The sequence below is a fragment of the Armigeres subalbatus genome, chromosome 3, assembly GCF_024139115.2.
Source record: "Armigeres subalbatus isolate Guangzhou_Male chromosome 3, GZ_Asu_2, whole genome shotgun sequence".
In the NCBI taxonomy this organism is placed as follows: Eukaryota; Metazoa; Arthropoda; class Insecta; order Diptera; family Culicidae; genus Armigeres; species Armigeres subalbatus.
The window spans coordinates 380,505,218-380,577,306 of record NC_085141.1 but is presented as its reverse complement, the minus strand read 5'-3'; the positions used below and the strand labels follow the sequence as shown (position 1 = coordinate 380,577,306).

At 40.0% G+C, this 72,089-nt stretch overlaps 3 protein-coding genes and 1 non-coding gene across 10 annotated transcripts; 1 reads left to right on the top strand and 3 right to left on the bottom strand.

The window, feature by feature from the left end:
* Window positions 1-22,391: 22,391 nt before the first annotated feature.
* Window positions 22,392-28,794, bottom strand: LOC134226643 (GDP-fucose protein O-fucosyltransferase 1). The gene is made up of 2 exons (XM_062707543.1): window positions 28,591-28,794; window positions 22,392-24,344 (listed from the first exon to the last, which is right to left on the bottom strand). The coding sequence occupies exons 1-2, from the start codon at window positions 28,688-28,690 to the stop codon at window positions 23,242-23,244; spliced, it is 1,203 nt and encodes a 400-aa protein (XP_062563527.1). The 5' UTR covers window positions 28,691-28,794; the 3' UTR covers window positions 22,392-23,241.
* Window positions 24,398-24,469, bottom strand: Trnae-uuc (transfer RNA glutamic acid (anticodon UUC)). The gene has a single exon. It is a non-coding gene; the product is annotated as a tRNA-Glu (tRNA).
* Window positions 28,795-31,367: 2,573 nt separating the features above from the next.
* Window positions 31,368-32,136, top strand: LOC134223763 (UPF0587 protein GA18326). Its single transcript, XM_062702950.1, has 2 exons — window positions 31,368-31,825; window positions 31,882-32,136. The coding sequence occupies exons 1-2, from the start codon at window positions 31,573-31,575 to the stop codon at window positions 32,118-32,120; spliced, it is 492 nt and encodes a 163-aa protein (XP_062558934.1). The 5' UTR covers window positions 31,368-31,572; the 3' UTR covers window positions 32,121-32,136.
* Window positions 32,137-33,472: 1,336 nt separating this feature from the next.
* On the bottom strand, window positions 33,473-70,975 carry LOC134226636 (sterol regulatory element-binding protein cleavage-activating protein). 7 transcript variants are annotated; one of them, XM_062707519.1, is made up of 9 exons: window positions 70,517-70,975; window positions 68,319-69,341; window positions 43,427-43,786; window positions 43,177-43,351; window positions 40,356-42,890; window positions 35,398-35,566; window positions 34,978-35,340; window positions 34,711-34,917; window positions 33,473-34,387 (listed from the first exon to the last, which is right to left on the bottom strand). In XM_062707519.1, exons 2-9 carry the CDS (start codon window positions 68,768-68,770, stop codon window positions 34,206-34,208), a joined length of 4,443 nt encoding a protein of 1,480 aa, XP_062563503.1. In that variant the 5' UTR covers window positions 68,771-69,341; window positions 70,517-70,975; the 3' UTR covers window positions 33,473-34,205. The 7 variants fall into 7 exon arrangements, with proteins under 7 accessions (XP_062563503.1, XP_062563504.1, XP_062563509.1 ...); XM_062707520.1 differs by having other exon boundaries at window positions 70,762-70,975; XM_062707525.1 differs by having other exon boundaries at window positions 68,319-69,280; window positions 70,762-70,975.
* Between the last annotated feature and the right edge of the window lie 1,114 nt (window positions 70,976-72,089).

Here is a 72,089-nt window from a genome sequence, read left to right as displayed (position 1 = left end):
TGCGAAGCTCATCAGTTTATTAATGAATTTTTCCGCACAGTAGGCTATTTTACCAGTTTATTCCAGCTTCATTTGTTGACATCGCATATTCCTGCAATCAAACTCAAATGAAATCGGATTATCTGTCAAACAGAGTTTGTTATCACAAACTACATCGCAATGTATAACGAACAAACTCGCATAAAATTCGTGCACATCGCATACACTACTGTGCAACGTCGGATAAGAAATACACATATATCGCCTCTACTTTTGAACGTAAAAGGCGTTTTCGCGACTGGTGTGCGATGAAAATTGTGCGCATAGGTATCGCATAACAGAAAAACAATTCTATTATACATGCATTCTGGTTGTCTGGGCCTACAGTACGCTACACTGGTGCTTTAACCAACTAAGCTACGAAGGACCTCCGTCAACCTTCGCAACCTAGCGGCTACGGAATGAGTTCGAGATTCCCAAATTGGACGCATAGTCAAATCACTCGCAATCCATTTCTCAAGCCAATACTTCCACATGTGTATAGTACACTTTCACATTAGAGGAGCGTGAGTATTTAGAATGTCTGGCGGCTATACACATTCTTCATCAGCAACCGTACTGATCAAGTGATGTTGTGTAAGCTATTTGCCAGTCGGTCGTCAAGCTCAGATCCGACCGCATTGCGTAGGCAAGAGCACGCAACTCAGGTTCAGTTCAATCAAAGTTAATTGCCTATTTCCGGGGATTAAACCGCCCGACTTTGACATTAATTTACAATGTTGTGAAAACTTAACTTTGCGTGCATGCAACAATGGGTGGAACCTTTGCGTGCATGCGACAATGGGTGGAACCTTTGCGTGCATGCGACAATGGGTGTCCGCTCTGTGACATCAATATATCAATCAACTCAGAAAGAGCTCTAGTTAATGTAAAAAATTTAAAAATAGTAAACATTTCACCAAAGCAAAAAATACAAGCGCTCAAAAAATAGTATTTTTGACATGCTCTCAAATAATCCGGATTATCTCCGGTGTCCAGCAGTCTGAACATGGATTTGAACCAGTTTTCCAAAACTTGATTTGTTTTCCAGTCGAACACCGTAAGAACCAAAGAAATCGGTTGATTTTTTACAGAGTTATGGTCATTTGAATTTCGATAAAATTTTGCCTGTCCCGATCATTCTGTCCAACCCCTGTATATGTGTTATACGAGAAAGGCACAAAGATGATAACATTTGGCGCTAATATTCCGCACATCAGTAAGGCCACGCTTCCAACCTCCAGTAATGCAAATATACGGTCGATTCAATTTACACTGGCTACACAGGGGGCACTAAGTCACGTGAATACTGACCGATAGGGGTTAATTAACACCAAGATTTCAGGAGAGAAAAACCGCGAACTGGTCTAATGTTTACCGACAAAGGATTTTTAGCACGTACAGCAGCGTATATGATAAGATTGACATTGGCCTCTCACCCCATTGACGAGAATCGAACATCCGATAGTAAATACTGCGACTACCGATAGATTGCGCGGAATTACACGGCCGGCTAAAAATATCGCAAGGAAAATAGCAATGTAAGTTGTTCTGGTAACAGCTTTTCAATGCTGGCGAAAGTTTAATTATTTCAATATTTCTAGCGTATGCAGTAGGATTTAATTACGTGCGTCATAGAAAGAGATGAACTTTATTTGGAATGAGTAAAATCAATACAATTGTTGACTTGGTACCAAATAGACTCGTAAAACGATTGGTGCCAACTAAGCGAAATGAATTAAATTTAATAGAAATAAAACTGGACGCCAACAAACGGATCCCCTGAAGACACAAGTATGTGACTTTTACTTCGTCGGAGGCGATTTGGTTTTGAAACAAAGACGCCCATAATTTGTAATTATCTTCGAGCTTCAACATACAAATCTCCGCAACTCGGTGGCAAGGCAATAAGGGTGGCTTTTTAGGACGCTCTCTCGGTTTGCATTATATGACCATGCTTTTTTTTTCATTCACATGCCCTCCTTCAATCTCTAATGACGCCTTTAGCGCAGAAAAACGGTGAACGTCGTCGGTTCAAGATTTACATAACTATCTTTTTTCCTTGTCTTTCCTGCAATGCTTAGGGTTATTCGATTCCAAACGAGCATATTTGGGTGGTGTGCAGCAATGCAATGTCTAACTGCGGTCGCGCTTGTCGGTGGTGTATTCTCTGCTACATCCGAACCAGTTTGCCACCGATTTATTTCATTAGGGTTTTCCATCACGCGCAGATGCCTTTTGCAAAAAAAAATCACTGTTTAAGTTAGAGGGAGAGATGAAGTAAAATAAGATAGCAAATGAGAAGGGAAATCGTCGCATCCGAAAAGCATAATAGCATTCAGCTGCAAAAAAAACATCAACGTTTCAGGTGGGTGAAGCAGTGGCATGTACCAAACCAAGTATGTACCAATACTCGATTGCCCCAGTGGGATGCGTGGACGCGGTTGGAGATGGAGAGTTCATTGATTTTTTTGTAGCACGCGAAAAGGTTCACCATAAACATTGGTATACTGAGAAGATATAGAGTTGAATCGACAGTAGAAAGTAGAAAAATAGTTTGGTTAAATATAATCAAAAATCTTCTTCAAAGCACGATACAATCTTTAGAAGGAACGAAATTAGTTTTATTGCTGTTCATTTTCATGAAGATATTATTTATTTCTATCACGGGGAACTATCCAGGGCTTCCAACAGGATGTCAAGATGTTATTTAATTTTCTTTTCCCTTTGTACTTTTCTAACTACTAACTGGGTACCTCGTTGGCTACAACGTTTATACACCTATCATGCCTGACGTATTGTAAAGCGCCATAATCGCCGGTCATGGGCGATGTTCCTCCAGTTTTCCCGAATGTTTAGGGTCCCTAGATCCGATTCCGCCGCGTGCATCCAGGTTCCGGTTCTCTGTTAAATATTGTTTTCGCTATTCTTTCTTCCAACATTCGCATTAAGTGGCCAGCCCAATGAAGTCTGCCGTATTTTAGCAAATTTCGTTTCCGTCTGCATATTGCGGGACCCAAGCTGGCTACGTAATCCGTAGAAGGCTTTATTCGCATCAGCAATACGTCTTCTCACTTCACGAGAAACAACGAGTCACAAGCGTTCCAGGATAAACAAATTCTTTACCAACTTCGAGTACATCCCCATCAAGCACTACCTGTGCACCAACACCACTAGGTCTACCTCTATCCCTAATCGCAACCATGTACGTTGTATTGGTTGAGTTAATGGTGAAGCCCATCTTCGCACAGTGGGACGGATTGAAAAAAAGACGGTCAAAAGTACAAATATGGCTTAAAATGAGAACAAATGGGTTTATTATACTTACTGTGATGAAATTTTATCATTTTCAACTACATTCATAACGATTGTTGTGATTGTAGCGTTCAGTACATATACATACATTTTCATGTATTTTACGTCATTTTCAAATGCCTCGGAAAAAAACTGCGGGCCCTGGCGGGCCCTAAATTTGGTTTAGTTTGAAAATATATAATGTAAAGTAGTAGCCATGTGATTTTCAGCGCTGGGTAATGATGGGTAAATTGTTTTCTGACCACATGAAAACACCACGAAATGTGTAAATTTCGAAATAATAAAAAAAACATCACCTTCATCGAGTGCTGCCGAATATTTGCAAGCCTGCCATTCGTACTCCATAAAGGAAAAAAAATAGACCCCATTTCACGAACCTTAGCTTATCAACTGGCAACACCTATCCCTATCTCCCCGTGATACCGGCCGGGATACGAATATTCTTAGGGAGGATCGGGTGACCAACCCAAGTGGGAACTATGTTCTTATGCTGACGAGAAAGGAGGAGGGAGGTTTGCTCTACTGCGGGAGTGCAAATCTTATCGAGCGCATGTTCTCCAGCTGAGGAGCGGCTCGAGTACCAGTGAGGCACTATTAAGTTGTTTTACCGAACGAACCATTAGTTCAAAACCCATCTGGCAGAAAAAGTCGTTTGATCAAATATTTCATTTCGCCGAAATGGTCGTTCGGCGGAAAGGACCATTTGCCCGAGCGGGTCGACATGTTTTGAGCCGAATGATCCGTTCGGACAAATTACCCATTCTGCCAAACAGCTTCTTCTTCTTCTTATTGGCATTATATCCCCACACTGGAACAGAGCCGTCTCGCAGCTTAGTGTTCATTAAGCACTTTCAAAGTTATTAACTGCGAGGTTTCTGAGCCAAGTTACCATTTATGCATTCGTATATCATGAGGCTAACACGATGATACTTTTATGCCCAGGAAAGTCGAGACAATTTCCAATCCGAAAATTGTCGAGACCGGCACCTGGAATCGAACCCAACCACCCTCAGCATGGTCTTGCTTTGTAGCCGCGCGTCTTACCGCACGACTAAGGAGGGCCAAACAGCTATTTCTTCCTAATGACCTATGCGGCAAAACAATCTGTTTTTTTTTTCGATCAAATTACCAGTTCGATTGTACGTCCCTTTCGGACGTATGTCGATTTCGGCCAAACCGTTTGCGAGCTAATAACCGTTTAGGGTTTCAGATAAACGTTAAATTCGGCCAAATGAAATTTGGCTCGATGGCCTTCGGACGTGCTATTTGGCCAAATGGCATGCGGCCAATCGACTCTTCCTCTTTCTGAACAAGTTTTCGTGTCATTTCCGATTATTTTTTATGGACAATACAAATATTTACTTGTAGAAATCCCGAGAAAATTTAAATCCTTCGAAATTCTGGAAAAAAAAATCCAAAATTTTGAAATTCCAAACATTAATTCCTAAAATCAAAAACAAATTCACGTGGAAATTATGTATGCCTTTAATGCACATTTCGGAAATTTGCCGTGGATTTTACACCGCAAAAAATTACACACAAAAGACTTTAAAGTATTATATGTAACAACATATGATTATATGTTGTTTTAATCCGTCAAATGTTTCCTTAGTTTTAAAAACTTTTATTTAATGAGTTTTGAAAAATATTGTAAGGAATTCTTAGCAATGGGGTATGCGCTCCGTTTTTTGCCTAACCGCTGTTCACGGAAATCAAAACCGAATGTAAAGGATAGCAAGCAAGATCATTTGCCAACCGAAGCCCGGTTCCGCTTCCATATGAAATACCAACCAAACTACGTCTGGTAGTGAATCCGATGTTAAAGCCATCGAGATTTAGTAAAGCCCAACCACATTTGAATCCATGAGGTGATTTATCCGTACCCTGTGAAGTCGGAAACTATATGGCAATATAGCAGAGTATCGTTGCTGTAGAGACATTTTTCTTTCTGTGATGAAGTCAACAGCATGAAACAATTTGGACGATCAACGGAACGACATGTTTTGGTAAAATAGTGTACATCTAATCGGCTGGATCAACGCATTGCGATAGTAGCGTAACAGGACTTGCGAGTAGCTCCACTACGTAAAAGGATGTACCGTCAACTGGGGGGAAGATGATCATTGAGGTGAAGATGATCATTTGATGTGTCAGTCAAAAGTGCCAAATTTTTTTATGAAACGGTAGTCAACAATATTCTCCGTTCAAGTAATGTTACCGGTGGGTAGAAATCCGAGTTTTTCGATTATAATCATGAAAATGTATTTTGTGGAAGAAAGAGAGAGATAGTCATAAATGACGCTATTTTCGTTTCAAATATTGACTTCTTAGACTTCTTTACGTAGTAAATATAACATTCATACAAATAACCTAGTGTATTTTGACTACTAGGTCATAATGGTTTCAGTAGAGCTGTCTTGATCAACTTCACCCAAAACCAGATTATTCATAAAATGTGTGATAATTTAATTTATTTTAATAAATGCGAACGCATTTCAGAAAACTAAAGTTGTTGATTATTGCAACGTATAGCAGTACATGTTTTGAAAATATTTGTTTCGATTTAAAATGTAAACACACATTGTTATTGCATGTTTTGTCTTAAAAATGATCATCTTCCCCCCAGTTGACGGTATCACAAATATTTATCACTGCTTCTTTGAAATATTTTTTTTGTCTTTATTAAGGAGACTTTCATTCTTTGAAATAGTGTATAATGCATATTTTAGATGCATTATGCTAGGGGGCCGTTCAAAAATTACGTCCAATGGTTGAGGGGGGGAGGGGGTAAGAGTTTTGTGACAGTTTGTGACAGGGGAGAGAAGGGGTTCGTCTTATGTGACGTTCATCCACAAGAAAAACGAGCAATGGGTAATGTTTTCAACATAACCGCGAGTAGACGTAGGACTTGTATAAACGTAACGTATTTACATTTAACTTCTAACTTTTGGATTTATGGAGTTTGATTATAGGTTTTGATATTGGACACAACAACTTCCATGCTGTGTAGAATTATTAGCAATTTTTTTAATTCAAAACTTCTGGAAATAAAACTAATAATTAAATACATAATTAGTATTGCTTTGTTTATAACTAATAAGCCCTTATTTACTCAAGCAAATGTAGGGCATGTGGGGGAACTGTCCCGTTTTCAAAACAAAGAAATACAGCACCAATTTGTCTCTAATACCAAATCTCTCTAATTTTATTCTTCTTCATCCACCACCGCTGCCCTTGCTGCCTCAGCCATCATCGGCCTCTAGCCGTGAAATCCGAGCGATACGATGGGCGACTGCATCCATCGCAACCGACATCACTGCATCCGACCATCATCAAGCACAAAATGACAAAAAAATGCGCCCACTTCTTTTATGCAAATTCGCAGACCCACCGGCAGTTCTACCGCTGGCGACTGCATGCTGTGTAGGTAAACACAGCGAACGAACGAACATAACAAAAAATGCGCGAGCAAAAAGCACGTCAGTACGCGCTGCTGTCATAAATTGTAATGACTCGCACACGACAGGCTTCTTTTATACACAAAGAAAATCTTGCGGTGGACCCGAAGGCCCGTGACATACCGCATTCTGATGTCCGTGTTAGGAATGCACGTGATTGGTTACATATAAAATTTTTGCTGGCTTTGACAAAAATTGCCATTTTCAATAGCTTATTGTTAATAATCTTAAGTTTCAATGAAATAGGCAAAATGCTGGAGAGTGTCCGAGTCGATTGATATATAAATCTTAAAAATCCATCGAAAGATAAAGGCGCTAGTAACGTTCGAAATCTTCCCTTCCAGCGTAACGCTCTAGATTTCCAAAAAACTAAATGACACCCAGTATAGTAAAGAAAGACGTAAGTCCTACGTCAAAAATCCTGAAAGTATTTTAGGAACAACTTGCATTTTAAAAACATATTCAAACTGTTAGTAAGGGACATAACTTTCTATGTTATTGTAAACATAGTGTACCAAAACGAAAAACCAAAATAATCGCCAAAATAAAAATGACACATGTACGTACAGGGAGAGGGGGGGAGTCAATGATTTGTGACAGTTTGCGACAGGAGGGTTTTTTTTAACGAAAGTAAAGGAAATCTGCAACCAGACACCTGGGGAGGGGAACCCAGGTAGCGTGAGGATGGGATCACCACTCCCGACCCACTAAAACCAACTTCCTCCTCTCCAGTCATTCCCCCGGCCCGCAATTAAGCAATACTTCGGGGGATGACTATTGGGCATTGCGCCCCCTACATGACGTACACAAGTGCACGTTATCATTATTATTTATTCAGACTAAGGCCGAAGTGGCCTGTGCGGTATATAAGAGTCTTCTCCATTCGGCTCGGTCCATGGCTACACGTCGCCAACCACGCAGTCTACGGAGGGTCCGCAAGTCATCTTCCACCTGATCGATCCACCTTGCCCACTGCGCACCTCGCCTTCGTGTACCCGTCGGATCGTTGTCGAGAACCATTTTCCCCGGGTTACTGTCCGACATTCTGGCTACGTGCCCGGCCCACCGCAGTCGTCCGATTTTCGCTGTGTGAACGATGGATGGTTCTCCCAACAGCTGATGCAACTCGTGGTTGATTCGCCGCCTCCACGTACCGTTCGCCATCTGCACCCCACCATAGATGGTACGCAGCACTTTCCTTTCGTAAATTCCAAGTGCGCGTTGGTCCTCCATGAGCATCGTCCAGGTCTCGTGTCCGTAGAGGACTACCGGTCTAATGAGCGATTTGTAGATTGTCAGTTTGATACGGTGGCGAACTCTATTCGATCGGAGCGTCTTGCGGAGTCCAGTGTACGTACGATTTCCAGCCACTATGCGTCTCTGAATTTCTCTGCTGGTATCATTTTCGGCAGTCACCAGTGAGCCCAAGTACACAAATTCTTCAACTACCTCGATTTCGTCACCACCGATGCAAACTCGCGGTGGGTGGCTCACATTGTCTTCTCTATCTTCCTATCATGTACTTCGTCTTCGACGTGTTGATGACTAGTCCGATCTGCTTGGCTTCCCTCTTCAGTCTGAGTAGGCTTCCTCCATCTTCTCAAAGTTACGTGCCATAATATCTATGTCGTCGGCGAAGCCAAATAGCTGGACGGACTTATTGAAAATTGAAAATTGTAAGGATTGCTACTTATGAAGGTCAATAATTAGTCAAAAAAATGCCTCAACGATCCTACAGAGGCGTTGATTCTACAACCGATAGAAAAAAAAACTATATGAAAACAGAAGATGATAAGTTTTGGCAAATGTTATAGAACAGCTGTCATATTTGTTCTTTATGCCGATTCAACGTTTCTCCCCGACCCTACAGAAATCTTCAACGATGTATCATTTTTAACGCTTTCGATGAATTAGTATGCTGCTTTGATTTCCACTCACTTCGCGTGGCGCGATTTCCGCGGGTTTACACTATCGAACCTACCGTATAGGGAAGGGAGGCATCCACCACCCACCTCCGCTACCGAGCCTCCATATCATATTCAAGCAATATATCGGTGCTGTTGTTTTTGTGTGTGTATGTATGTACAGTAAGTATTATATTTCGACTTCGATCAAAATCACGAGACTTGCCTGACTGGTGGTGATTATAGTTGTCTTTAGGATTGAAAACCTTGGTGTTGATTTTGCTCATTGGACTACGTATCAGAACCGTTCACGGTGGGGATGAGCATTGAGCACAGTGCCGTGGTGAGTGGACTTGTGGTCTAACCGCGTGAGAGAGATTGAGAGATTATTGTTGGTTGGTACAACTAATAAAAGTCATATCGGAGGTCTTTGTTGATTCGAATCGTGGTTCTGTGGATGGATAACTACTGATGTCGCCTGTATCGCTGCTTTTTGCATTTACACGTTAGGGTGAAGCAAGTTTGCATATATTAACCATTTGTCAGCTTTTTGGATAAATACCACTTATCCGGTCTACCACAGAAGGTAATATTGGACAATTATTTTTAGAACAGTATTGTTAACATACTTTGTCCAAATTTAATAGTAGTCAACTTTTAAATTTTCCATATCCAAATTCATCAAAAAGAGTTAAAAATTAAATATTGTTAATTCTAGTATACAACACCATAACTTTTTGAAAGATTGAATCATTGTTTTATTGGCACACTGTAATGCGCATGAAGTCCACACTAAAGCGCGCATAAAGCGGTGAACGACCGTCCTAGTGGCAAAAAAAATGTGACTTCAGGTGGGGATTTCTTGAGCCAGTAAGCGATGCATGACGTAAGGCCTTTAGAGATTATAACTTTATTTGCATAACATTCGATACGAAACGTAGGTTTCAATCTCGCATTTTCGGCCAAGTGGCATGCTGGCAATGTGGCGGCGAGTAAATGGTCAAAACATGCTCCTTAGGCAGCAGAGGGTTATTGCAACATACGGCATATATACAACACAGTGAGTTGTTGAGGTTGCAAACTCCCACTTGTTTATCGCTCACGGCGATGCATTTAGACGCAATCGACGAGGGCGCGCGGTGATTAGTTACTTACAACGTGAGCTCTCACGATCCATTGGTGACTCCATCCATGATAGATCACTCCAATAAGAGTATGGTATGTTTTGAGGAACGCGAGTAAATAACGCCGATCGAGACTTCTGACCTTCTCAAAATGGAATTGGTTGAAGTTTTTACGATGCACATACAACGAATTGTTTTTATTTTTTATTTTCCAGTTCTATAGACAAACTATTTATGGTTTGAATTTTGCAATTATGGGTGAGTAAAAAATAATAAATCGATGTATATTTCGGAAATTAGAGCCAATCTTTTAGATTTGATTTCTTAATTTATTAGCCGTGTATGATTATGAAACGGTTCGGCCCTATCTCTATGCCGTCGAAAATGTAATGACATTAATTACATGACATCTGGAGTCATTTTTGTAATTTCACTTTCATATTCTACACTTCATATTTATAGCAATGATCTATTTCAGCGGTTCCACACTTAGGGTACATGGCGGAAGTTAAACAACAATCGATAAGAAGATTATCTGAGCGAAAGAAATCCCTTTGATGAACGGATCTGATCTGGTTCTTTCACTTAATGATCTATATCTTTCAACATTAAATTTTGAATCCGCGCGCCCTCGTTTAAAATTTTTCACCCCGTTGATTTCCTATGATCTTCCACGCTGATTAAAATTCGAAAAAGTCCGCAAAATTTTCCGATACATATCCGCAACTCATCACGTTGGAACTCCACGGAATTTTTCGTGAAAATACCAATGATTTCCTTGAAAAAACTAAGAAGAACTTCGAGTGCAATTTTTTTAAGAATTACCCGGTTTTTAAACTTTATTACCGTGTTTTAGGATTTCCGTAGAAATCCAAAGAATTTATCGTTGAAATAGAAATTTTGAACGGAGAAGGGTCTTTCGTCACAAAGCCATTTGGCCTAAAGCCAAATATGACATTTGACCAAATAAACCATTTAGTCGAAGCCCATCTAGCTTAAAGTTATTTCGCCGAAAATGTCATTTGGTCGAAAGGTACATACGGTCGAAAATGTCGTTCGGCCAAACAGTTCCTTTGGCTGAAAAAATCCTTTGGCCGAATAGCTCAATTGGCCGAAATAGTCGTTTGACCGAAAGGGCCATTGTGTGTGTGTATCTCCCATACAACCCCCCCACAACTTGACATTTGGCCTTAGTTTCGCGTACCCACTTGCAAATCGTAGATGGCGCTTCGAAACATAAACAATGGGTCATCCTACACCGCCGCCACACTTTCCCTCCGTAGAAACCATGTTTTTTGTTTTCGTCATTTGTTGTCACCAAACAACGGACAGGAGCGTCATATGGATAGGGTGAATTGGTAATTGCAATTAATGAAAAGATTCTGATAAAAAACTTCCAATGCTTTAAATGTTGAAATTTGTCGCTTTGAAAACGAAATTTGTTTTATATATCGCCCATTTAATAAAAATTTTAGACAACGAGTTCCCACTGATCTATGCAGTTTCAATAGTTGAATCTAAGAAGTTAAATTTAATAGCTGTATAAATGATTATTCTTTGTCATACAGCTTCGTAACTTGATTCTCATAAAATGATAATATGTGAGAACAAAGGAACTTGCGGTTGACTTGATACTATCATCATGACTAGGAAGTTTCTTTTTAAAACACACGCAATGCTTCACATTTGGATCAGAATAAAACTTGATTTCTTTGTGTTTAATTCTTAACGAAAGATAGTATTATAGAGTATTTAAATCAATGTTCCATTTTAATCAAACAAATAACCGCCACAGTTTATTTTCACTGCACGTAATGATAAAATCAAACGGGTTTGTTAACTGCAGAAAATCGTCGGTGCATATTCTTAAATTAATTCCTCGGTACGATATTTTCAACTGCAACATCTTTTTACGTGAGGGAAGTCGAGAAAATTTCCAACCCAAAATTTCATGTTAAGGTTGCTTCACAACTTGGGAATTTGGTCCGCGAATTTTTCCCGCGCGTTTTTACATATTATGCGATGTTGGGCACGAATTATTCGAAATAGGGCATGGAAAATCATAATGCCGGTCCCATTTAAAATACACGGGACGCGCGAACCAAAATCCGGCGGAAAGTTTTCCCGAGGTGTAAGGTTACTTTTAGTGTTGTGGTGAATCATTATCAGACGATAATGATTGCAATTTCCATGTGAAAACTTTTCACGTGAAAACAGTAGGCGAGTTTTCGCCGGCGATAACTTCTCAAATTTTGTACTCAAACGATTATAAACACAGAATTTTCATTCAAACATTAATCTTTACTAAAATAAGCTAATTGTCAAAAGTGCCGTTATATCTACTATTTGGCCTTATGGTTTCATGCTAGTAAGGAAAAAGAATTCAAAATGTGATAAATGCTTCAAATCAAGATACGATTTTCAAACGATTTTAAATCGCTGGCGTATTTTTATCACTTGATAATTTAAAAGAAAGATCGCGGGTGAGTTTTGATCACTCTCGATTTTTTTGAAAATTTGATTTTCCCGTCCCTAGTAACTTTTACCTCAAAGAAAGCCTCTCGTTAGTCCGACTATTCACTCATTTAAATATATTACCTATCCTGTCTGTTTTCAAATGGCTGTGGGCTTTTTTTGGTTCATTTGTATGGATTTGACAATCGGATTATAACTGCGGAGAAATATTTCGCGGGGGTTTACTATAAATTAAAAATGAAAAGGATGGATCACCCATTTTGCATTAGTTTTTTATAAGCTATTTTGAAAAGCGACATCTCCCGCTCTCATTTATCCAATAGGGTAAAACGACCTATTATGGAGGGGTTAAGCATCGTGTCAAAACAAAATTGATTACACATTTTTTTTCAAAAATTACCTGTTGGTCGATTTTCACATTGTAGTAGTTGAATAGGATGCTCGTTAACTATAGTTTCGTAAACATTACGTCAATTGTGCTGAAATTATGTTGTTTTGTTTTTATCACAATAAAAACAAACTACCGCAATAATAGGACGCAGTTGCCCATCGTTGCGATATTTTTTGAAGGTCAGTCCTATTGTTGCGGTATTGCATGTAATTCTTATGGAGAGCGATACCGCAACAATAGGACCTTAGCACTACCGCAATAATAGGCTCAAAGGATTCAAATTTTTAACGAAAAATGTTGATTATTCATCGTTTTGAACGGAATTTTGTCAAACAAAAGCTGTTCTAGTCGTTAATCCGAAGAGTTTTAACGTTCCCACAATTGTTTGCAATGGTATTATATCCAGAATGGACTACTTTAACACTACCGCAACATTAGGGCATACCACAACGATAGGACGTTTTACCCTAACGTTACTTTCCTCCTCTGTATTTCCAGCCCATTAATACTTCACATAACATATTCGTTCTTGGAAATCCTTGTAAATGTCCATGGTATGCGACATTTAAGTGCTATCGATGAAAATAAACCGGCTGTAAAATTTCCGCCATTTGATTTGTTTTGGCAATCGCTCCTTCAAGCTGCAGTTGGTCATCTTGAAGTAAAATTTCGGAGTACAGTTACATCATAGATATAATTATCAAGATGTTGGGGTCAGAGCAAATTAGTACTCATTGTATGGTTCCAGTGTACTAATCTCTCTGGTACCCAGCGGTACCCAGCAAAACTAAGCAATCTTTCTATTTGAATTTGAATTTGTTCTAATTTACTACCGTCGTCATGGGTATTATTACATTTGTTTGTTTACTGTTTTCCGGTCGATGTCGGAGATACATTTGAAGAAAGATTGGAGAGAAAATAATTATTTCATCGTCAATATTCAATTCTTTTTTCTTTATGATTGATATATTTTGAAACGTTTCAGAATTTGATTGGATGCAGGCGATTGGATGGTTTTTATGTGAAGCAGTAAATGTATACCAAGCGAGACGAGTCTATCAAAATCACGCGGAATTATTCAAATAGGAACCTTCCTTATCCGACCACAAGCATCACCAAACGGCATGCAAGTGATCTAATATCTTAAATCCCGTTAGCGACGAACAAAATTATTCTTCTGTTCATATTCCTATCGCCCCCTACGGTCCAGATTGGATTACTTGCTTTGGTCCTTATACTCGTTGTTATAATATGAAAATGACTAACCTCGCTCCGCTCGAGCATTGTTCAACGATGTCCAGTCTAGGCTGAGTACACCGCCAGTGCGACAAAAGCGAATGTTTTTGGTGATGAGATTTGCCTTCGGAGCTACGAAGGTTCTCTCGTATGTGCTGATCAAGCAATCGGTACGTCGAAGATTGATAGGGGTAGGGATGAGCTCGCCGCCGGTGTGTCGGAGATTATGTAATGGGAGTCGTTTCAGGCCTTGAAAACATCGAATACTGGGTAGTGGTAGCATGTAGATCGAATAGCCTCCTCAAAGTGAGGAGGAATGCTTCCGACGGTTGAAGATCTGATTGTCGGGGTAAGTGCATCTCTCCCAGACTCGTAGGTACGTTGATTTTTCAGCTGATCGGGGGTTGAGTCCTACATAAACTACAAATTTCCATATATTCAGATCCACCTGGAGGACTCGGAACGGCCGATTCCCTGTATAAGCTACCTCCTAGTCTAGAACCCGACAGGAACACCATCACATGAAGGATTTAGGTTGCTGAGCCCCGAGGAATAAATATCAGAAATCTTGGTTTCCTCTCACTTGGGCCTGACTACTTCTCAAATACTAGAAGACATTACAATACATTTATTTAAAAATAACCTGTTCGGACTAAATCTGACTCACTTTACTTCATCGGTAATTTTTATTTAAAATACGTGATATTCTGGGACCACACCGTTCTGCACCACTGTCCGTCTCGGAAAGACTTGAGTTGTTTTAAGCAAAGGAACATAGTTTAAATGTATTGATGTTCAACTTACATTGAACAAGCGTATCTATTCCAGTGACAGCGACAGTGTTTACCAACATTTACTTCAAGGATTTTAAAAATTACTTACAGAAATTTTGGTCCTCTATCGAACTATCGAAACTAGCGAAAAAACAAAAACAAAATAAACATGAATTCAGAAATTGCTAAAAATTTGTGCATCTCAAAAAAATATCATCGATCCTATGAACTTACTAAACATGTTCCTTTCTTTAAGAACTTCATCCTATTTAACAGAAGAAATCTTCAAGGCTCCTCCGATAATTTTTTTTTCAAACTTTTGGGCATCTTGCAAATTTTGTCCAGTTTACTGTCGCTCGTCGTTCAATTACTGCTATTTGATACATTTTTTACACACTAAACTGTACAAGCCTCCTCTACTATTATTTTAAAGCATATTTGTTGGACTTCCGAACAAAATTGTTTGAGGATTCTTAACGGAATTCTATTGGACTTCTGAACAGAATCCTATTTGATTTTCGAAAAGAACATTTTTGAATTTCCACATGGAGCTTTCTGGGCATCTAAGCGGAATCTTTTTCTGCTTCTGGGAAAGGGATTCCTAATAGAATCCTTTTGGGATTCCGAACAAAATCCTAGGATTTCCTACCGAATCCCTAGAAGGATTTTGTTTGGAAGCGCAAGAGGAATCTGTTCCAAAAACCCAGTTTCTTTCGAAACCAAAAAAAGTTCCGTTCGGAAGACCAGAAGGTCTCCGTTCATGATGTTCGTCTCGTTCTTTGGGTTTCCGAAAGAAATCCTTTTATACTTCTGAAGGGAACGCTTTTGGGTTACAGAACCGATTTCTTTAGGGCTTCACGATGGCGTTTTTGAACTTCCGAACAGAATCTTGGCTTCTGAACAAAATTATTTTAAACTTTCGACCGGAGTCCTTTTAGACTTTCGAAAGGAATACTTTTGGATTTCTGCGTGGAGTTATTTTGGCTTTTGAATGGAACCTTTTCCTACTTATGTACAAGGGGTACCGAACAGCACTCCGAACAGGATCCTTCTTTCCGTAGTTACGCCAGCAAACCAGGATGAGTCTAAGGGGGTTACAGGAATATAATGCAAGATGCCTATATGTTATGTGCTACCATGCTTTGAATAGGGGCAATATGGGACCTATTGATTATATTATAGGTATATAGCATTTTTTTTAGGTTTTCTATTCATTCGAGAGTTTTGCTGATTTTAAAGCTTATCCAACTTTTCATATATATATATATATATATATATATATATTTGCTTGCCGAAAGAAGTCGTTAAAATTTTCCTATCAATAAATATGTTGTCATCTCATTGATATTAAGTCATTTTTCGTGCTGTGGCTAAAATAGAACTAAAAGTTAATTTAAAAGGAAGTTTATAGAGCAAAATGAGAGATTATGCTTATGTTTTTTCAGGAGTCAGAAGATTTTACCAAACATTTTCCAAGTTTGTTTTTGTTTGGTGAAAAAATAAATCTTCGAAATGTTGCCATGACAGCAGTGCTAAATCTTGTTCTAAGGTGCCGTTAATAGATTACGTACTGGTTACTGAGATGACATTTCTGGGTACCGAGGATTGTTCATAATTTGCGCAACTGGAACCACGAAATAATCGCTAGTTTCATATTGATTGTTGGTTACATCGTACTACAGATGCCAAGTTGTTCACGGGTTGGTACCCCTATAAATAATCGTTTCAATTAATCCAGCAACAAACCACGTTATAGTGATATCTATATTTTTAAGCATTCAGATTATATACGAGCCTATATCCATTTAACTAAAGAATAATGCAATTGTGTTATTAACAATAATAAAAAATAATATTAGGTTCATCTTTAACCTTTTACACCTTAATCGAGAAATGCTCCCGATATAAATAAGTTTGACAGAACCACCTGAACCAATTTTTCGGGGGGAACTGACAATGTATTGGAGTCGTCTAGTTCCAATTCCGGATAAATAAACTGAGGAAGCGAAAACCACTTCTAGTGTCCACGAGCAATTCACTTCACTCTTCCAGAACAATTCTGAGCAATTTGTTATTGATCCATGTATTTCTGATATTATCACACATATTTCACCAAACACATCCTCGTATACAGACTAAACAAACGACTTCGCGCACTTAATTAAGAAATACACTTTATTGAAGGTCATCAAACGCGTAAATTTCAAACTTCAGATAAATTGATTTTTTTTCTATTAAATTTGCAAAATATAAACATCAGCCGAATCAATTCCTTGCGCGAACGAACAAAAACGTGACAGCAAATTCAAAAGAAACTATCCGCGCGCCTGGCTTGCTACGATCCCGTTTTCGGACCAAATGGCTTTTTGTGCAAAACGATCAAACGGCATTTTGTGCTAAATGATCTATTTAGCCAAACGATTATTTATGCCCAAGAGCAGTTTCAGCTTAAAGGCAAATGAGACCAAACAACTTTGATGGCCAAATTACGAGCTCGGCCGAATGTCATTTTCGGCTGTATGTCGCTTTCGGCAAAATTATATTTTCGGACAAACCATTTTCGACCCAACAACCGTTTCGGACAAACGTTTAATTTCGTCAAATGGGAATCAGCTTACCGTGTTATTCGGCCAAGCGACATTCGAACAAATGGCTTTTCGCCGAATGGCTTTCGACCAAACAACAGGAAGGGCCATTTGGCCGAAATGTGTTTGACCGAATAAACCATTAGACCTATCTGGCCGAACTGGTCATTTAGCCGAAATATATATACAACTGGACATATCGTTCAGCCGAACTCGTCATTTCGCCGAACAACTCGTTTGGCAAATAGGTAATTTGACCGAAAATACCGTTTGCCGAAAAGGACAAACGATATGGCCGTTTGTCTGAAAAGCCGTTCGGCCTGTCTATTAAACGACCATTACGTCATTTTCGGCCTGTCGACTCATTCGACCAAACAAGCCGCTTTAGCCAAATGCAATTTTTGATCAAACCGTTCTTCATTCATAACCGTTCCGCCCGAAATGCCTTTCCGTCGAATGATTTTCGGCTTTACGACCCTTTCCCATTTTTTTAAGCTGCCATAGCTGGTCTCGATCGATTGTACATATGCGTTTGGTACATTGTATTCGCGGCATTTCTGCAATATCTGGCGTACTGTGAGCACATGGTCTGAGGTGGAGCGTTTGTTTATGAATCCCTTCTGGTACTACCCCACGAACTCTTTTGCAATTGGTGTTAGTCGACGGCATAAAATTTAGGATAGTACCTTGTAGGCGGCATTCAGCGGCGGCATTCCTCAAAGTTTCTATCTCGCGCATATTCCGCATATTTCGAAAATTATTGAACAGAAATTCCGAAAAACTTTCCGTCGAGATTCTGAACATTTTTCTGTAGAAATTCTGAAGATTTTTTCACTAATAGTTTTCCTTGCGAGTTTTAAAGAACTTTCTCTGAAAACTCCAAATAATTCTCGAAACTTCAAAGTAGTTTACGTGAAAAATTGGAAAATAATTTCCAAATGAATATTTTGGAAAAGGGGAAGTTCCTAAGACTTTTCCCGTGAAATTCTAAAGTTTTTCACGTTAATATCTTGAAAATATCCAAAAAAAATGAAGAGAAAAAAAACTTTAAAGAATAAATGTAATAGATAATTGGCACGCCGTCAGCGTGACGGCCAGCATTCTGACAAACAGCGCTGCCGACGGTTTTCGGACCGGAGCACACCTGTAGTCGGGACCCGAATTTTTTCTGGAGCTTTGTAAACAGTGAAAGGAAAAACTCTACCGTTCCGAATAAAGTCTTTGATGAAGCTCTCAATACAGTGGATCTTGAAACGTTCTAAATAACGCCAGCGATCGTTCTGATTGAGTTGATGGAGTTCCTGTTGTCATATTCCATCGATGTGCATATATTGCATAATGCATGCAAACAGACTAGTGTTAAGACTCCTTACCATTTATCAGCACTTCTGGCGTCCCGCAAGTAAGCAACTTGGGTCCGTTATTATTCTTCATCTGTTTTCAACGATGTTGCCACATCGCTTGGCTTTAAGTGCAAGCTGATTTCCGCTGATGATCTCAAGAACTATGTTATCGTTCGCAGTATTGATGATTGTATTAAACATTAATCAATTTGATAATGTCGCTCTCGACCGACCAATTCTGAAAACGGATCTGTTGTTTGGGCACCGAACGACGTAATGTGCGGGAATTGAGCGTGTCCAGAAAAGGATCTTAGCCCTCAAACATCTACCGTGGCGTGATCCCGCAATGAACCTTCCAGCGTATACCGACAGACGTCAACTGCTTGGCCTCCAAACCCTTGATCGGAGGCGTAAGGTGTAGCAAGTAACATTTGTTGTCAAATTGCTCAACAATGACATCAATTGCCCCCGTCTTTTGTCGCAGCTTAACTTTAGGACTTCAGGAAGAATGCTAAGACTGCGATCTCTGTTGCAATCGAGCTCTCATCGCACTCTTTACAGATTGACCAGCCAATTTTTGCAATGATTCACATGGTTACTTCCGTTCGACATATGTTATGTCTGCATTTCAATTCGCTTATAGAAAAAGAAAATTGAATATTATTTAACCTAGACATATTCATTAAGACTATTTTCGTCAGCTGAGTGTAATAAATATATAATAAATAATAGATACACCCAATTCTGTTTTCACACGGATTTTTTTTTACACGGCCGTGTAAAAAAAATCCCATACAAATTTTTTGCAAAGTTGCTCAATTTTGCATGATTTGTCGAGAAATCATAAAACTTTTTTTACACGGATTTTCAAATTTTGAACTGAAAACTTTTTTTACACGGAACGCATCCCCCGTGTAAAAAAAGAATCGGGTGTATTAGCATACTTCTACATTTATTTTTTATTCTGCTATCTCTCTTCTTCCTTGTTTCTGCAAGGAACAAAAAAGAAAAAAAATGAATTTTTCTTCCTTCTTATTTTTTTACCATCATTTTTTCTTTCTTTCTTCTTACTTTTTCCTTCTATCTTCCAACTTCCTTCTTCTTTCTTCGTCTTCCTTCTTATTTTCCTTTCTTCTTTTCTCTATCTCTCTACTGACTTTTTTCTTCTGTCTTGCTTTTATCTTATTTCTTCTTCCTTCTTTCTCTCCTGTTATCCTATTTTCTTCTTCCATTTTCATTCTCACTTATTGACTTCTTTCTTGTTCATTCTTTCTTCTTCCATTTTCTTTCTTCCTTCTCCCTTCTACCTTATTCATTCTTGGTTCTTTCTTCTTCCTTCATCTTTCTACTACTTTCTTCATCTTTCTTCTTCATTCTTTCTTCTGTTTTCCTTTTTCTTTCTTCCTTCTATACTTGTTCTTTCATGCTTCTTTCTTTTTCCCTCTTCTTTCTTGCTGTTTTCTTCTTCCTTCTTTTTCCTCCTCTTCGTTTTTCCCTTTTTCTTCTTACCTTCTCTCGTCTACCTCTTTCCTTTTCTTTTTTTTTCTTAATTGTTCCTTCTTTTTTTCCTTCTTCATTCTTTCACCTTTCTTCTTCAGTCTTCCTTCTACGTCCTTCTTTCTTCTTTCAACCTTATTCCTTCCTCCATTTTTTTCCATTTTTCTTCTTCGATTTACATTTTTGCTTCCTCCTTCATTCGTCATTCTTCCGTCTTCTTTCTTCCTTTCTTCCTTTTTTCTTATTTCTTCTTTCTTTTTTTTCCTTCTTTCTTCTTCCTTGTTTCTTTATCTTTTTCCTACCTCTCTTCCCGTTTTTTCTTCCATTTTCCTACTTTCTTTCTCCATCTTCCTTATTCTTCTCTCGGGCTTTGTTTTTTCTCTTCTTCTTCTTCTTCTTATTGGCATTACATCCCCACACTGGGACAGAGCCGCCTCGCAGCTTAGTATTCATTAAGCACTTCCACAGTTATTAACTGCGAGGTTTCTTAGCCATGTTACCATTTTTGCATTCGTATATCATGAGGCTAACACGATGATACTTTTATGCCCAGGGAAATCGATACAATTTCCAATCCGAAAATTGCCTAGACCGGCACCGGGAATCGAACCCAGCCACCCTCAGCATGGTCTTGCTTTGTAGCCGCGCGTCTTACCGCACGGCTAAGGAAGTTTTTTCTCTATTCTTCATTATTTACACTTAACTCTTTATTCTTCATTCTGTTTTTGTTATTTATTCTATATTTTCTATTCTTCATATTTTAGTTATTATTCACAATTCAACCCAACTTGTGTTCCATCGTAAAGTTCGTATTACGATGCATTTCAGCCTTCTGATACTTTACATCCTTTTACTTTGTGAGACGGCTTTTCGTAGGACACCCCGCTTATGATAAAATCTATCGAGACCAGCTAGGGAAGCTAAAACACCAACACGAATTTTCGGATAAACTGACACGGATGATCAAGGCAACAATGAAGCGGGTAACGTGCTTAGTTAGAGTTTGAGGGACATTCTGACATCTTTTTATTCTTTCGTGTACTTGAGAGAAAGATACAGAAAGCAGAGAAAGCAGAGAAAATCTGAGACGCACCGTGGCTGAAAATCGTACGTACTTTTGGTTTCCCAAGACGTCCCGATCGAATAGAATTCGCTGTCGTCCCAAATTAACTATCTTCAAAATCCTTAGCCTGGTAGGACCAACGTGCACTAAAAGTTTTCGAAAAGAAATCAGAAGACAGCGGTGGGCCGCGCACGAAGCCAGAACATCGAACAATAACCCGGTGAAAATGGTTCTCGATAACGATTCGATGGGCACAAGAAGGCGAGGTAGGCATCGAGCAAGGTAGATCGATCAGTTTGACGATTTGGAGACTCTCCGTAGACTGCGTAGTTGGCAACGATTACTTCAAGAGTTTATTTATGTTCTTCCAGATTTTTTTACAGAGTTCCTCCAGCAACTAATCCGGAATTCCTTCCATGCATCCCTGGCGTATTTCCTCCAACATTTCGTAATTCCATAAGAAATTTCTTCGAAAATCACTCAATAGACTCCTCCGGAAACTCCATCAGGAATTTCCCCGAGCATTCATTCGGGTCAGGCAAGAGGTCCTCCAGACATTCCTCATGAAATCCGAAAATTCCACCAAAAAATCCTTAAAGGATTTCACCAGGAACTCCTCCGAATACTTCTCCAAAAATTCATCAACGAATTCCTCCACAAACTCCTCCAGGGATTCTTCCGACATTCCCTACAGCAATTCTTCCGCGAATTTCGTCAGGAATTTATCCCGGATTTTCTTTTTTTTTCGAAAGATATTCTTCCGTAGTTTCTTTTAAAATTTCTTCAGAAATTCACAAAGAATCACACGGAAAAAAATTCATTGAGCATTTCCTAGAAGAATTTCCGGAGCAATTCTCTGAGAAATTCCTGGAGAAATTCGTAGAAGTTCTTAAAAAATTTTCGGAGGAATTTTGAAGGAAAAACTGAAGGAAGTAATAATGAAATTTTTGGAGGTTCTCCTGTAGCAAATCTTATAAGGTCATTTCCAGAAAAAATCGCTATTATAGATCGGTGAGAAGGTATGAATTTACCATTTCGAATTTACTTAAAGAATAAAATTAAACTAGACTAAAAGGACGCTGCAATGACATGCAACTGATTCTAACACATGCACATATAGGGAATACCACAGCTCAGTTAACACCAAATCAAAAGTATTGGTAAAACTGTAGTTTGTCAGGATTTCGAATGTGAAAGAAAACGCAAATATCGATATATCAATGTTTTCATTTAAATTATTTTCCTTATATGTATTATAATAACATCAGTCTCCAGAATACTCAATCATCCTCATTATTAGTTTAGAATACTTATTTTTCCTAAGTCTATTATAGTTCTAGTAATATTGTCTGACAAACAAGAAAAAAAACATACGTGCTCATTCATTCACAGCAAATCGTTCGTGCCATAAAATAACGTTTAATCTGCTAACCGAAATTGTTTTTTATTCGCGAAAACAAACCGCCAGTTCTTGTGGGTCAGTACTGAATAATACTAGTCACTCAGTCAACAAAAACGCACCACCAGCAAGGTTGCACGACGAGAGAGAGATAACTTACCATGGGTTGTGTTCGTTTGCTATTATACTAGATCAAACCGAAATACAAGCTACCAGAACCATAGTCCTATGCAAAGAGAGAAGAAGTACCAGTGATGATTGTAGGCTACATTTATTCCTAATCAATCTAGAAAACATATGGTTTCTGACCAGCTTTGTGTAAAATATTCCTGTCTAATAAAAGCATCCTCGGTTGTTAGTCAGAAAAACATTGATCTTTATGAATTTTATAAATCAATTTTATTGCCACATGAAATACGCTCAAGCTTCTTCCTAATAGCCATAACCGGTACTTCTACCCTCCATATTATTACGCACGCTAGACAAACCAAAACAACCATCGTCCACTAATGTGAGAGTAAAAAAGTTTATGTGCATCGTTCACACATAGGCGATAAACCTTGGGTCAGCCTCGTTTGTTGTGTTTTATTTGCCACAACTCGCACTTCTGTTTCATCCAATGATCTCATGATCGATCATCGCGTAGTAATCTCAACACAATCACAGCTCTTCATGCGTCACCGAGCCACCGTTGGCTTTCGTCGTCTTGGACATGTGTTTTTCTGCCGGAAAGGCCCAGAATGTGGACGGAAAACCCTTTGCTTCGCGTTCTCTCCTAACGAAAGCCGAGTACGACGATACACAGTTTCCGATGAAGTGGTTGGACATCCCAAGAATGGCTAGATCCAGATGGGGATTGTTCTCTGGCAATTTAATCACCGCAATGTCCATCCGTTTCAGTGCCTCGGTAAGATCGGGTATCATGTGATTATTATCAGAAGCCACAAACACCGATTTAATGTCATTATTTTTATAAGCTTCTTTGTGGTTTTTGATCTGCCGCTTGATCTGACGGATTATGGTATCGCTCGATGGAAGACACATTTCCAATGTGAGCGATCCCTTCTCGTTTCGATAACCGAGGCATTGCGGCGACGAAAATAAATTGGCGCTGTCTTTGACGTGTTCACATGCCCTAATCCAGTCGATGCCATTTCGCAAATGGATTCCCATAAATGCTCCTTTGGGCAGTGCATTTTGAATGAATTCACGAGCTGCATTTTCAATGGTAACTGACCACTTCATATACTTGTGCAGCTTACGGTTCTCAATTTGTATTGGGAAGCTAGCCGGCGCTCCAGTGAAAGCAATCACAGGCCACTTTTCACGCGGGTATTTCTCTGCCCATTTGTAGGCCATATCATGGTGGTGAATGTCGTAGTTTAGTTTGGGTCCGAAAAACTCCGATTTGGCAAAATCAATTTCGAACGTATCCCAGAACGGGCCAAAAGGGTTACCACTTTTAGCATTGCATCCACCACCTGTACTTCCATCCAATCCCATCCTTTCCGTGTAGCAGAAGGAAATACGTTGCGCCGGTGGCCACAATGTTGGTGCTATTTTTTTCATGAAATTTTCCATCGTAACCACTGGGGTGTATTCGGACAAGGGTTCTACCTGGAAATAAGTGTCGAACGGTACCTGAACCGAGTTTGCTGCTCCTTTCCTATATTCAACCCATGGTGGGAGCACCAGTGTTCTATTCAAACCGTGGGCAAAGCCCAACGCACCCAGGAAATGTTCTGCCTGGTTACCAAAACGCCCTAGAAAATGGTGAACAAACGAAAAGAAAACTTAGAGGGGTACCAAAAAAGAATTCCCATACCGGGAATCGAACCCGGGCCTTCTGGGTGAAAGCCAGATATCCTAGCCACTAGACCATATGGGATTTCATGAACTGAGATGAAACGAAAGCTAACAAAAGTTATATAATTGGGCCATTGATACGTAAGCGTGAGTGAGTGTGGATCAAACGCGCAGATGTGATATGAAATCGAAAGTTTGGCAATAGAATGTGAGGTGCAAAAGGGTTTATATGTGGATATAAGAGTTTAGCCATGCACAACTTTACTCGGGAAATTGATTTCAATGTTGATTAAAGAAACAAACTACAGGAATCTAGGTATATGATATTTTTTATGAAAAAATAAGTTATTAATATATTATGAATATCAGCGCAGAAGTATGTAGAAGTAAGAAGTAAGTGAAGTAAAACCGGAACAAATATTCTTTTCTTCTTCCACATCACCCACGATTTTTTGTGGTTTGGCCCGTCCTAATGGTCGTTTGTTTGAACTGATATTCGGTGGCCTAATACAGGTAAACCTCAATTATATGGACCATGTAATCGATGGACTTTGATTATTGTTACGAAGCGTTAGTGGGAGGTGCCCGTGATATGATTGGTCATATCTTATTAAAAAAAAGGCGCGAACGTAAGCGGAATAAAACTACTGTATAATCTAATAGAATGAACGACACATGTATGTTAACAGTCTTAGCGTGCAACAATCTAACAATGATGACAACATATATGTTGAACGATATCTGGTTTATGCTTCTGACGTCTATCGTATGACAGCTTGAAGCAGTCATCGATAAGCCCAGCGACAAAGCGGTGAGAAGGTAAGCGATGTGGACCGTGTTCTCAGCGCTGCTGTTCCGTTGCCACAACAATTATATACGGACTTGTTACCTCAAATATAAACCCATTTTTAATTTTTTTTTTATTTTGGGGTTTTGACGTTGCCTAATATTCTACGTCATATTTTGCATCGAATATTGTAGGTACCTTCCAATACAAACAACAATTAAAATAAAGGCAAGTGAGGCATATCGAACCTATATACGAAAGCGCAAACTTAATCATATGAATTGATTGATTAACGCTGCAAGTTTCAGTGTATTAGTGATTTTTAATAATTAGCAACTGCCACGCTCATGTCCTTACAAACAGGTAGGGAAAGATATTGCTGAGGGTCTGTCTCATTTGGAGAATTAAACTTAAAAGTGACAGTTCGAAAATTAAAAAATCACCCCGTTATAAGAATGGCTGGTGCTACCCAGCAATTCCAATAGGACATCGATGGAAAATGATTCGATATCTGTCAAAAGTAATCTTGCTCTGCGAGCAGGGTTATTTGGTAATTATTGAAATGTCACTTTTAAGTTTAATTTCAGTTTAATTATCCAATTGAGACAGACCCTAATTAGTGATCTCTGTGATGCTGTATGGAATTGAATAATGAAGGGAAGATGACACATTAATGTCTTGCAAATCTGACCCACAGAGACTGAAATTTTCCAGCATTTCGTCCAGGAAACCGGTAGAATTCATTCCATGTGATATAAAATATTAAAATGCCTTTGAAACGAGCATTGATTATTGTGAATAAGTTTGATTATGGTGTTGGCTGTTTAGCATAGAAAAACAAAATAAAATTTTAATTTTTAAATTAATGTAATATCAAGGTCAGAGTGTATGTAATTAAGAGTGGCGACACTGTCAGAATTGGAACAAAATTCATCTGTCATTCCCATACAAAATTGCGTTCCAAACGAGCAGGAGACCTGTCAAATGCGGCACATGTCGCCACTCTTAATTACATACACTCTGATCAAGGTAATGTAATTTGTTCAATGCAAGGCCTGTGGATTATAGTGACGCTGAATGGCAGAAAAGAATATTGAATATACATAAGGTAATGTTATGTTGTAATGTAATGTAATGTTCTTCTTCTTCTTCTTGGCATTACATCCTCACACTGGGGACAGAGCCGCCTCGCAGCATAGTGTTCATTAAGCACTTCCACAGTTATTAACTGCGAGGTTTCTAAGCCAGGTTACCATTTTTGCATTCGTATATCATCAGGCTAGCACACGATGGTACTTTTATGCCCAGGGAAGTCGAGACAATTTCCAATCCGAAAACGGCACCGGGAATCGAACCCAGCCACCCTCAGCATGGTCTTGCTTTGTAGCCGCGCGTCTTACTGCACGGCTAAGGAGGGTAATGTTAGTCAACAGATCTCAAATGAGTTGCTGCTTGAAAAGGGTTACCAATGGTATGGGAACTGAGGCTTTAAATTAATTATATTATGATAAATTTAAATTGATAGATTCTACACAATATAGGATTCACATTATGATAAATTATGCTATAAGATGGTTTTCCGGGAAAACTGATACGGCTGATTCGTGTAACGTTGGGCGGATCGAAACCAAGTTTAATGGTTGCGGATGAAATATCGACATCATTTGTTACCTATACCTTAGATGGATTGAAGCAGGGCGATGCATTCTCGAATCTACTGTTCAATCTAGCGCTTGAGAGAGCGATTAGGAGAGCTTGGGTGCAATGAAGCGGTACCATTATCACAAGATCGCATATGCTCCTGGGCTATGGTGGAAGTGAAATAGTGCTGGATGATGAAAAATTTGTAGAAAAAAATGGTAGAAGAATTTGGCAGCACATTGTGAAAGATTGAGTCGCCGTGATTAATGGGACATGGGACGCTTATGCTAATAGCGGCAGTACAGATAATGTAAGATGTTTCAAATGTTGATTTCTTTTAGAAATTTTTAATCAAATTATGTAGACATTTTCAAATAGTAATAATGCCTAGGAGCCATCCACAAAGTACGTCACGCCTATAGGGAGAGGGGGGATCAGAGCAGCATGACGATCCTTACAAATAAATTAGAATTTGTTACAAATGGGGGAGGGGGGTTGAAAATCGCAAATTTTTGCGTGACGTACTTTATGGATCTCCGCATTGTTTGATTATTTCAGTCCAGCTACTTCAGATGGGGTCCCTACTCCCTCACAGAGTGGGAGATGCTTGGTAGTATTTAGTTTACGTCGAGCGGTCGTGTCTTGTATACAACCGTAACTAAAATATCTTTTTTTTTGCAATTCCTGATCATAATATCTGGTTTACAGTTCGTCTTTGAGTGATAAAACGGCTTACTTTTCCATACCAACGAAATGGGTGCTTTAATGAACATTATGCAACTCAAATGGGTTGCATAATATTCATTATAACACTCATTTGGGTGCTATAATGAAAAACCAACAGTTACATGACTACATTTTGCTGAATGAGCTTGGGTAACTGTTCAAATAGTGTATTCTCTGCGTCGCGTAATACATGAAACAGTTTGATGGACATGACATCGAAATTTCCAAAGGCAAGTACATCTATCGCTTCACGGCTTATCGAACTATGCAATGTGGCACGGTAATATGGGATCTGTTGTTTTCTGCAGCAACATGATTTATTGGCAAGAATGATCATGTGGAGTCAATTAGACTCTACAATTTTGGTACAAATTGATCAAATTCAAGTCCATTTTTCGTCATTGCAAAAAATAGCGTGTGCAACTCATTGCAAAACTCGATTTTTTCCGCACTCATAGTATTTATCCAACGAGGCTTGCCGTACAACTTCAACCGTACGTAGGTACAACTCGTGCTAAAAAAATCATCTTTTTGCAACTTGTTGCACAAACTACTATTTTCTACAGAAGCTAGAAATAAATCGGTTAATGCACTTTTTTTCTACTGGAGCTTGAGTTGACCAAATTTTTTATTGATGAGCTTGTTACATTCAATACACTGATGTCGATTTGCATACGATGGATACGTACCGCGGGAATCAAAACCGCGTAAAAAACGAATTCTACGAAAATCAGTTTTTACACGGCTTCTACATGTCTCCCGACCTTTTTGAAAAGCCACAAACAAATAATTTTCAAAATCTAGCTAAAAAACTAGTTGTTCCCAAAATTCGTGTATGTAACTCCAGTGTATTAAAATATTTAGAGAATTAATCGTTTCTTCCATAGGACATTCAATAAACGGATGTACATGCAAAGTGAAATAAAATATATACAGGCCCAGGCCCAGCTATTATACGTGATCTAAAATTCGAGCGTTTACTGTACCTATCTATAAACACGGCATTTAGCCGGTCTAAAATACAAGCAAGGAAATAAGATTTTACTCACCCATGCAAGGACAATACAAAATGTAAGCATCTTCACTCGCACTGTTTATTCTGATATTTAAGGCACAACAAAGGAAAACTGCGAAAAATACGTTTTTCATTTTGAAAAATCCTCCCACTTTTCAACAAAGTTTCAAGCACAAAATTTTCGGTTGATTGTTTTGATGATTGAAGACGAATGAAGAAAGAACCTGGGAAAGTGGGAAGAACCACAAAGCAGAAACAGAGAGACGAGCAAACAAAAATATGAGTGCGGGGTCGCGAGTGTCATCGCTGAGTTACCATACACGGAAATCTTTATGCTCAGGATGATCGGGATGATCAGTGACTAAAATAAAATTGTGAAACCAAAATCAAACTGTTCGTGAGCATTCATTTTATATTTTGAAATATTATGTGCATTCGGTACAAAGTTAGATAAACGCCCATCATCCGCGGTGCTATGGCACTCTACCCAACAATGTGTTTTGTACGTAAGTACTTAAGAATTCTCTTTTTGGTACCCAGTATCAGTGGCGTAGCCAGAAAATTGGTCTGGGGGGGGGTTTCTGAACATTTTTTTTCGAAAAAAAAATTTCTTCCAAAAATTTTGTCTTTGGGGGGGGGGTTATACCCAAAACCACCCCCGTGGCTACGCCACTGCCCAGTATACCCAAATGCAGCTGCTCATTTCGGGTGACTGGTTCGTACAATCGAGGTAATAAACCATATAGAGGAACATTGTCACTGCAGTTCCCTTATTTATTTACCTCGTTCCCATACATGTTGGGTACACAACTGTCAAAACGTACTGATTTTTCCTTCGTTGACATTTATCGCCCTATCCTCGCCAGCAAAAGATGTTTCACCATTGACGACAGCGACAATCTTTCTCTATAGTTTATTATTATTGTTCGTACGTACCCGCATAACTCTGAACCGTAATTGGACCATCTCTCAGATCATTTATGATGATAAATAATTTTATTCTTGCCATTTCGATTGCTGTTTATAACTATGATAAACTAACCTCATCCTAAGTGGTTTTTACAGTATGTTAAATTGTGTTTGGCAAATCAACCACGTGGGTAATGGGGGGTTAAGTATAATCACTGTACAAAAGTGGGCATTTTCCAGTACATTTTTTTCAATGCACAATATGTGATGCGGTTTAGTTACAATCCTTGTTATCAGATAAAACATTATGGGATGCAATGCGGATACAGTAGAATGATACATGAAACAAAAATCTACGAACCATATCTCTTATCTTTTATTAGTAGAAACAATCATTGGTATTTTTCCACTTATTTAATGAAATCAAAACAAATATTCTACATGCTAATAAGGTGTTTTATTGAGAAAATCATTTGCTTCTCACTTCCTTTTTAAATTAATTCGGTACTTTTGATTGCACATGAATGAAAGAAACAGTAGTCTCCTAGGGAAGTTTAATAACTGGTGTCCATGGTGGAAGTTGCGGCCGTTTCCTTGGTGCACTTGATCCTCTTCTTCGGTAACGCTACTGGTCATCCGGCGGTACGGTGGCCCAGAGTCTTTTTGCAATCCTTGTCCATCTTCAGCCCAAAATCCGGTACTTCGACGGGTGAATGGTAATGCGGCGGACCTGCTCTCGCTGGATTCATCCAACAAAAAGGAACTTTTTCCGGTAAACTTGCACAATATTGCCTACTTGATTGCCCTTTTAGTGACCACGCAGAACCAGCAGCACTTCATCGTCCTTACAGATTGACATCGTTCGGCCAGTTCCTTGGATAAAAACGCCGACATCATCTTCCTTCTGTTTGCGATGTGATGAGGTATCACTTTTGGTTTATCCGCAGCACCTGGGCAGCCGTATCCTTTCCTTCAAATTGTTGGAAACTAGAGGAAATGACACATCATGACATCCTGCAGGAATAATAATTGTATTTTATGCTTACCTTTTTAGCGATGTAATAAATAAAACAAAAAATAATTCACCAACATAAACACTTTGAGCAAACCCGCATTGATCACATCTAAATAAAATATGGCAGTCGTACATCTGTCAATAGATACGCACACTGAATGCGGAAGAAGAACGCTTACGATAGTTTTATCATTGAACCATATGATTTTTGAATGTACGTGTGGAATCAGAACGAAAAATATCAGCCTCAGATGATACATGATTATATCATAGCTACAATCAGAATTGTTACTATATCTGTTGATGGCCAATCCCAGTTGCTTATCGTATTCTTTTCACAGAAAATCGAACATGGATTATATGAAATTGTATAAATCCAATATGTTGTGAAATTATTACATATGGCGTCGTACATTAAAAATTTTGTATAGTATTTGTTCTAGATAAACTTACAATCGTATTTTAAGTCGATGATTATATAAATAGTTACCATATTGTTTAATTCATATGAATAATAATAATAATAAAGCAAATGGTTTTATTTTATGCGGGCTGCTATCCCTGATTTTTTTACAATATTGTTGAATTTCATCTCTAAATCAGAACGTAATCAAGTATAGGCGTTTTGAAGTATAGGGCACTGCACGGGAACATCTCTTTCTCTTTCGTTCCTCATACATTTTGACGTTTACTGGCCTTGTTGTTTTCTAATTTCTTTGCAGCGAAAAAGAGACAAATTATTCCGTGCAGTGCCCTATGGTGCTAGAAAAGGCACTCGCACTCTCACCTCTCTCATGCATGAGAGTAGCACTTTTTGACATTTTCTTTCAACTTCAAGTTTCGCCGGACGGCAGTTGTACCGTGACAGAATAAGCAATAAACATTAGTGCCGTCCAATGAGCAGCTCGAAGTAGCTCGAAGTTGTTCCCGTCCTGCTCGTTCTTTTTTGTCAACAAATGGGCATGAGCAGGACAGGGAGAAACTTCGAGCTCTCATTGGACAGCACTTTTTGGATAACCGGCTACAAAATATATCTATATTATAGCTTTTTTTTTACCGTTTTCATAAGCAAGTAAGTTTTGTAGAAACACGATGGTCAAGATCGGTCTCCAAATCAAGGCCACTCTCGAGAACATAGAAGAACTGAAGACCTGCCACCCGAACTATCCATTCTTCTTGAAAATCAAGTGCACCAACTGCGGCGAAGAGTCGGACAAATGGCACGACATAACCGAAGGTGAGCACGTCAATGAAGACACGCGTAACCCAAAGGGATTCAATTTCTACATGAAATGCCGGATGTGTTCCCGCGAGAACAGCATCGACATCGTCGAGGGAAGCAATGGTAGGAATGTCGGGATTGTTACAACAATGGACTAACGTTAGCCAATATACTTACAGCATCTTACACGGGCGATGATTCCGGAAAACTTAAGACGATAGTTGCCTTCGACTGTCGTGGGGTGGAACCGGTAGACTTCAGTCCACGGGCAGGCTGGATTGCCAAAGCGACCGATGGGGGGCCCAAGTTTGAGGACATCGACTTATCTGATGACGACTGGGTGGAATATGATCAGAAAAATAACAATTCCATCGGAGTTTACGAATTTGAGTCTGATTTTGTCAAAATGAAGAAATAGAATTTCATATAATTCATGTTGTTTCTTAATTTGGGGAATGGTCGAAGTAAATTTCACTAAAATTATCTAAAACCCCTTTGAGTATGTTTTTGTCTTTCTCACGTATATTCGCTACAAGAACAAACTTTTTATAGAAGGAGACCCTTCTTCAATGGCTCTACCAACTGGAACTTGGCTGCTTTTCAACTTGCTCGCAAGGCTACTGGACACCCATACTGTTGTATAGGTTGTATACCAATCGACGAACTCATATGATGGATGTCTGTGCGTGTGTATGTGCGCAAAAAAAACACGCATTTTTTGGGGCACTTAACCTTAACCGACTTGCTCCTGTCCCATTGTTTCCTATTGAAAATTGGGAAAATTGGTCAATTTTTATTTAATTTACTAGCAGACCCGACGAACTTTGTTTCGCCTAAAATTGATTTATTATCTGATTAATTCTCGAGTTGTGAAGAAATTGGTGTTTCATTTGTATGGGAGCCCCCCTTTTCAAAGGGTTTTATTTCAAATGGTATCTATCGGTTTAGAAGCGTTTTACCTTTCTTCGACTACCTAAATGTAGGGATGAAGTTCGTAACAGGCTACAATGTATTTTTGGAATATCTTTATTAATCATGTCATCATATATCATGTATTAATATTCAAAATCGGTGGTTGCCAACCAGGCGGAATAGTTTTCAAAAAGAAATCCAAGATGACGGCCAAATTCAATGTGGCTGCCTCTTATTATTGAAAATTGAGGATACACTCTTCCTCTTTCCAACGATATGCTGATCTCTGTGATCGGTTGCGAAATGTTGGAGTTAAGACAGTTTTGATGAGTCAAAAACTGACAAAAATCGGGGTGTGAAATGATTTCGTGTATAACTAACGAGGGGTTCATCTTTCTGAAGAATTTAATTAGGATCCTTCATATACTCGCCGAAAACTTTCGAATGAATATAAATTTAGACATTTTTAAGAACCTCGTGCAAATAGTGGCCCGGTCTCAGCGTTTAAAGGTAGACGAATTTTTCAACAACTTTAAACATATCTTTATCAAGCACTACCACATCATCAACACCACAAGGTTTTTATTTATCTCTCTATTATGAGTTTTACCCATCCCTGTCCTCTCCCTCTTCAGTGGGACAAAAGCTGATTCTATCACGCACTGATTATGTAATTCAAAGTTCTGCTGACTGAAAAATTTAAGCGTACATTAAGACACTCTTGAATGAACTTGTGTACTTGCGTGCCGTACAATTAAACACTAATTATCGTATCGTACTTCCGTTTAAAAAGCAGTAGTGAAAATGAAAACTACTGAATCGTTAAATACCAATGAATTTCGGATATTAATTCAAAGCTTTATTGTATTTAGACAACTTTATCCGGCTTGCTTGAACCGACATTTAATCAATGGTTATGTTTTGTATTCCTTTTTCGTTTCTATTCAAGGCCCTCTCATTCCATAGTTGCAGGTATCGACAAAATGTGTGTATGTGAAATTGTTTCATTCTAATGCAATCTTGCATTAACCCTACGATCTAATTATAGGTGAATTGATTGTTGTAATCTATGTACATATAAATGTTAACATTTCCTTGAGTGCTTATGTGATTTAACTGTAAAGGCCCTACCCTACAATAGGTTTAATCACTTCTCGTTCTTCTTTATGGACTCGGTTAATCGAACAGTTTAATCTCGAAATTCAGCGCGTTCTGTAGTTAAAAAATTATAATTTACTAAAAACAAAATTTCACTGCCTTAGAGAGCTGCACGATTGCTATTACTTGTCCTATTATGGAATCGTAAGTTTGAGCGAACTCAGTTTTAACAACGAAATCTAGACGCAACAAATAAATATTTGTATCAACTAAAACCTATCGCGACTTTAACGACTTAATAAATTATGTGTTCCTGTTGTTTTTACTACTAGGGGGATCTTATGAATGAAACCTACTTGTATTTGATATCTCTTTAGTTGCATTTGTTGATTTTACCTTCGCTCTGAGTTAGGTATTGTTACTTTGTTGTAATATTCTGTCTTTAGTTCATGTTTGTGTATTTTATAAGTCTTGTGATTTGATAATGGGTGATTTAATCACACTTGTCCGCAGCTACCAGAGGAAAACGAACAATTCTCATTTGGTTTCCGTAATCGCAGATCACCGAACCGCATGCCGGTAGCATAATCTTCGGGCTGAGCTGCGAGTTGGAGCAATCCAGTTTAACCTCCCGGACAATATCGCCCGTGCGCACGTCCCAAACGATCAACGAGCCTGAGGGTTGAGAAATATATTATGAATGCGTTTTACAATCATTTTTTTTTTATGATGAAGCTTTAAGTTGATCGATAAATCGTATCCATGCTTTGATATTGAAATAAACTTGGAGTAGAGCAAACCACTCTGTAACATATTCCTATTTTTAAGATATTTTTCCTTTTTTACACTTTTAACCCATTTTATAGCCTTTTATTTTCATTATTGTCAACTTTACTTATTTATTTTTATTATATTTGCTTCCTTTTTTACTAGATGTTATGTTTTTTAACCATTCAGAAAAAAATCTTATCAAGAATGTAAAAGTTAAAAACAATTACCTGGCTTTCCCGTCACGAGAAGCGACGGTGTCAACATAACCAGGGACGAGTAGACATGCGTCACGGTCATCGTTGTCAGCGGTTGACCCTGGAAACGATCCCAAACCCGTATTCGCTCATCTAACCCAAGCGATATCACGTAACTGGGAGAGCAAGCGAGTGCCACTACTGAATCATCGTGTGCCTCAATTTTGTACATACAGGCGCCTGTGAAAAAAAAGTCACATCAAGATTATTTCATACTGGCCAACACTTCTTCAATCATACCTCTTATCAAATCCCACACACACAAGAAGCCATCCTGACAACCCGATGCTCCCATTCCTGCTTGCCATTGATCGATGAACAAGCAAGATATAGGCCCACAATGCCCATGCAGTGTATACTGCAACATGTGGCTATCGAGACGGAACACTTTCACCGTGTGATCCTGACTTCCGGTCATGACGGTGCCACCTGCTACTTCTAGACACGTTACCGGCATCCGATGTCCCTGCTGGTGATACTCCAGAATGCAGCGAAGTTCCTCCTCGGAGTGCGCAGCGGCAGCTACATTGGACGGATTCGCTGGCGTCGGACCTCCTATGTGGAACATTCCTAAATTTCCGGCCGAACCCGTTCGCACGTGAGCTGTGGAATTTTAGAATTATTGAAACCGCGTAAGAGATAACACCTCAATCAACTTACTTCTTCGATAGGCTGACGTAAATCCCCAGTCGATCTGGCGACCCTGGGTGTACGTTTCTAACCTCAGAAAATCGATACGGCCACTGAGACGAGCCGCGATTACTTTGTCCCCAGTTAGTTTGATGTTGGTTACCCCGTTATTTAAAGTATGTTCTGTCTCATAAATACACTGAAATGTTAGAAAAACGTTTATGAAATGTTTTATATCCCCAAATGTATATTGATCAAATACAATTTCAATTTTCACTCAAAGTAAATATAGAAACCAGACATCAAAGTTAAAGTCAAAGTCAAAAGTTTCTACAAATTCTATATTTATATTTATATATATATTTAAGTCTACTACCGGAGAGGAATTCCTGGAGGAACTTCCAGAGGAATTCCTGGAAGAATTTCCGAAGAGGAATTCCTGAAGGAACTTCCGGAGGAATTCCTGGAAGAAGTTCCGAAGAAGAATCCCTGGAAGAACTTCCGAAGAGGAATTCCTGGAGGAACTTTCGGTTTTGCATTAATTGAGGTAACCCCTCTCGGAAGTAGGCTTCCAAGCCTCTTGAAGGAATAATTACGAACCCTTTTAAAAGTTGGCTTACGAGCCCTTTGAAAGAAGCTTTCCGAGCCTTTTGAAAAGAACCTTCCGAACCTCTTGAAAAGGTCCTTCTGAGATTTATAAAAGAAGCCTTTCGACCCTCTTAAAAGAGGCTTCCGAGCCTCTTAAAACAAGGCTTCCGGGCCTCTTGAAAGGATGCGTCCAAGCCTTTTGAAAGGAGGCTTCCAAGCCCCTTGAGAGGAGGCTTCCAAGCCTCTTGAAAGGAGGCTTTCAAGCCTCTTGGAATGAGGCTTGCAGGCCTTTTGAAAGAATGTTTCCAATCCTCTTCAAAGGAGGTTTCTAAGCATTTTGAAAGGAGGCTTCCGAGCCTCTTGAAAGGAGGTTTCCAAGCCTCTTGAGAGGATGCTTCCAAGTCTCTTAAGAGGAGGAGTCCAAGCCTCTTGAGAGGAGGCTTCCAAGCCTTTTGAGAGGAGGCTTCCAAACCTCTTGGGAGGAGGCTTCCAAACTCCTTGAGCGGAGGCTTCCAACCCTCTTGAGAGGATGCTTCCAAGTCTCCTAAGAGGAGAAGTCCAAGCCTCTTGAGAGGAGGCTTCCAAGCCTTTTGAGATGAGGCTTCCAAACCTCTTGGGAGGAGGCTTCCAAACTCCTTGAGAGGAGGCTTCCAACCCTCTTGAGAGGAGGTTTCCGAACCTCTTGAAAGGAGGTTTCCAAGCCTCTTGAAAGGAGGCTTCCAAGCCTCTTGAAAGAAGACTTCCAAGCCTCTTGAAAGAAGGCTTCCAAGCCTCTTGAAAGGAGGCTTCCAAGCCTCTTGAAAGGAGGTTTCCAAGCCTCTTGAAAGGAGGCTTCCAAGCCTCTTGAAAGGAGGCTTCCAAGCCTCTTGAAAGGAGGCTTCCAAGCCTCTTGAAAGGAGGCTTTCGAGCCTCTTGAAAGGAGGCTTCCGAGCCTCTTGAAAGGAGGCTTCCGAGCCTCTTGAAAGGAGGCTTCCGAGCTTCTTGAAAGGAGGCTTCCAAGCCTCTTGAAAGGAGGCTTCCAAGCCTCTTGAAAGGAGGCTTCCAAGCCTCTTGAAAGGAGGCTTCCAAGCCTCTTGAAAGGAGGCTTCCAAGTCTCTTGAAAGGAGGCTTCCAAACCTCTTGAAAGGAGGCTTCCAAGGCTCTGGAAAGGAGGCTTCCAAGCCTCTTGAAAGGAGGCTTCCAAGCCTCTTGAAAGGAGGCTTCCAAGCCTCTTGAAAGAAGTCTTCCAAGCCTCTTGAAAGAAGGTTCCGAAACTGTTGAAAGAAGGCTTCTGGACATCTTGAAAGAAGGCCTTCGCACTTGGGGCCCTCCTTAGCCGTGCGGTAAGACGCGCGGCTACAAAGCAAGACCATGCTGAGGGAGGCTGGGTTCGATTCCCGGTGCCGGTCTAGGCAATTTTTGGATTGGAAATCGTCTCGACTTCCCTGGGCATAAAAGTATCATCGTGTTAGCCTCATGATATATGAATGCAAAAATGGTAACTTGGCTTAGAAACCTCGCAGTTCATAACTGTGGAAGTGCTTAATGAACACTAAGTTACGAGGCGGCTCTGTCCCACTGTGGGAATGTAATGCCAATAAGAAGAAGAAGAAGAGGCCTTCGAGCTGCCTGGGAGAAGCCTTCCGAGAAGCGTAGAAGGATGCAACGAGGCGTAAGATTGCCAATCCGGAGATGGCTAGTGCAATTCTCCGTCCGGGCTAGGATGTTTTTTGGTGAGAAATATTCTTGACTCTCTAGGCATAGTGTATCCATTGTACTTTTTACGCAATTACTCATGCAATGGCGGACATAGATAGCTTTCAATTAATATTATGCATCTCGAGATAAAATAGAATACTGCGGCTTCCTGCTGGTGGCTTCTCAGGTAATCGCAACGGTCACTAAACACAACAGTGTCAATGAAAATCTCACCCACCGTATGCACTTGCCATGATAGACACTCTCCATGTACTCAGTGACTCCGGTTGCCTCTCACTAATACAATCGAATACTGCTGTCATTTTGCGAAAAGCACGTGGTTTTGTTTTGAGCGGGAAATTTCTGCCTATCTTTTAACACTGCGACTATCTTGACGTTTACCTTCGCAGTCGAGCCTGCGAGTGTATGACCGCCGCAACATTCTAGAAAAAGAGAAGCGCGACAATAACTGAGGAAATGCTAACAGAGTACCAAGTTTCCTTTGGAATGTAGAGCCAAAGAAGAAGAAAAAATCCTGAAAAAATGCCTCTTAAACGGAAGCTTCCGAACCTTTAGATTCGAAATTTATTTTATTAACATATTCTCAACATATTAGTTAACTTTTCGCTTAGATCAGGTGGATTGCATTGAAGATTTTTTAAATTTGCGCATTCTACGTTATGTCCGTTTGATCTTTTATGCCGCAGCCCTTCATGCACTGTGCTGGTTGTGGAGGGCAGGATTCAATTGGCTTTGATTTACTGATCGTCATCCATATTATGTACAAGACAAAATTTTGAAATAAAAAAACAAAATTATCCAAACTTTATCAATAAGTTTCGATGGAAATTGTTATACGTCCGCCATTACGCATTTTTGTCCGAGGTACCCCCTAGGGCCAGCGAAGGTACCTCCAGGGGTACATGTACCCCAGGTTGAGAACCGCTGTCCTAGAGGAACTACCGTAGAGGAGTTGCTGGAGGAACTTGCGGAGGAATTTCTGGAGGTTCCTAAAAGTACTTCCGGAGGAATTCCTGAAGGAACTTTCAGAGGAATTCCTGAAGGAACTTCCAGAGGAATTCTTGAAGGAACTTCCAGAGGAATTCCTGGAGGAACTTCCGCAGGAATACCAAGAGCAACTTCCAGTGGAATTCGTTGAGAAACTTCCGGAAGGAACACTAGGAACTTCCCATGCAATGTTTAGTGGATTTTCCGGAGGAATTCCGGGAGCAACTTCCAGAGGAATTTTCGAAGGAAAATTTCGATTTTTTGTGGGTTTTTTCGTCGTGTCAACTCAATGATTTCATAAACCCTAGATCCAGAAATAGCCATGTACATAACACGTAAAATCAGTTGCTCGGCATCGATCGTACACGACGCACGCGATTGCAGATGTGTTCTGCCGGAATTAATTTTCCTTTTCAATAGTTTGCCTGTTATATTTGTGTTGCACCGTCGGGTCGTTTTGCTTTTCTACTGTGCACAAGCAAAAGTGAAACGGATCGTCATGAGTGAGGTGTTTATTAATACGGTCGAATTCCGTTTCTCGATCGATTCACCTCGACCCTCGTGGGTAGAGGTTGCTGAGTTCGTAAAGCAATTGGAATGTGATGTGTCGCATGTGGAAGCTATCTACAAACTGACAGAAAACCGAAGCATGGGATTGGACCATGTCTGCACTGGAGTTAGAGGCGTGTACAATGAGAAGGGCGTGCCTCCGTCAATCGAAGTTAACTGCCGAAGCGTAAAAGTTTTTCACGACGGTTGAAAGAACACGTGCTTCTTATGCCAAGCGACAGGACATCGTCAAAACATCTGCCCTTTGAGGAAAAACCGGATTCCGGCACACGGAATGAACATCGCACCTGAAAAAAAATCAGAAACTGGAACCACTTCCAGTTTCTGATTTTTTTTCAGGTGCGATGTATTTGGCGGAAGACGAAATCATGGAATTTGAGGAAGAAATTATTGGAGATCATCAAGAAGAGGAAAAAAGTCAGAAGGAAGAAAAGATTCTAGAAAAGCAGACACCGGATATCGATGACGAATACATCCAAAGTACATTCGGAATTCCCAACTGTTCGCAGCTGGTAAACGACTTCAAGGTAATTATAAAGGAAAAGACATGGAAGCTAGAGGCAAACCAGCGTCGAGCTCAATTCGCTACGTCAGGATCCACCGAGCGTTCTTCGCCAAAGAAGAGTTCACGCAAGATTAATAAATAATTTTATTTGAATTGTATTCGGCTCCGTAAAGTTTTAAGAAACGTCTGAGCCTTAATAAATAAATAATTAACAAAAAAAACACGTAAAAAACGATCTCAGTGTAATAACCCTTTCACATTATTGTTAAACATTCCTCGTAATAATAATGTAAATATAAAGCTGACTAAAATCATTATTACGTTGGCTATCTTGCTACACTTTACTCCAAACTGGGGTTACTTTCTACGTAGATTTTGAGATCTACGCCGTTTTTGAAGACTTTGGTATTTAAGCGGATTTTTCTCGAGGGAATGCGCGAAAACCACGAAAAATCGATTTTGGTTTCAGTAGTTTTCTTCGCGGATTTTGGAATTAACGCAATACGTATCACCCGCATAAAAATCGACTTTAGTGTAATTCGGTTGAAATGCGACTGAGTAATAAACCTTAAGGATGGGTATACGGATGCTGCCCAAATAGATTTTTTCCTTATAAATAGAATCTGACCAAAATACCTACCTTAAAATTACCAGTCGTCCCCTCCCAAAACTCCAACCGTCCATCTGCACACCCAATCACTATGAGATTATCCAAAAAGTCCAAACACCAGATCGGCGATGGCTGATAGATTTTCTTGCGCACCGTTGCGCCAGCTCCTCCCACTCCGCCCCCCGGCGGTCCATCGGAGGGACTTCTTTGCGTTTCATCTTCCCCGCTGGGCGACCGACGAAAGCTTGATGAATTGGCAGGAGGAGGCGATCGATTGCTCCTAGATTGGTCGACCGCCGCTTCGTAGTACTGGGAAGAATTGTTCGAGAGGAAGCGATTCCTTAGATCTACCGCCCCTAGCCCGCCATTGCTGAGGCGTTTAGTTTGCTGCGCGCTGTGATCACTGGTAAAATGACGATCATACTGGGTAGCAAAGTCCAACAGTCCGGCGTTAGTTGATTGGTCCTGCCGGTTTTGACTAGCGAAATTAAACTGGAGTTTCTTCTTCAACTTAAATGCGAAACTGGTGGGAGATTTCTCAGGGAAGATTTCCTGAACTCCGGTGATATTTGAACTGGTTGGCTCACTTTTTACAATGACGGATCCATTGGGAGACCCTTGGCTCTCTTTGCGCTGCATATCCAAGTTACTGATACGGTGAATTTCAGCCATTAGCTCCCCGTTGGTCACGTCCCAGATTTTGACCTGCCCCTGCAGGCACGAGCTAGCAATCATATTGCCATCCGTCACCAAACATTCGATGCGATGCTTATGTCCGTTAACCTGAATCGGGACACCCTCGAGAATGCGCTGTTCTTGCTTTGGTTCTTCGGTTTCACTTTCAGTCCAACTTGTTCGCCATTCGGCATAATTTCGAGTACACAGGCAACGGTACAGCATGATAAGAGTGTAGGCGACCACAAAAATGCTTACCGCAATAAGCATGCAGCTCAGAAGGATCTCCATGGGTGTTTTTGGATAAAATGGAGCATTGGTGGTACTCATGCTCGGAGTATCACCACTGTCCACATCGCTAAGATCCAATGGATCTAAAGCAGCTGCCAGTGCCTTCCATTGAAAGTGATGTGGTGCTTTTTCATCTGGGTTTCGCAATTTTAAGGCGACTTGTGGACTTACCGCATGAGACAATTTGATGGATGGTAACACAGTTACGTACCTACCAGACAAAGATATGTTGTACTGCTTGAGAATCGATGACCAATGAAAATTTGATAAATGGTAGACCGTTTCGTAGTCTGGATGTTCGAGACGATTTAGTTGCTCCGTTATGTTCAAAACACGTTCATTGCCTCCGGGAATATCTCCTTCAGAGAAATGATTATAAGTAATATGGCCAGCTTCAGCCGACCGGAGATCATGCATGTCGTTCATTGGAATGTCTATTTTGCTGGCTTCACTAGCGACACGTTGCGCCGAGAGGTTTTTATCAATCAAAAACTCAATCAACCCTGAATTGTAGATGATGTTTGATATCCATAACACCATCCAGATCATGAAGCCTCTTTGAAAGAAACGCGTGCGTGCCCAAAAATTAACTATTCTCAATCGCTTTGGTATCTTTTTGTCCTTGCCGTTTCCAGAAGTGGTCAAACTGTTCTTTTTGTTGCTACAAGCTTGATCCATTACGGACAACTTTGGATGGGACATAGATCGACTAATCCCTCCATTCCTACTAGCTTCCATCACGTTCCTTCTTACGTCGCTATTGTAATACAACATTTTCGGTAACTGCCGAACCTCTGCACTATACTCGACCCGCTTAATATCCAACGCCAGGACCGTGGAAAAGAACATAATCTGCAGAAAGAAATCCGACACCAATCCAACGATGGCAAAGATGCAAAACTCCTGAATTACTGGAACGAACGTGCACAAACCAGCCGTTAGAATCGTTATCTCCGTCAGCAGATTCTTCGTGATGGACCAACCCTCCCGAGAAAGGCCTTGCGCCAAACGAATCTTGACGTCCAGGTTGCTATCCGTAGTTAAAACACTTTTTGTAATAACCAACGCATTCTCGAGTCCCACCAAAATCACCAAGTATGGATAAACACCCTTGGACTGTAAGCTGATGGTCAGACCAAAGAAAAAGCACATTCCCAGAGACATGAGCAGACTGCCCAGCACGGTCATGACAGCACTGGATGCCAGTACCAGTCTTGATCGAATCGCCTCAATCTTCCGCACCGAGAAATACACGTACAGAAACAACATCACAATCGCTATGCACTGCGGTAGAAACTCCTTCCAGTCGAACTCTCCCGGATAAAAGATGTACATAATGGACGACTGTTCTCGCGAGCTTTGTAACTTCGGTTGGGGTGCTTCTGGTTCCGACGAAACCGGCTGATGAAGCGGATATGCTTTGGTGAGCTTCTCCTTCAGCGAGTTGATATAGGCGGGATTGTTCTCACGTAAGATCAACGTTACGGCATACTGAATGATCCTCGAACGAACTCGCATGGGATAACGCTTGACTCCGGTATCCCGGAGGGTGATCCCAAACAGCATTTCCGACGTGGATACCTTGGATTTTTGTAAATTCTGAAAAAGAAAATACATTATCAATTTGAAGCATATTTCGCGTTTATTTAAATTTTATGTCGATGAAAAGATAGGAGAAAAAATTAAAGATGAATAACAAAAATAAAACACATGAAAATCTAATGATTGCAAAAGACCAAAGGTAATGATTAAAAAGACTGAAGAATAATTGAAATAAAGATTATATGGCCGCGTGTACTTAATGTACGTGAAATGCTTCTATATATCGTGATCTGGTCCACAACGATACAGCTATGTTCTAAATGATAAAATAATTATAGCTTACATGATGTACAAAAATCGTATTCAGCAAACTGCTATCTCTGTTGAAACTTTGGATATTTTGCTGCCACAAATTTGCCGGCGATAGAAGCAAACAGTTGTATTCGGGAAACAGCATTTGTTGCGAAGCACGCTTTACATTCTCCACATGCAAACACAGGTGACTCAACGTTGTTTTGCTAAAAGAGATAAAAAAAGTTTGCATCTTATCACCCGAACCGGTTTGGTTTGGCAATAGCACCCAGAAATATCACCTTTCGTCCTCGTGATTGCGAATAATCTCAATCAGTTTGAACACCTCGTACAGCGGGCCACGAAACGCATCCGTTAGCTGCAAACCATCCTCCCACGGGGCCACGCTGGATCGCATAATGATCTGCTGCACGTACAGCAACGGGTCGATTCTTGCCCACGGGAATGGCGGTTCCAAGCTGAGGTTGTAGATGTTGAAAAAGTTGTTCCCGTTGAAGTTGAACGGATTGTACAATTCCGATGGGCTGGACTCGCTGGCGTTGACATTCGTGTGCTGTATATTATGGCCATTTTGTTCAGTGTATGGAAATATCACCTTGGTCGGGATAGTTCCCGGAAGTGGGATGTTCAACAGAGGATAACTGCAACAAAACGAAAAAAAACCCGTGTTTGATTATTCTAGTACATAGGTTCCCAACGTTGGTTGTGGCCTGATGCTTGATGAGAGAAAATTTATTAAATATTTGCTTAATATTCTATTAAAACCTAAACACATGATTGCTACCGGAGTACATGGGAGAACTGATTTAAATCTTAAATGTGCATTTACCCAGAAGTTCGCTTTAGAATTTCTCTCATAGCTACAAATACAATCATTTGATTATCCATTGCATTTAAATTTAGCCTGATGTATCGCACTTCCTATATAATAAACACATCAACATAACTTTAAGAGCTTTTTTGCTTGATAAAAATACGATTTGTACGCTACTGAGGCACAAAACCACTCCAACTGAATACTCTGAAAAATATTAAAAGGGACTTTAAAAAAAAAACTATTTCGATCAGGCCTAAACACCAGACTATAATGGCTAATAGGCTGATTAATGGTAAGGGTTTCTTTGTTAGACTACTAAAACTTGTAACATCAGACATACCTCAGGAATAATGCCTACAACTGGAAGAATTTAGATATGACGACGACATACTGACAAACACAATTGTTTAACCGCATGAATATAAGGGACGCTCTTTATTATTTATAATTGGAATTAAACGTAACGTAACGTAAAACATAAAATCATATATTATAACTGACATTTTTCAACAGCTTAAATATTGGTCACAAAACTATCCCCAACCTGCCCACACTCCTTAGGCAGTGATAGCAATATGTCCCACAGAACTTAAAACCCCCATGGGTAAAGATGTTGTGGTGAAGCCTTATCCTGTAGTCCCTGATGTTCATGGACGATGTGAATTTTTAACGTGACTTGGGCTATGGTCCCCTTATACATCAATGGCTTTATTAACATTTGAATTTGCAACGTAGCCATGACTACCACAGCTATCAAACGCGTTCGATTGATAATCTACGCATATTGGCGCCAAGAACCAACTATCTACGTTTAGGATGTATGTACAGAGTGATTACAAACTACAACAACTTACCTATAAATATTTCCATCGTCACACCACTCCATGGCCTGATTTTTTTGAATTTTTTTTTAATTAAAACCTAACAACGCCTTAAATTTTCAAAAAAGAGTTCAAGCTCCTTCATACAAGTATGTTTTTTGTTTTTGCCTTTCTCGTACAACTAAGTTGTACCGAAAGGCTATCATTTCACTCCAAATTCGAACTTTTGATAGAAGTCCCGGAGACCCATAGTGTTATATACCATTCGACTCAGCTCGATGAGCTGAACAAATGTCTGTCTGTCCGTGTCCGTGTCTGTCCGTGTCTGCCTGTCATTTCATCTGACGTTTACTGCCAACATGTTTGGAACTTTCCCCAGAAGCTAGAACTAATATGCTGACCAATGCTGGCTGCAGATCAAAAATCCGTTAAATATACGCAGAGATATGGTCATTCTCGTGAAAACGATACGGGATTTGCCATACATCCTGAACAAATGTCACTTTTGCAGAACACCCGGAACCTGAAACAAATTGGCCAGAGAGTCTTACAGTCCTCAAAATGTATCTTTAATAAAGATCCTATATTCATCGTCTTGGCAGTGGCGTCGCGTAACCTCACTTTTTACCTGTGCACTGACACAATAAATGAAAATTTTTTAATTTTGATATTTTGACAGCCTAAATAGAAAATAAAATTATCCGAGTCGTTGAGGCTCATCAAAATCTAGTTATTTAATTTTCGGATTGGAAATTGTCTCGACTTCCCTGGGCATAAAAGTATCATCGTGCTAGCCTCATGATATACGAATGCAAAAATGGTAACCTGGCTTAGAAACCTCGCAGTTTATAACTGTGGAAGTGCTTAATGAACACTAAGCTGCGAGGCGGCTCTGTCCCAGTGTGGGGATGTAATGCCAATAATAAGAAGAATAAGATGGTGCTAAAACCGGCCCCTCCTGGAAGGCCCCTGAAACCAGCAGTGGACACTACCATTCAGGGAATATTTCTGTAATCATCGTCTCGCAAAGCCATGAAGTTATGTTTGCATTATTCCGATCTGTTATCATTTCATCATGTTTCCGGAACCGTTTTACGGAAATTGCCATATGTCTGCGTAGTTTTGATGGGTTCTCGATCTACAGCCACCATTGGTCGGCATATTAGTTCTAGTTTTTGAAAAAAGCATAAAACGTGATGAAAGTAAACGTCACATAAAATGACAAGCAGTGGAAAAATGCATCTTGAACATACCCTCGAAAAACCCGGAACATCTCCGGTGGCAATTTCAGATTTCGACAGTATATTAGAAGAGTGTCCGCTTCTGTTGGCCCTGGTTTGATCAAAATCGGATTATTCTACGCAAAGTTATGCTGATTTGAATTTCGACATAATTTTACCTATCTCTGCCTTTTTGTCTAACCCCTGTACATAGGTCACATAGTTTTCCATGATGAATCCCGATCTATGTTACTGATTACCCCACCAAACTAACACAACTTCCTTCCCGTGGTTATTGTGGAGATGCAGAGATATTCTCAGTCTCTAGTAGCAACAATAACCACACACTACCATTCCCTCCCTTTCCCAACTGACTGTGACGACTTGGCCGGCGCACTAAGGGGTAACTAGCCCAAAATCCTGGTCAAAATTATATTTCGGCGTTTTCTGGTAGGTTTTGCATCTTTGATGCAAAAAATATGGTGACAATCGATTTTCGAACATTTTTACAGGTGCAAATTTACCTACCAGTGATAAATTACCTTTCTTGATATGTTCAAAAATAAAACGGTGTTACCATAAACTGATACAGAAGCGACAGCTCCATGACAGTTCATTTGTTTACTCGCTTTTGTCCTTAATTCGCTTGGGAAACGTGAAAAATGAAAAATCTCGCGTATCATTTGATAAGGGCCTATTACAGAAAGAAAAACAAAACATTAGTTTCTCACATCTTTTTCACAAGCTTACGATATTTTTAGCAGCGAAAGCTTCCCAGAACGCACAATCAACACTGATTACACACGCATAACATCAGTTGCATCGGAAACTTCGGGACGATGACAATTTGGAAAATTTCCTGTTTTGGTCCTAATTACAAGGTAGCCTCAAGTGGTTATTTCACTAAAACCAAATAGATTGCTTATTCGAATTGTTTCTATTTAGCTTGAAGTGGCATCTGCCCATTAGCCAATATTCTGCATCTACCCCCTACCCCCCTACCCCATATTATGTCTATGTTCCTACTTGTCTACATAATATCAACTATAATGTATCCAGTTTTCCGCGAGTGGTAATGGCCGCCTGCTTGCCTGCGGATTCGTTTCTGATTTGTCGTTTGTGGAGGTCAACTGCACTCACCATTCCGAGCATTTTGATCAATGTGATATATAAGAAGGCTTGAATTCACTTCACCAGCACCTGGGTGGGTGCAGTTGATCTCCACAAATGTCAAATCAGAGACTAACCCGCAGGCAGGCTGGCGGCCATTACCGCTCGCGAAAAACTGGATTTAAGTTATATTGAGATTTAGATATCTGTTGTCAATGTAATTGATATTTTGATTTTTCAATAGATTGGTTAGTTGGAAGGAGACGAAAGATAATGGAGCACTCGCAATGCTTAGTAGAGATTTAAATGAGCAGCAGATGCCCCAAACTAACTTTATTTTCTGAGCGTTAGATTACAAGATTGTATTAAAATGTTTTTTTATCGGCTCCGTAACGCCCCACAGCATTTGAGCCCACCAAATGAACGAATGAATAACAAAAAACGAAGAAGGTTACTATTGTATTCAATCATGTCTATGTGTCAAATGCCTCGAAAACCAGAAAAAGTTATCTGCGGAAATTTTCTCCCTATATACTGTTGAAAACAATGGCGGAAAGTGTGAAAACAACCAATTTTGAAATTACTCGCAAATTCGTTTGCGGACGAGTGCGGATGATCTTTAAGCTGCAATAGAAAGATGAAAGCCTATATTTTCATGTCTTTTCAATCTCGTAGCAGAATACGAGAGAGTACTTCTACTTTTTTAATAATGAAGTTTGTTGAAAAATGTCAAAAACTCCATGTTATTCATGTTTATGAAATCAAATCTTAATGTAAAATATAATTCATTTCAACTCATGGAGGTCCTAGGGCAGTGCATAAATGATGTTTTGTGTACTTAAAACCTAACATTATATGTGTTGTTTGGATTTATCAGCAGTTGTAATTGATCTTTGTCTCACGGCACGCTAAAAACCATCAAATTAACATGATTTTTGGTAGGTTGTCATTAACACTAATAAGGAACAAACGAAAAAAAATCAATGACACTTAATAGAGATAATATTGAAGAATATTCTAAAAATGTAATACCATGCAAAAGTTCGAAAAACGAGAATGGGTTTTTGGCCAGCCATTTGTTCTAGCTACTTCATCGTGCGGCGCCGATATTGATCAACATTTCGGGACTGATTTGCGATTTGGGCGTAACTTATTTTGTAAACAAACATTGTTTTATAAATTCCTTAGAATGCAAGCATTTTTCACCGAAACTCATTACCTTATCTGAAAGAGGAAAGCTTATTCTGTCGGATACATACCGTGGTTTTCTCAGGAAATGTTTGTTTTAGCAGGAATTCGTCTTCCAATATTTGTTTACAAAATAAGTTACGCCCAAATCGCAAAGCAGTCCCGATTTGTGAGCTGCTGAAACGTGCAGAATAGATGGTGAATCCCATCCACTATTCACTGGGATCGAAGGGCAATTTACACCAGTTCTGATCAATCACGGAGTAGCAACCATTGATATGTACAGTTAGCCTCAGCTAAGCTAAGCTAAGCTCTTATGCAATGCAAGTTCCTACCAACTACTGTTGTCAATGTCGTCGCTCCTGCGCGGGACAAAGTGCCTCATGCACTAGTGATAGGAAAACTTTTAAAAAAATCGTAATTTTCCTTTCGTAAGGTACATGGCGCCAAGTTATGACATTCCTTTAGCCTAATAAATAGTACGAACTTTGGTAACATAAATGTTTCGATAACATTTATAACGTCTTCATACGTTACTTCAAATTCATTATTACAAAGAATTAAGAAAAATAGCCGCTTGAAGAATAATTGTATTGTATATGTACTATCTCATATTTAAGAGAGCGTGAGAGTAAATCGTCGATTTCCCCTCTTAGAAAAAAATATCGCAAAAGGCAGTTTTTTTTTGAAAACTAAAGCGAAATACAACCAAATGAAGCATCCACCGTATATAATTATGTCTTCGCTATTGGATGATGTAGTTTTGAAACAAAAATACTTCCCCCATCCAGCTGGAGACTGTCTTTTCTCCTCGGTGGGTGGTTTTATTGCTGGGGGTGGTACGAGCACGTGGCTGTTTTTCTCGTCTATGACTGGATGACGGTAATTTGAACCTTAACATGTGATAACCTGAAATCCGCAAAACTGCTTTATTCAGACGATCTGAAAAACTGACATGGAATATGTTTGAAATTAGTGTAAAAATCAATGGTATGCAGATGAATTCGACTTAATCCAAAGCTTTAACATTCACTGGCTGGCAATCTATTCTATTTATTACTAGCAGACCCGACGAACTTTGTTTCGTTTAAAATTGATTTATTATCTGATTAATTCTCGAATTATGAAGAATTTAGTATTTCATTTGTATGGGAGCCCCCCTTTCCAAAGCGGGGAGGGGTCTCGAACCATCTTAGGAACCTTCCTGGGCCCCAAAAACCTTAGCATACAGTTCAGTAATTTCCGAGTCTATAAGGTTCAGACAGACAGAAATTCATTTTTATGTATATAGATTTTTGTATGGATCGTCACACTTCACTCAACCCCCTCCCCCTCTAAGCGTTACGTACTTTGTGGATGTTCCCTCAAAGGGTTTCATCAATCAAAGACCTTGAACGATTTTTTTTCTATAAATAATTCAAGTTTGTTTTCAATTTCCTGATTTATTCTCCAAATTATGAATTTCTTATCCCGGGCATGTTTGAAAGACTTGGAAACCTCTGTGCTAATACGTATGTGTTACAAAAATAAGGAATGATGATTCAGTAAAACTGAAATGACATCATGACGATGCAGCTTAGTTCTTTTATACGCTTACATGCTTCACTGGTCATAAGTAAGATGGAACGTGCGTATCAGTGACGTAAAATTAAGTTCTTATTTTGCCTTACGAAGTGAAATTGAAAGGCAATTCAACACCTAATGTGTACTTCTGCCACACCGGTGATGAGGAAATTATTCGCTTTTCACATTTTAAGTGGCAATGCTTCTAACAAGATATAAACAGCCCAATTCCAGTTCTCAACGTTTATTACTTGGACATGATTACATGGTTAATATCTTCAGGTTTGGCGATGTACAAAAACAACTGGTTGGACTGGAGTGCTGCCCAGTGATGAACAAACGGAACAATGGGAGGAATATTTGTGCTGCCCTAATGGTCCTTCTATTTATTGCTACTGAGTAATGAAAAATCTCTACATATAAAAAAGAAATGGTCTGTGTTCGTATCCGCATAACTCGAAAACAGATGGATGGATTTTCTTCATTTCTTCAGCTAAAATGTTTGTTATAGTTTCCGGCGGGTTTATATGACATTTGCTCATGCAAAAATCACGAGTAAAGTTGAGTAAAACGTGGAAAACTAAAATTAAGGTTTGTATGGAAATTTCGCATGGGCAGTTCACAACGCGCATTTTCGCCGACTGTGCAGGACAACGTGTGCTAGGTCAACTAGTTGAGAATATATTCATTGGGAATAAAAAGGTTTGCTCATAATATGAATATACAATGCACTAGCATTGAGCAATTCGCACAAATTCGTGGGTGGTACAAGCCTGGGCTATGGTATAAGAGTAGCATCACTTTCATCCGTTACCACAGATATTGATTTGGGACTAATCACTATCTCTTAGATGGAAGCAATGCACTCTCCAATAGTCGAGATCTGTCCTGGCCACGTCCTTGCGAATGCTGAGGAAGTTGGACACCTACTTAAGAAAAATGCAGAGAACTCTACGACCTCTCCTAGGTGCCACGGGAGGTTTTGGATTTGTTAGTGTAGAAGGTTACAGCAGTGGGAATCGTTTTGGTAGAACGTGAAACACAGAAAAAACTACGATAGAAATACAAAGTAGGAAAGGGACGAGCCTGAATTTGAACCCACGACCTCCTTCTTATAAGGCAGAAGCGGTAGCCACTAGACCACCGGGCTCGTCATGCTCATAATATGAATATACATTTATGTAAAAAATAGATTCTGCTGTTTGCCCCAAGTCACTCTAAATGCCTCAAGATATTTTTATTGATGATAACCAAAAGGCGCACTTGTGTTATCAACGCATATTGATATTTTATGTGAACACTGTTGAACAGGCAACCGACGATTAAAGAGAGGCACGGCATTGACATTCAATTTACCATCAGAGATGTTACCTACATATGAACCGTTTGTTCGGAAAACTGCATAAGTGACATTTTTAGTTAAAATGAGAACTTCGCATATTCTGAATCCTTACTCAAAAATACATATTTTGACAAAAAACACAAAAAATTGGGTCGGAAGTGAAAAAAAAACATAATATCCTGATCCATTCACTTTAAAGCACAATTATGAATCACTAGCAGACCCGACGAACTTTGTTTCGTCTAAAATTGATTTATTGTCTGATTAGTTCTCGAGTCATGCAGAAATTGCTGGTTCATTTGTATGGGAGCCCCCCTTTCCAAAAAGGGGAGGGGTATCAAACCATCTTAAGAACCTTCTCCGGCCCCAGAAACCTCCGCATACAAAATTTCACGCCGATCGGTTCAGTAGTTTCCGAGTCTATAAGGGTCAGAAATTCATTTTTATGTATATAGAAGAAGAAGAAGATTGGTTACAGTCTTCGAACTGCTAATGACCACAGGCGTTGCCTATATTTTTTGATCTGACGTTGCCATATAATTAAAAATCTGTGCCAACTGCCAGCTTGTTGTTTTCTCCGAATGGTGAGAAATGGACTTATGTAGTGTTTAAACCTAACGATTCAAATATTTTTTTTATTAACTACAACGCCGAATATGATGATAAGATAAGGAAGCATGATAACAAATGAAAATTTCCGTGTCATGAACCAGAACATTTGATAGACTAAACGGTAAAAGCATGAAATTCAATGAAAAAATCCTGATGAATCCACCTGCTCTAGTAGCACATTTTTTACTGATTTGATTGCAGCAGCTCCAATGTGACTCGATTTGGTCGCAGCGAAGGAGTACAGAAGAAAACCTACGATGATTGTGATTTGATTACTACTCCCTATTAGTCGTATTTATAACGTGTGCAAACGAATCTGACGAAAAGTTCTTATGGGTTTTAATGCTTTGTAAATTTTAAACAGGAGTAACATAGTCGACGGCGATCAAGCTGAGTACCAAAATCCCTTGTTACAGTTATTGATACAATAACAGGAGAGACTGTTGTTTTAAATTAGATCAAACGGTCGAGACTCTGTCAAACCGCACCAAGTGCCAAAATGAAAAATTACCAATTTTCCTTGCAAAAGTTTTCGTGCAGCTGATCTAATTCAGCACAAATCGTATCAGATAACCTACCATCGTTATCCAACATCAAATATACGAATGATTGGATATGAATTTATTTTTATTTCCATGCTACGAACCAAATTTCACAAATTAGTCAAAATTCACTTGGTGCAGTTTCGCTGAACCCCGACCAAATAACCCTGAAACACTTTTCATGCAAGCAACCCTACTTTGGATTCATTTCGAGTTTGAGCATCCCCTTTAAAAATCAAAGATATGCAAATTTCTTGTATTTCTCAACATTTCATTGACGCAATCCGGAAAACCGGAAAACATTTTGATTCTACCAAGGATGAGCGCATTTGCCAAAATATATGGTAAAAGAAATGCTGGAAATAAAAACACCTCTCGAACTGGAATCACTCGGATCGCAAACTGGTTTCCACTTGCATCAACTTTGCCATTTTATGAGCGATAAGCAGAAATTCGTCGTCCATCAAATGGGACCTTCATGTCGGATCTGATAGGAAGCGAGCAATAACAAGGTCGACCGTCAAAATAGAATTCATGGAAATATTTACACAAAATATATTTGAGATTAAGAAATAATTGTGGTTCAAGTAAATTAAGGCGAATTTAATCGATGAAATACGTAAACAGTGTGTTTTCAAATGTGAGGCTTTAGTATCACTATTCTGTAGACGGTTTGCGCAAATGAGCTCAGATTAGCATGCAAATAATACGCGTCAGAAACCAGTTCCCAAGACCGGCTTAAGATACCAATACCCGATCAGGAATACATAACAAAATTATAACTCAATTCTATCAATGGTTGTTATTTAAAACAACGTGTGTTATAATTAGATAATTCGATAAAAATGTGTCTTCGGCCAGTTTTATTTCATATCAAAATTATAACAACATTAGTTATGTATATTTACACAAAATAATTGCCTACATTTTTTGATATTGGAAAAAGCGGAGGTAATCACCTCCAGTATAACTTGAATCAATGTTCGATGTTAATAGCTAGTACAAAGTTAATTGCCTACATTATGGATGAAAATCCGGCGTTGTAGCGTACCACATTTTTATACGTGATGTAGGCAATTACCATGAAAGTAGATTTTTGTACCTCATAATCATATCAACGGTTGTTATAATGTTGAAATAAAGGTAACAACCTCTGATATAATTATGTTACGGCTAGAGGAAATTTTGATATATTTTTTGTTATTTTAACAACTAACCAGCCAATTTTATAACACATTTTGTTACATTATTTTTCTGAAATAAATTACTCCCCTTGTTATAATTTTGTTATGCATTCTTGATCGGGTAAGCAGACCAACAGAGACATAACGTCGCGTCGTGATTGATATGTAGGGTTGTAGGTAAGATTGGATGCGCGCAATGAACAATTAACTGTCTTCATTACTGCCATTATTGGCCATTGCATTCCACAACTGAAACATTGCCACTTCACAGTTTAGTAATAACAGTATTGAATTTCGTCCAGTCCAGTAATGCGAGGTTTCAAAGCTAAGCGAGCTTTTCGCTTCCGAATATTAATTTTATGACGGAAATTCAAATGCCCAAAAAATTGGAGAAAATTGTCCACTCATGAAATACTATACCAGAAATCAATCCCAGCTACAGCATAGTCTGTATCTTACCGATGAGTTACTAAATTAATCAATTAAAAAATCGAATGTTACTATGAACTTCACGTGGCTCCCGTAGCTAATCTGCTAAATGCGTGGTTAGAAGTAAGGAAACTGGGTTCGAGTATCATGCTGTTCTTTAGAAATTTCGAAACCACTTTGCCATGTGGGCGTGCATGATATTGTAAATATACATTGGAAATCAAATTCCATTTTTTGGGATATCAGTATATACCCGACAAAATAAACTAATAATCTATAGCTTTATTAATTCATGCGTATTGAATTAAGATTTGTGAACTTTTGCGTCAAGATGTATTTATTAAATGATAAAACTTATAGAGGAATTTAACCCATTGATTTGTTCGTCATTTTGAATCCAGGAAGTTTACTTCTAATGTTGCACTGTAAGCACGAAGATGTTGAATAGTTGAATAGTAGGAATCCAAAATGAGTGAAAATTTCAAAATCGGCATATTTTATCTTATAACCGCTGTATCTCAGAACCGGTAGCAGTTCTTCACAAAATACTGTACACCTTTTCCAATCGAAATCCAGCGTACTGTCATAAAAAAGTCAATAAAAGCGTAAAAAAATATTTCAACCATTTAAAAAAAAAAACACTTATAAATACAAAAAAATATAACTTTTTTGTTAAGAAAATTATTTTGAGATTTTAGTGGAATGTCTTCACTTGTCATTAATTCCACCACTTAATTGTACCTTGACAGATACGTATTTCGACCTCAACAGTAAGGTCGTCTTCAGTGTTTCGCACTTAACTCGACAAACTCGTCTTATGACAAGTGATAATTTTTTTTGTCCATCATTTCTCCATTATGACCCATAGTGCAAAAAATTACATCGGCTACAACATATAAAAAAAAAACAAAAAATATTGAAAAAATCATTTTTGAGAAAATCAATTTTTAATTTTTATTTTCAATGATTGAACTTTTTTTTCACAGTGTACATTTTTTTCACATAGCCCCAATGATTGCCTTAAACATTGTCGAAGACACCAAAACGATCGGATGAAGAATGTATATGCGAAATTTCAGGGAAATAAAAAAATACAAAATTGAAATCTCGAAAAAAATCATGATTTCACAGAGAATTACTCGATGCTGGGTCATTAGGCCGAAGGCCGTTAGTCCGAAGGTCATTAGCCCGAATGGTCATTAGGCCGAATGGCCATCAGGCCGAATGAGAACTGGCAAGTGAGAAGTGAGTAGTGCGAAGTGAGGAAGTTGGACGGAAGAAGAAAAAAGGAAAAAGGAGGAAGAAGTTAGAATGAAGAAGAAAGAAGGAAGAAGGAAAAAGGAAGAAGGAAGAACGAAAAAGGAAGAAGGAAGAAGGAAAAATGAAAGAGGAAGTAGGAAAAAGGAAGAAGGAAGGAGGAAGAAGGAAGTAGGAAGACGGAAGAAGGAAGAAGGAAGAAAAAAAAAGAAAGAAGGAACAAGGAACAAGGAAGAAGGAAGAATGAAAGTGGCAGAAGGAAGAAAAAAAGAAGGAAGAAGGAAGAAAAAAAGAAAGAAGGAAAAAGGAACAAGGAAGAAGGAAGAGAAAAAGAAAGAAGGAAAAAGGAAGAAGGAAGAAATAAGAAGGAAGAAGGAAGCAGGAAGAATGAAGAAGCAAGAAGAAAGAAGAAAAAAGGCAGAGTGAAGAAGGAAGACGGGAGAAAGAATAAAAAAATCGGAAGAAAGAAGATGGAAGAAGAAAGAAGGTAGAAGGAAGAGGGAAAAGGAAGAAGGAGAAGAAACCGGAAGAAAGAAGATGGAAGAAGGAGGAAGGAAGAAAGAAGAAGGAAAAAGGAAAAAGGAAGAAGGAAGACGAGAGAAAGAAGAAAGAAATCGGAAGAAAGGAGAAAGAAGATGGAAGAAGAAAGAAGGTAGAAGGAAGAGGGAAGAAAAAAGAAGGAAGACGGAGAAGAAATATGAAGAAAGAAGAAAGAAGATGGAAGAATGAAGAAGGAAGAAAGAAGAATGAATAAAAAAGAAGAAAGAAGGAAGACGGGAGAAAGAAGAAAGAAAACGGAAGAAAGAAGAAGGAAGAAGAAAGAAGGTAAATGAAAGAGGAAAAAAGAAATAAGGAGAAAAGAAGAAGGAAGGAGGAATGAAGAATAAGAAATAAGGAAGAAGGTAGAAAGGAGTAGAAAGCGAAGAAGGAAAAATAAAGAAGAAATAAGGAGGAAGAAAGAAGAAATAATTGAGAAAAAAGAAGAAAAAAGGAAGAAACAAGAAGAAAGAAAAAAGCGGCAGAAAGAAAGCAAAAGAAAGAAGGCTAAAAGAAGAAGAAAGAAAAAAGAAAGGAGAAAGAAGAAGAAGAAAAAAGAAGGAAGTAGAAAGAAGAAGGGTGGGGAAAAAATAGAAAAAAGAAAGAAGCAAGAGGAAGAAGGAAGAACAAAGAAAGAAGAAGAATGAAGGAGGAAAGAAGGAAAAAAGAAGGAAGAAGAATCCAGAAAGAAGAAGGGAGAAGGGAGAAGAAATAAGTAAGTAACAAAAAAGAAGGAAGATCGAAAAAGAAACACAAATTAAGAAGAAGGAAAAAAAAGTCAGATAGAAGAAGGAAGATGCAATAAGGGAAAAGTAGAAGGGTTCATATGAGGAAAGAACTTCTCATTTTTCACTTTTTGCTCATTCGGCCTAATGGCTATTCGGCCTAATGACCTTCGGCCAAATGGCCTTCGGCCTAACGACCTTCGGCCTAATGGCCTGACACCGAATTGCTCATATAATGGATTTTGCATGTTTTGTTCCGTTATTGTCGTGGAGTTTCTGTTGATCGAACTTTACAAAACTCGGCACAAGATGCATTGATATACGAAAAATGTTCAGGCCAGATTTGGTCATAATTGATAATAGATAAATTTGGCAAATAATAAAAAGTCTGTCAAAACGCATTTTTTTCTGAAGTAATAAATTTTGCAACTTTGTTGTGATCACAAGACAAATTTGGGTAGAGATTAAGGAATTAGATAATGCAGTTCCGTTTTTTTTTAACAAAACTTGAAAAACAATTTGTTTTAAAAAAACAAATACAGTCAAACCTCCATGAGTCGATGTTCTATGACTCGATATCGACTCATGGAAGCAAATTATGGCATATTCAAAAATATTTTCTGGGCTACTGTGATGGTCCCATAAATCAGCTTTCCAAGAAATTTTTATTCCACATCTCGATATTTCCACGAGTCGATGGTCCCTTCAACATCGACTCATGGAGGTTTGACTGTAATACAAAATCTAACATAGTAGCTCCGTTGATTAGCTAGTCAGAATCTTTCAGTAATTCTGGGATTATTATTATTATTGTCTTTATTACCGAGATTTTCAACCCTTGGCTGGCTCATCTCGTAAATTCCAGAAGAATATTTGCAGAAGTTTCTTTGTGAATTTGGTAGAAAAATTTGCGTAAACTAAATTGGTTCGTTATTTGTGCGTTATTTCTCCTTCAATTCTTGTAACAATTTCCACTAGGAATTCATGCAGAAATTGCGACAATATTTCTAGTGGAAACTAAATTGCAATTTTTTCCAGCTAAAATCTCCGAGAATATCTGCGAAAATTCCTCCGAGATTTCCTGCAAAAAATCATCATTCGTGTGCAGATTCATCCCAGAATTTTCTACAGTCAATGCTTCGGAAATTCTCGCGGAAATTTTCTGTTGCGGTCTAAGAACTACTATGGTTAAATTGTCAACTACAGACAAATCCTGACCCAACGAATACCGGAAACATCTGTGGAAATTCCATCGAGTATTCTTACAAAAAATCCACTAGGCAGTTATTCGAAAATTCATTTGAAAATTTGGTCGTAAGTTCCAATTAATTCTTTAAAAACAACCTGCGGAAATTCTTCAGAATTCCTGCGAAAATTGAAATTCTTGTAGAAATTGATTGGTGACTTCCTGCGGAAAAACTCCTGGTGTAATTTTTGAGATCTTTTTACAGACATTCCTGTGATCATCATTATACTAGCATAACCTTCTTGAAATGGTTTTGTAAATTCAAGGCGGAATTCTTGCGGAGATTTCTCCAATTTCTTTATATTTTTCCGGATTTTAAATGCTGCAGAAATCACAAAGTACGTCACGCCTCAAGGGGGGGGGGGAGAAATGACTTTTGAGAATCATCTTTAAATTTTTGAACGACTTTCTGCAGAAGCACTTGTTAAAATGAGGCATCTGCATCAAATCAAAGAAAATTTGTGTGTTTACAATTGTTGTATAAACTCGAGGGGTCTCCAGTAGCCTTGCAAGCAAAGGCGAAGGGTTGCCAATCCAGAGATGGCGAGTTCGATTCTCGGTCTAGGATGTTTTCGGGTCGGAAACATTCTCGACACCCTGGGCATTGTACTTGCCACACAAGATACACACTCATGCAATGGCGGGCATAGAAAAGCTTTCAATTATTAAATGAGGAAATGCTAATAGAATACTAAGTTGAAAAACAGGCCAAGTTCTAGTTGGAATGTAGAGCCATTGAAGAAGAAGAAGAAGAAGAAGATCAAGTGAAAGTTATTCTGGATAGCAATCCGACTGCTACAAGAATACGGGGTACAATATAAACGAGAGCGACCAAATAGATGGAAGATGGATTGTGAGTAGCTGCCAAAGCGTGGCTTTGAACCGGGTGGGTGAATGGAGTCGAAATAGTTCTTACGCATAGCATAGTTCCACTTCGGCTTCAGCCAGCGCTACTAGTCAATGAATCCGTTAATGTATTCTAAATTAATAAATGTTTTTGATTGACAGTTTCCCTAATATAGGGTGTGTTTGTTGGCATCCTTCCACTAAATAGAGGAACACCTCCTAATGCGATTGAATCACGGTTTAAATTGCGATGCACATGCAATATAAGTTTGCAATGCCGTGTTTACGATACTTACTAGCGTGCAAAAACTGTAAACACAACACAAGCCACATTAACGAGCCTCTATTTTCTCTCGATCGAACTGAGGAGACGGTTTATTAGGACTGTGCGACAAACTGCATTTCACTGAAATGTTTACCACTGAGCAATCTGTTTTGTATAAAGTTAGTAACGTATACATGGCACAGGTTCGATTGCGCACGATGCGATTCTGTTGCATGTTTTGAAATATAAATAATATAGCCGGTATCTGATAACGGACGTATACACGTAAAAGAAGATTATGCAGTCGATGGTTTATTTTTTTGTTAGTCTTCTTCTTATTATTATTAGCATTACATCTCCCACTGGGACCATGCCCGTTCGCAGCTTCGATGCACTTCCACAGTTATTAATTGAGAGGTTTCTAAGCCGAGCCATTTTTGCTTTCGTATATCATGAATCTAACACAATGATACTTTTATGCCCAGGGAAGTCGTAAATATTCCAAAACACGAAAATGTCCTAGACCGGACCGAAATCGAACCCAGCTACCTCCAGAATTGTCTTTCTTCATAGCCGCACGGCTAATAAAGGGCCCAATGTTTTGTTGATGCAATTTAGGCAAAATATTCCATGAAAGCTGGTTCTGTTCTTAGATGCCTTGGCTTTAAATATACATTGCTGAACTAACTTACTGAAGCAGATTAGATTTCTTAGGTGATTCAACGAAAATGGAGACAATCTATATATAATATATACAAAACACAGTAGGGTTAGGTGGGACAAGATGGGTCACGGGATAAGATAGGTTAGTGCTATTTTTGTGCATCGTATATATTTTAATGTGAAGATTATACCTTTGCAAGAAGAATAATTTAGTTCTACTTTAAGGTGTCGACTCATTTTCAAAATAAAAATTCCCAATTTTCCAGGGTTTTCGTTAAATTTCACGTTTTTATGTTATACATGTTGCAAATTATTGTATTAATTGTTAGAATAAGGTACCGCAATCCGAGGAAACACAGATCATTTTTTTTATTGTTTTGTAAATATTTCCTTCGTAAGTAGCACATGTAACAACTCTTATATATAAAAACTAGCTTTATGTACCCGGCCTTGCTCGGAATTGCCAGTTTGGTTTGCAGTTTTCTTTTACAATCTGAAAATGATAAAACCAATTGATCAACAGGGTAGTTGTGTTTACTTATTCATACTTTATCATTTGATTAAAAGAAGGCTTTTGGAAACATTGACTGATTTTGAAGAAGGGATCGTGGGTTTGAAAGGTCTTATTCCGGGAAAACGTCTATTTCTAAAGAAGGAAAAACATTCATCGATGCCATATTCGGGCAACGCATATTTTTAAAGAAGGGATCACACCCACCATTGCCTTATTCCGGGCAAATGCCTACTTGTGAAGAAGCAATCACATCCACCATTCAGAAGGAAACACATTAATCATTGCTTTTCACTGGGCATAAAATTATTCCGATAAACAACAATACCCAACCCCAATACACCTCCCCCCCTCCCATTCTAAAAATCCCTTCCAGCCTCTCTATAATAGTTTCCTTTGGGTAGGGATTACGTGCTTACGTGTTTGGTTTGAATTGACGTGTGCGATAAAAAGGTATACTAAACTGTTCGTTTAATGAATATACCCTCTCTCTCATTTAGCTATGGCACTCATACCCAGTCTGATATAGTCTTCCTTAGACAGATAATATGGGTTCCAAATTTGGTGGACATCGATAAATGGGTTCAGAAGTCATGCTGAATTGATCGATAACTAAACAATACCACCTCTCCCACACCCTCCCCTTTTTTTTTAAATTACTTAACCACATCCACTAAAATCGCTTCCTTAGGATAGACAATATTTGATACAAATTTGGTTCAATTCGGTCATGAGGCTCAGGATTTACATTGAGTTGATCGATTGCTAAACAATACCCCTCCCCCATACCCTCCCTCTTCTGTAAAAAACACCCCTCCTCCCACACCCTCCTTTTTTTCGAAGAGCATGCCTAACCCCCTATCGTCCCCTTCTTAAGATAAAGAATTTGTGTTTTGGTCGAAATCGGCCAAGGGGTTCAGAGTTTACACTTCGTTGATCGATAATTAAGCAATACCCCTCCTCCCATACCCTCCCCTTTTTCAAAGAGCATATTCAACCTCCCTATCGTTCCCTCTGTAAGATAAAGGATTTGTGTTTCAAATTCGGTTGAAATCGGCCAAGGGGTTCAGAATTTACACTGAGCTGACCGATAACTAAGAAATACCCCTCCCCCACACCCCTTCCCTTTTCCAAAGAGCATGCTTAACCCCCGATCGACCCCTTCGTAAGAGAAGGAAATTGTGTTTCAAATTTGGTCGAAATCGGCCAAGGGGTTCAGAATTTAAACTGTGTTGATCAATAGTTAAGCAATACCCTTCCCCCCATACTCTCCTCCTTTTCCAAAGAGCACGCTTAACCCCCCTATCGTTCCATCTGTAAGATAAAGAATTTGTGTTTCAAATTCGGTTGAAATCGGCCAAGGGGTTCAGAGTTTACACTGCATTGATCGATAGCTAAGCAATACCCCTCCCCCCATCCCCTCCCCCTTTTCCAAAGAGCACGCTCAACCCCCCTATCGTCCCATCCTTAAGATAGAGAATTTGTGTTCTAAATTTGGTTGAAATCGGCCAAGGGGTTCAGAATTTACACTGAGTTGACCGATAACTAAGCAATACCCCTCCCCCCACACCCTCCCCCTTTTCCAAAGAGCATGCCTAACCCCCCTATCGTCGTCTCCTCAAGATAAAGAATGTGTGTTCCAAATTTGGTTAAAATCGGTAAATGGGTTCAGAAGTTATGCTGGAACATACATACAAACATACATACAAACATACAAACATTGAGTTTTATATATATGGATTAAATGAATTGTTACATAATATAAAGGTTACGACACGGCACGGCAAATGCTGGGTAAAGCGTACCATTGATACTTCGCGTACCTGAAGGAATAAAATAGACCCCATCTCGCGGTCCTTAGCCTCTTACCCAGCAACTCCTATCCCTACCTCCCCGCGGTGCTGGCCGGGATACGAGCAACCTTAGGGAAGATCGGGTAACCAACCCCGGTGGGAACTATGGTCGTATGCTGACAGGGAAGGGGGGGTTTGCTCCTCTCCGGAGGTGCAAATCTTATTGAGCGTCTGTTCTCCATGTCAGGATCGGCTCACAACAGCGTCTGTTCTCCATGTTAGGGGCGGCTGATCATCGTCCGAGTGCCAGCGAGGGACTCTAAGTGAAACTGTGCACCATGGTCCACCGGAAATAAGGAGGAATGGTCCGGACCGGAACCATCGGCGAAGACCACTGCGACGAAAAGGGACTAGCGATTGGAAACTCGGTTCGTGGAACTGCAAATCTCTCAACTTCATCGGGAGCACACGCATACTCGCCGATGTGCTCAAGGACCGTGGATTCGGCATCGTAGCGCTGCAGGAGGTTTGTTGGAAGGGATCAATGGTGCGAACGTTTAGAGGTAATCATACCATCTACCAGAGCTGCGGCAGCACACACGAGCTGGGAACAGCTTTCATAGTGATGGGCGACATGCAAAGGCGCGTGATCGGGTGGTGGCCGATCAACGAGAGAATGTGCAGGTTGAGAATCAAAGGCCGGTTCTTCAACTTCAGCATAATCAACGTCCATAGCCCACACTCCGGAAGCACTGATGATGATAAGGACGCATTCTACGCGCAGCTGGAACGTGAGTACGACAGCTGCCCAAGCCACGACGTCAAAATCATCATAGGAGATTTGAACGCTCAGGTTGGCCAAGAGGAGGAGTTTAGACCGACTATTGGAAAGTTCAGCGCTCACCGGCTGACGAACGAAAACGGCCTACGACTAATTGATTTCGCCGCCTCCAAGAATATGGCCATTCGCAGCACCTACTTCCAACACAGCCTCCCGTATCGGTACACCTGGAGATCACCACTGCAGACAGAATCACAAATCGACCACGTTCTGATTGATGGACGGCACTTCTCCGACATTATAGACGTCAGGACATATCGTGGCGCTAACATCGACTCTGACCACTATCTGGTGATGGCTAAACTGCGCCCAAAACTATCCGTCATCAACAATGTTCGGTACCGACGACCGCCGCGGTACGACCTAGAGCGACTGAAGCAACCTGATGTCGCCACTGCATACGCGCAGCATCTCGAGGCAGCGTTGCCGGAAGAGGGTGAGCTCGATGGGGCCCCTCTTGAGGACTGCTGGAACACAGTCAAAGCAGCCATTAACGACGCAGCGGAGAACAACGTCGGGTATATGGGTCGAAGTCGACGGAACGATTGGTTCGACGAAGAGTGCAGACAGATTCTGGAGGAGAAGGACGCAGCGCGGGCGGTCGCGCTGCAGCAAGGTACCCGGCAGAACGTGGAACGTTATAGACGGAAGCGGAGACAGCAGACACGCCTTTTTCAGGAGAAGAAACGCCGCCTGGAAGAAGCGGAGTGCGAGGAGATGGAACAGCTGTGCCGTTCTCAAGATACACGCAAGTTCTATCAGAAGCTCAACGCATCCCGCAAAGGCTTCGTGCCGCGAGCCGAAATGTGCCGGGATAAGGATGGGGGCATCTTGACGGACGAACGTGTGGTGATCGAAAGGTGGAAGCAGCACTACGAGGAACATCTGAATGGCGCTGAGAGTACAGGCAATGAAAGTCAAGGCAGCGGAGGAGATGACTACGTCAGTTCAGCGGACGATGGAAGCCAACCAGCCCCCACCTTGAGGGAAGTTAAGGATGCCATTCAACAGCTAAAGACCAATAAAGCAGCTGGTAAGGATGGTATCGGAGCTGAGCTCATCAAGATGGGCCCGGAAAAGCTGGCCACTTGCCTGCACAAACTGATAGTCAGAATCTGGGAAAACGAACAGCTACCGGAGGAGTGGAAGGAAGGGGTTATATGCCCCATCTACAAGAAAGGCGACAAACTGGAGTGTGAGAACTTTCGAGCGATCACCATCCTTAATGCCGCCTACAAAGTGATATCCCAGATCATCTTCCGTCGTCTGTCACCATTAGTGAACGAGTTCGTGGGAAGTTATCAAGCCGGCTTCGTTGACGGCCGCTCGACAACGGACCAGATCTTTACTGTACGGCAAATCCTTCAAAAATGCCGTGAATACCAGGTCCCAACGCACCATCTGTTCGTTGATTTCAAGGCGGCATACGACAGTATAGACCGCGTAGAGCTATGGAAAATTATGGACGAGAACAGCTTCCCTGGAAAGCTTACCAGACTGATCAAAGCAACGGTGGATGGTGTGCAAAACTGTGTGAAGATCTCGGGCGAACACTCCAGTTCGTTCGAATCGCGCCGGGGACTAAGACAAGGTGATGGACTTTCGTGCATGTTGTTCAACATTGCGCTAGAAGGTGTCATGCGGAGAGCCGGGTGTAACAGCCGGGGAACGATTTTCAACAGATCCAGTCAATTTATTTGCTTCGCGGATGACATGGACATTGTCGGCCGAACATTTGCAAAGGTGGCAGAACTGTACACCCGCCTGAAACGTGAAGCAACAAAAGTTGGACTGGTGGTGAATGCGTCAAAGACAAAGTACATGCTTGTGGGTGGAACCGAGCGCGACAGGGTCCGCCTGGGAAGCAGTGTTACGATAGACGGGGATACCTTCGAGGTTGTCGAGGAATTCGTCTACCTCGGATCCTTGCTAACGGCTGACAACAACGTTAGTCGTGAAATACGAAGGCGCATCATCTGTGGAAGTCGGGCCTACTACGGGCTCCAGAAGAAACTGCGGTCGAAAAAGATTCGCCACCGCACCAAATGTGTCATGTACAAGACGTTAATAAGACCGGTAGTCCTCTACGGACATGAAACATGGACAATGCTCGAGGAGGACTTGCAAGCACTCGGAGTATTCGAGAGACGGGTGCTTAGGACCATCTTTGGCGGTGTACAAGAAGATGGTGTGTGGCGGCGAAGAATGAACCATGAGCCCGCCCAGCTCTACGGCGAACCCAGTATCCAGAAGGTAGCTAAAGCCGGAAGGGTACGATGGGCAGGGCATGTTGCAAGAATGCCGGACAGCAACCCTGCAAAGATGGTGTTCGCTTCCGATCCGGCAGGTACGAGACGACGTGGAGCGCAGCGAGCGAGATGGGCAGACCAGGTGCAGAACGACTTGGCGAGCGTGGGGCGTATTCGAGGATGGAGAGATGCGGCCTCGAACCGTGTATTGTGGCGTCAAATTGTTGATTCAGTGTTATCTGTATAGATGTAGACTAAATAAATGAAAAAATGAAAAGGTTACGACATGGTGATCGGGGGATCGCTTTTCCCTCATCGACCGATTCACAAGGTCACGTGGATCTCCCGTGACGGCTTTACAGAAAATCAAATCGACCACATCTGCATCAGCCGAAAATGGAAACGGAGCCTTCTTGATGTACGGAATAAACGTAGTGCCGATATCGCGTCTGATCATCACCTCCTCATCGGCGAAATACGCCTACGCATTGCGTGGGTTCGTCGGCAGGAGGAGAGAGTTGGACGACGGTTCAATACACGCCGACTGGAAGATGCCACGGTGAAACGGTCCTTCGTTGAATAACTGGAGACGCGTGCTGCAGATATTCTGGAAAGTGGCAGCGTGGAAGACCAATGGACCGCCATCAAGAATGCCTTCATCGCCACCAGCGAGAACAATCTGGGCGAACTGCGGACATAGAGAAAACAATGAATCACCGATGAGACCTGGAGGAAGACAGAGGAGCGAAGAGAAGCCAAAGCCGCGATAGAGCGATCAAAAACCAGAGGAGCCAAAGCATTAGCCCGTCAACGATACTCGGTTCTTGAGAAGGAAGTAAAACGCTCATGTCGACGGAACAAGCGAGCAGATTCTCTGGCCGACGAAGGAGAGAGAGCCGCAGCAACCGGGGACATTCGCCTCCTCTACGATATCTGACTCGCGCAACGGCGCTCTGATATGCAGAGTAAGCTCAACGACCTTGCCGAGCGCTCCTCTTCGGCAGGTTTAGTCATCAACGTCAACAAAACCAAATCGTTGGATGTAAACACGGTGACTCCTTCCAGTTTCACAGTAGCCGGGCAACCAGTGGAGAATGTTGAAAGCTTCCAATATCTTGGTAGCCAAATGGCGTCAGACGGCGGTACCAAGATCGACATAGACGCACGGATCGTGAAAGCAAGGGCTGCCTTTGCGAGTTTAAGAAATATCTGGAAAAACAGGCAGATAAGTGAACGCACCAAAATACGAATTTTCAACTCTAACGTGAAATCTGTGCTGTTATACGCTAGCGAAACATGCTGTGTATCAGTGGAGAACACTCAACGGCTGCAGGTGTTCATTAACAGATGCCTGCGGTATATAATTCGGGCCTGGTGGCCTCACAACTGGATTTCAAACAACGAGCTCTATCGCCGTTGTCACCAGAATCCGATAGCAACAGAAATTCGGGATCGGAAGTGGGGCTGGGTCGGCCACACTCTACGTAGGGGCGGAAACGAAATCTGTAAACAAGCATTAGACTGGAACCCAGCGGAACATCGCAGCAGAGGCAGACCCAGAGGCTCATGGCGGCGAAGCCTCAATAAAGAAATAAAAGAAGTCGACCGAAATCTAACCTGGCAACAGGTTAAAGCGATAGCCGGGCAACGCTCAGGATGGTGATCTTTCAAGTCGGCCCTTTGCACCACCGGAGGTGTACAAAATTCATAAGTAAGTAATGGAATTTTGAAGAACTCGTGGCAACATGTTTGAAGATTCCTTGGCATATTTTTTGTATGAATCCTTCCACCAAGACATTTCAATTCAAATTTGAGTAAACACCATACAATCTACCATGTGTAATGGGCCAAACACAATTGATACGTTTGCGTGCGTTTTGACAGTTTTCCCATGAGAAAACTGTCAAAACGCACGCAAACGTATCAATTGTGTTTGGCCCATAAGGATCGGAGCTTTGGAAAACAATTACTAAACATCCATCAAGGAGCTCCAGGGTTTAACTATCGAGCGAGCTCTTGGAATTCTTTTGAGATTTTTCTATACTTCAGGTGAATTGTGAAGTAATTTATAAAATTTGCTGAAGGGAATAATTATCTTCACAAAAAATACTAAAGCATTTTTACTAAAGTAATTTCTGGAAAATTTCCTGATAAAATTATCTTATAACCATCAAAAGCAGCGAGTGAAAAACTGAAACATTATTTTTGACAACAACATTATCCTCCACTTACATCCGAGTATGGTTATGGAGTTTATAGAAAACATTTTATTGAGACCATCGCCACCTACGTACATGAAGTGCTTTTATCCACTATTCTCTCTACATGACTAATAATTTGACCATCTAAAAGGACGTGAGGATCGACCAATGACTTTATAAGCCCATCATCAAATAGAAGTTCGCGAAATGTTTTCAAAACATTACCTACAACAGTATCTTGTTTGGAGATGATGCCGATGCTGTGGAGTGTTGTCAAAGTCCACAAAGATAGTATTCGGCATTTTCTTTAAACAAACTTCCAAATATCTAGTTGTTGGTTGTAGGTTGAACATTTTTGATGGTTATTTGTTGGTCGGTTCTGAACATGGTTCAGCCATTTGATTCAGTTTAGACAGCTTAGACAAGATAATTTTTAAGAAGCTGGGCGATACATTTTCATCAAAAGGTAATATCGGCATCAACATTTCAAAAGGGCGAAACTGCTTTGGTAAACAAAAGCTTCTCACGTCGCTGGAGGGCTAATTTGAGCCCACCCACGCAATCCAACGCCGCTGATGGAAGCAGTGAATCCTCTTCTTTCAATCAATGGTGCTGGATGTTGTGGGTGGGCTCAAATTAGGCCACCAGCGACGTGAGAAGCTTTTGTTTACAAAAGCAGTTTCGCCCTTTTGAAATGTTGGTGCCGATATGATATATTAGAGTTGGTTACTAATCAGCAATTTTAATTTATCGATATAGATCGCATTTTTTCCAATAGCACTTCAACATAATTTTATTAAGACTCTCGCGATTGATGATTAAGTATTTGAACGCACTTTCAGAACTTCTTTTGTTTAATGGGAATATTACTTGAACGGTACTGATAAGGAAACTTAAAAAAAATCCTCTGTCTAAAACTGTATAGAATCCCAAAAAAAGTTACATATTAAAAGTTACAAAATTTTTACATATTTTTTCGCCCAAGTTGGTGTAGCAGATCCAAATGATGACAAATTGTGCATTGCCGTACATCACCGAATATCCCGAATATATTTATTATATCCTATATCAAATGTATGCACCAATTACTATAAAATTATTTCCGTTTTCCTACAAAGAACAAATTATCACAAGTCAGCCAAAAAGGTGCTTGGTGCGGTTTTGCAGAGCCCCAACCATATTCTAGATTACAGATCAATATAAGTACTCACCAGCAAAAAATGATGACAGCAACCGCAATGCTGGTAGCACAGGTCGGATAACTGGACAGGAACAAACCATGCTTGTAGTACACCTGAGAAACCCTCGACGGTAGCGTGCTCGCTTTCCCTTCGGCTTCCCGGCCCACTGTTGGCTTTTGGCGTGAAATCGTGCGTCCGGCCGCCGGCCCAGTTACTGGTGCCATCGGCATTGTCGGCAGTTTTCCGTTGATAAACGACGTTGCCATGGCATTTCCACCGGGCGGCGACACCACCGGAAACGATTGTTGTGCCGCTTGCTGGAGGTGTTGGTGATTGGTTTGACTGTGGTGGTGCGACGGCAGATGATGCTGCTGCTGTTGTTGGTAAGGGTATTGAGCAGTTTGACCGGATCCATTACCACCACCCGCCGCACTGCCACTACCCGGTGAAAAGTGCGAATCAATGTTTGATGACGTCGTCATCTGATTTCGCTATGTGCGCTTTCCGTCTACACTATTTGGCACACTTATCCCTTTCTTGTATTTGCACTTTGAGTGTCCGTCAGTTTTAGAGGCACTTAGTAATGTTTATATTTTCGATACAAACTCGCTGGTTGTCAAGGCCGCCGCATATGATTCCAATTACTGCTGCTGTAACTGTTTCTTCTCGTTTGCTTCTTCATTGAATGGAGGCCCACAGCAATTTCCATTATCTCGACGAATCCTTTCGGTATTCTTTCGCGGCATTCTATACAAAGCTTCACTTTTCTGCAATCTTTTTTTAGACCACGAACACTTTTTGAATCATTTTTCTTCACAGATTGTGTTATAAAATATTGCTAATATATAACTTCTTTCATCAAGCACACCATATACAACGACTTCAATCAAATTTCATTGACTCACAAAGCAGAGAATACTTCCCCATCATAATGGTCCATTTAGTAAGAGATCGTGTTTGCAAATCCCGTCTGTTGTCTCCGCTGCTGTTAGCTTGAATGTAAAATCACCTCAATGATGGTCAATCTTGCGTTTTGCTTGAAACGCCACTGCACTATGGGTCAAGAGGATAGCATAAATACAACATTATAAAAGCACTTTGTGTCGTCGGTAATTTGTTGTCCTTCATTTAATCAAAATCATCCGAGTTGCTGAGTGCAAGCTGATACATAATCGACTTCCTATCGACTATCCTTCATTGCATTCTATCAAATATATGAACTAAGGTAAGGCATCAAACATTAATTGTGTCACATTTACAAGCCATTATTTAGTTCAATTTTTATACAGCAATATCTCGATTTTATTACCCTCTGATGAATTTTGGGGTGATGAAATAGGAAATGTGACAAAATCTGAAGATTTTTTATTTCCAATTTTTTAAAATTTATTTCACAGATAGGAGCAGTTTAAAATTAGAATATGATTAGGAATTATTTGTACTATCTATCATTTTAGGATATTTAGGTTACGAGCTTTTTTGAGGAATACAGAATATTAACCTAATTATTTTCCGTAAAAAGCAGAAAAGCAGAATAACTGAACCTAACCATCATGCTAATCTATATCAAGTGATATTATAGTGATTATTAAACTTTATTTTAGTGATTTTTCCTTATTCCGAAGTTCATTTCTTAAGCCTTTCGATACATCTGCCTTGCGTAGCAAGCTGCAACAATCATTCTTGCAAATCATGCATTTTTTATGAAATGATTGCCTTCTTGCAATACTAACGGTAGAAAATGCTATAACAAAAACCAATTCTAACTTGAAGACATCAAGATGCAAGCAATTGATTGGTTTATTTTTTAAGCTATACTTTAAAATGGATTCACAAATGGAATCAAAATTAGAAAAATCAATTGATTGTGAATAAGAAACATGTCTGAAATTAACAAAACTAGATATTTTTGCATGTTTAGGGATGAATCACTAGCAATAACATTGAATGATATCAACTTTTAAGTGTCTGCCAAGTGTCTGCCCACAGCGCATCCCATGACGGCTTGAATGTGATTCTGACCATCTATAGAAGGTACCGTCGTGTTATCTTTGAACCTTATTCTTCTTCTGTTCGTTGATATTACTCGTACCCCTGATGACCGATCACAGCAGGTTCAGCAAAAGTTCATTTCCACTACACACTGCTTCGAATCCCTTCCACTCTGTTTGGGTCACCCTCTGATCGGCGTAATTTCCGTCCGGATTAATGGGCATTCCTTATCATACTTGGCCTGATTCCAGGGTCTCAATCCGATTCACAGTTATGAACGCACTATTTTGCCGACTGGGTCGAAATTACATAATGCTGCTTTTTGACAACACATACGCAGCAAGGAGCTGCTGATAGAGAAGCACAGAATATATCCTCGAGCGGTGGCACGGACAGAATCTGGGATTTTCTAACGCGTCATCTCTTTTTATTGCGTTTTCGCTACACTCGCATTTCCACTTTGCTTTCCGATCGAACTCACGCAAGATAGGTATTTTTTATTGCCGTCAAAGTTGTTTTCGATTAAACTTTTTTGGTATCGCTTCAATATAGGTATGCTCGCGTACTGTGGTCGCTTCGCATGCGATAGGATTATTCACTATCCGAGCGGAATTACTAATGTAATTTTGAAGCACATCCCTTTGCACTGGACTGGGTGAACGTTGAACACCTGCCAAATTTTACTTTTTTTGCATCATGAAGGAAAGGCAATGACAGCTAAGCGCCGTCAAAATCTGCGTCAAAAATATATATTTTCAGTGATTCAGAACGTTGATGACTGGAATGATTGCCTATGCAGCAACATATATACAAAGCGTACACGGAGAAAAATGAAAAAGCTAGTTATCACGGAGAAGAAAAAAGTTGGATGGCTTCGCGCGCGTTACTAGATAAAGATTGTCGCTGTCGTCGCTGTCCGGAACATCTTTTGCTGGCGAGGATAGGGGAGCTAAATGTCAAAGAAGGAAAATCCATACGATTTGACAGGTATGTACCACACATGTTTCGGACAGCAGAACAAAGGGAACAGTAGCGACAATCTTTATCTAGTAACTAAAATATCTTTTCTTCGCGCTTCCAGGAACTAGGGTAAAGTGCCCAATACAGTGATCGTTCGCTAATTGGGGCACGACCTCACCCCAACTAGCGAATGCCGTTCGCTAATTGGGGCGTTTTGACAAGCGTAAATGTTGTTTACTTTTTGCACTGAACAAAGGAAAATTTTACGCGCCAGAAAATATCGAGCCCGCTAAACACGGAAACAAAACGTCAACGCGTTTTTGACATCACATTCTGACGTTTAGCTGCTTTTTAATTGGGTTTCGCCCCAATTAGCGAACCCCCAACTAAAAAACGCCCCAACTAGAAAAAACCCAATTAGCGAACGTTCACTGTAGTGGACCCCCAACCAATAGTGGACCCTCCAGCCATTTTTGCATTATTACTGCACAATGTAAACATTTTGCTATGAAATTCCATCGGGAGAACCTACCTTACAGTCCTATGATTTGATTACATGCATTGGAAATGGTATGCAAAGTAAAATTAAATGATTTTTTACAATTCTATAAAAAATAAACACGAGAGTGTCCATTATAGGAATATTTTGGGGGGTCCATAATAGGGAAGAAGAACGTCCCGAAACGGAACATAAAAATCAAATGAAGTGTCGACTATGGTCAAATGCACCGAGTTCATCATTGACGTTTGAGCGGTGCGCTGTTTACTAAGAATGAATACTTTTTCATTCATCGAGTTCATGCAAGTGTTCATTTTTAGTAAACAGCGCCCGACTCAAACGTCATTGTG

What these genes read in the sequence shown, in the direction of transcription:
- LOC134226643 (XM_062707543.1), bottom strand. Translation starts at nt 28,690, where the DNA reads ATGAAAAACGTATTTTTCGCAGTTTTCCTTTGTTGTGCCTTAAATATC. An exon ending in TTTGTATTGTCCTTGCATGG is followed by an intron (nt 24,345 to 28,590) that starts GTGAGTAAAATC and finishes ACCATTTTCTAG; the next exon opens with GGCGTTTTGGTAACCAGGCA.
- LOC134223763 (XM_062702950.1), top strand. Translation starts at nt 31,573, where the DNA reads ATGGTCAAGATCGGTCTCCAAATCAAGGCCACTCTCGAGAACATAGAA. An exon ending in CATCGTCGAGGGAAGCAATG is followed by an intron (nt 31,826 to 31,881) that starts GTAGGAATGTCG and finishes ATATACTTACAG; the next exon opens with CATCTTACACGGGCGATGAT.
- LOC134226636 (XM_062707519.1), bottom strand. Translation starts at nt 68,770, where the DNA reads ATGACGACGTCATCAAACATTGATTCGCACTTTTCACCGGGTAGTGGC. An exon ending in CGCAATCACGAGGACGAAAG is followed by an intron (nt 43,352 to 43,426) that starts GTGATATTTCTG and finishes TATCTCTTTTAG; the next exon opens with CAAAACAACGTTGAGTCACC. An exon ending in GGACGACTGGTAATTTTAAG is followed by an intron (nt 35,567 to 40,355) that starts GTAGGTATTTTG and finishes CTAACATTTCAG; the next exon opens with TGTATTTATGAGACAGAACA.